General features: G+C 36.3%; 2 protein-coding genes across 3 annotated transcripts in view; both read right to left on the reverse strand.

The window, feature by feature from the left end:
* Positions 1-30238: 30238 nt before the first annotated feature.
* LOC141664878 (uncharacterized) lies at positions 30239-31040 on the reverse strand. The gene is made up of 2 exons (XM_074470835.1): positions 30433-31040; positions 30239-30314 (listed from the first exon to the last, which is right to left on the reverse strand). Exons 1-2 carry the CDS (start codon positions 31038-31040, stop codon positions 30239-30241), a joined length of 684 nt encoding a protein of 227 aa, XP_074326936.1.
* A 29902-nt stretch (positions 31041-60942) lies between these two features.
* Positions 60943-72089, reverse strand: part of LOC141667587 (protein ENHANCED DISEASE RESISTANCE 2-like) — a 13618-nt gene continuing 2471 nt past the window's right edge. Inside the window, exons 4-24 of one of the 2 annotated variants that reach the window (XR_012552667.1) lie at positions 72047-72089; positions 71730-71795; positions 71483-71586; positions 71317-71384; positions 70665-70778; positions 70497-70537; positions 70317-70417; positions 70076-70171; positions 66883-66947; positions 66680-66751; positions 66414-66569; positions 65075-65304; positions 64940-64979; positions 64686-64840; positions 64497-64598; positions 62992-63036; positions 62773-62913; positions 62521-62616; positions 62289-62390; positions 61746-61907; positions 60943-61419 (exon numbers count right to left, since the gene is read on the reverse strand). The exon at positions 72047-72089 is cut by the window's right edge and continues 11 nt beyond it. Coding sequence is in view for 1 of the 2 variants with exons in the window: in XM_074474135.1 (XP_074330236.1) it covers positions 61797-61907; positions 62289-62390; positions 62521-62616; positions 62773-62913; positions 62992-63036; positions 64497-64598; positions 64686-64840; positions 64940-64979; positions 65075-65304; positions 66414-66569; positions 66680-66751; positions 66883-66947; positions 70076-70171; positions 70317-70417; positions 70497-70537; positions 70665-70778; positions 71317-71384; positions 71483-71586; positions 71730-71795; positions 72047-72089 (1948 nt within the window). In the remaining variant the exon portion in view is untranslated. The other variant, XM_074474135.1, reaches the window with a different exon arrangement.

Below are 72089 nucleotides of genomic sequence, written 5' to 3' on the forward strand. Positions count from 1 at the left end.
ACTCAACTCTCCATCCTTATCCTTAGGGTTTCTTTTATGTTCACCCTGTCCCTCACCTACCTTTCCCACCTTCACACTCCCCTCTTTGGTTTTGGTGGATTTTGCAACTGGCATCTTTTGAGAGATACTAGAGGGGGCTTTCTTTGATTTGGATTTTGAAATTTTTGTTGGTTTGGTAGCTTGGGTAGGCAAATGTTGGGTCATTGACACTGTTGCCATTGCTACACTAGTATTCAAAGGAATTTGTAAGGTTGGAATAGTAGGGATATATGAACTTACCTCACTTACCTGAGGTGCTTCCATTACAGGGAAATAGAAGAGTGGCACCTCCTTGTGATGATTTCCCTGTTCAAATCTGCAATAATCCTTCTCTCTTGAACCCAACAATCTAATTTGTTGTTTGGGTTCTCAAGCACAATTTCCTCAGAGAGGTGGTTAGCTAACATCATGAAAAATCTAGCACAATAAACACTTTTACCCCTCTTATTTAACTCTCCTAATTTAAAACCCAACTCAAACAAAACAAGGTCACTAACATTAAAGTACTTATCTGTAACTAGCATGTAGAGCATGTTAAGCATGGAAATATTGACAGAATCAAAATTACTGATTTTACCAGAAAAGATCTTGGTCACTACATCACACATGAAACTCCATTCCTTCCTAAGACCCAATGTCCTAATGTCACTCAACTTAGAAGTAGAAAGAGCATAGTTCATGGAATTAAGCATATTAACTATATCAGAGTCTGTGTGGTGAGGTTACAGTATTATCAGGAATCTTGAAACATGCTTTAATAACATCACTATTAATACAGAATTCATTACCTTTGATAGTGAGTGTGATGGTCTTATCAATTGAGTTCTATATAGCAGTGGTCCATATCTCTTCAACAACTTCACAAAAGATGGTGGGTGATTCCAGCATGGCATAGCTAAGCTGGCAGTTCTTCATAAAATCCATCATTTTGTGGTAGTCACTAGAATGTTGAATCCCCTTGTTCACTAAGGTTGTGAAGTTATTCTTCTCATAAATGAACCCAGTTGAAACATAATCTTGACAACAAGCGCCATTGTTAGAGAATAAGAGCTTGCAGAGAGAGAGTAAGTGCTTTGAAAGAGAAAGAAATTGGAGCAGATAATTTGGGAATGATAAAAGAAAAGCAATGGAAATGAAATAAGCTTTTATACTATCTCAAAAAATAACTGCCAAAAATAATAAAGTAAAATAAAGTAGCCAATTAAAATTGCCTAAAATAGCCATTTTTAAAATAAACTGTAAAAATTCCATCAATTATCCGTCATGTTATGCTTACAAACTGTAAGTATACTCGATGGATAATGTTCAGGAAATTAACGACTAAGATTAAGACAATTCGACGGATGAGGATAAACTGTTATCCGTCGAGTTATAAAATATTCCAGAAAAATAATTGATTTTTATTAGCAAATAGCATTCCAACGGATGTTCAAACTCGATGGATAAAGATCATCCGTCGAGATGTAAATTTTGACTTAGCCAAAATTTTATCCATGACTGAAAAATCAATTTAAATTTCTGGCTGCATTATAACTTGCAAATTATCTCATAAGGATTTAAGAATAATTAAGCATACCTAACTCACTTACCAACCTTAAGAAGGTGGATTCATCCAGTGGCTTGGTAAAAATATCTGCAAGCTGCTTTTCACTTGGAACAAAATGTAGTTCCACAGTACCATTCATTATATTTTCCCTTATGAAGTGGTACTTGATGTCTATGTGCTTTGTCCTTGAATGTTGTACTGGATTTTCAGTGATGGAAATTGCACTTGTGTTATCACAGAAAATAGGAATCCTCTCAACTTGCAGACCATAATCTAGCAATTGATTTTTCATCCACAAAATCTGTGCACAGCAACTGCCAGCAGCAATATATTCAGCTTCAGCTGTAGAGGTAGAAACTGAATTTTGCTTTTTACTGAACCAGGACACAAGCTTATTTCCTAGAAATTGACAAGTTCATGTTGTACTTTTTCTATCAATTCTACAACCTGCATAATCTGCATCTGAATAACCAGTTAGATCAAAACCAGAATCTCTAGGGTACCAAATGCCAAGTTTTGGTGTTCCCTTGAGATATCTGAAAATTCTCTTAATAGCTACTAAGTGAGATTCTCTAGAATCATCCTGAAATCTAGCACATAAACATGTAGCAAACATTATATCTGGCCTACTAACTGTTAAGTACAGAAGTGAGCCAACCATGCCCCTATAACTTGAAATATCCACAGACTTTTCAGTAGTATTTAATTCAAGCTTAGTTGCAGTGGCCATGGGAGTTTTTGCAGATTTGCAATCCATTAGATCAAACTTCTTTAAGAGATCATAAATGTATTTAGTTTGAGTAATGAATATTCCATCACTAACTTGCTTAACTTGCAAACCAAGAAAGTAAGTTAGTTCTCCCATCATACTCATTTCATACGTACTCTGCATCAATTTGGCAAACTTTTTACAAAGTTTTTCATTTGTAGATCCAAAAATAATGTCATCTACATAAATTTGAACAAGTATACTAGAGCCATTAACCTTTCTAAAGAATAAAGTTTTATCTACAGTACCTCTTGTGAAGTAATTTTCCAAAAGGAACTTTGATAAAGTGTCATACCAGGCTCTAGGTGCTTGCTTCAGTCCATAAAGTGCTTTCAAAAGATAGTAGACATGTTCTGGAAAATTTGGATCTTCAAAACCAGGAGGCTGACTAACATAAACTTCCTCCTCCAAGTCTCCATTCAGAAAGGCACTTTTGACATCCATTTGATAGACCTTGAAATTGGCATGGGCTGCATAGGCTAAGAAGATTCTGATGGCTTCAAGTCTTGCAACAGGAGCAAATGTTTCATCAAAATCTATTCCTTCTTATTGACAATAGCCCTTAGCAACCAATCTAGCTTTGTTCCTGACTACTATGCCATTTTCATCCATCTTGTTTCTGAATACCCATTTGGTGTCAATTGGATTCTTTCCTCTAGGCTTGGGCACCAGATTCCATACCTTATTCCTCTCAAATTGGTTTAGCTCCTCCTGCATAGCTAAAATCCAATCAGGATCCAACAAAGCTTCTTCTACCTTCTTTGGTTCTTCCTTAGAAAGAAAGATGTTGTACATACATTCTTCTTGAGTTGCTCTCCTTGTTTGAACTCTAGAAGATACATCACCAATGATGAGCTCAAAGGGGTGATCTTTTGTCCAGTTTCTTTGTTGAGGTAGATTAGCTCTAGATGAAGAGGCCTCATTGTTGTCTTGATGTGTGATTGAGTTTTGATTGTTAGAAACTCCCCCTGAGTTAATAAATCTTTGATAAGGCCTCATCACCAATGAAGGGGAGCATTCTGTAAGTGATATATCCTGACTCCAAGCTCCTTTTGATAACCCGACGTATGGTGAATTTCGAGTACCGATGGATGAAGCAGGTTGCCTTCCGACGGATAAGGCAGATTGTCTCCTGACGGATGAAGCATTATGCAACTCGACAGATGTTGAGTTTTGTGCTTCATTGGTGGTAGATTTTTCTGCACTATCCTTTGATATTGTTTCTTGATCACTTTCATCATCATTGTCATCACTAACCATCTCCACATTGTCAAATTTGAGGCTCTCATGGTAATCTCCATCTTGCAGTCCTTCAATCTTTTTATCATCAAACACAACATGTATTGATTCCATAACAATGTTGATTCTTAGATTATAGACTCTATATGCTTTACCCACAACATATCCCACAAAAATTCCTTCATCTGCTTTAGCATCAAACTTCCCATTCTGATCAGTTTGATTCCTCAAAATATAACATTTGCAGCCAAAGACATGAAAAAAATTTAGAGTTGGCTTCTTATTCTTGAATAATTGATAGGGAGTCATGCATTTTGCTTGATTGATCAGAGAAATATTCTGAGTGTAGCATGCAGTATTTACAGCTTCAGCCCAGAAATAAGTTGGCAATTTAGATTCTTCAAGCATTGTCCTGGCAGCTTCAATAAGTGATCTGTTCTTTCTTTCCACTACTCCATTCTGTTGTGGAGTTCTTGCTGCTGAAAATTCATGCAAAATTCTATTTTATTCACAAAATGCTCTCATGACAGAATTCTTGAACTCAGTTCCATTGTCACTTCTGATTCTTCTTACTTTGAAATTAGGATGATTATTGACTTGCCTTATGTGATTGATGATGATTTCACTAGCCTCATCTTTAGACTTTAGGAAATATGTCCAAGAGAACTTTGAGAAATCATCTACAATTACTAGGCAAAATCTTTTCCTTGAAATGGAAAACACATTGACTGGTCCAAACAAATCCATGTGTAGCAGTTGCAAAGGTTCTTCAATTGTTAAGTCAAGCTTCTTCTTGAATGATGCTTTGATCTGCTTTCCTTTTTGACAGGCATCACACAATCCATCCTTAGAAAACTCCACTTAAGGAATGCCTCTAACCAGTTCTTTCTTTACTAGTTCATTCATGGTCTTGAAGTTTAAATGGGATAGCTTCTTGTGCCATATCCAACTTTCATCCTGACTTGCTTTACTGAAAAGACAAGTAAGCGATTCTGCATTTGATAAGTTGAAGTCAGCTAGGTACACATTTCCTTTTCTCACACCAGTGAGAACCACTTTGTTGCTTTGTTGCTCCTCTTGTTAGTCACAACACAGGCTCCTGAGTTGAAGGTTATCGAATTGCCTTTATCATAAAGTTGGCTGATACTCAGCAAATTATGCTTGAGACCATTCACTAAGGCAACTTCCTCAATGATGATATTGTCTTTTGAAATCTAGCCATATCCCACAGTATAACCCTTGTTATCATCTCCAAAAGCAATACTAGGGCCAGCTCTCTCCTTGAACTCTGTGAGCAAGGTAGAATCACCAGTCATGTGTCTTGAACAACCACTATCCAAGTACCGTAAATTCTTTCTGTTTCCCTGCACACATCAAAATCAAATCAAGTTGATTTTGGTACCCAAGTTTCCTTGGGTCCTGCCTTTTTAGCTTTCTTCTTCTGTTTCTTAGGTTTGATCTCATTTGGCTTGGGGATATCAGATTTATACTTAGTCATTTGAGTTTGTAATAACCCCAATTTTTGGAATTTTTGAAACACTGATGAATAGTAACTTTTACTAATGATGCTGATTAAGGAAAATTATCATACCACGCTATATAGGAGTACTGTTATGGAAATTCTAAGATCGTATTAGTATTCCATAAAGTAAATGAGTGTATGTAAATATCGTTAGAATTTGAATCCGGACACTTTGATTTTTTCCGAAAATCCACCAGATACCAAAAGAATTGAGTATAAGGTAATATAATTAAAATGATTTTTAATTAAGGATTATAAAAGAGGATCATTAAAGGATTATAAAATATTAGGAAAGGTTTATGGGAACTCAAGTAATAAGATCCCGGATATGATCCCTCAAACAACGAACGAAAACGAGAGTTAAGCGAACCGTAAAATAAATAAGCGACCAAGGGACAAGCTCATGCAAGTAGGATGGGAAGAATGCTTCCAAGAGAAGCTAAAACATGTGGTTAAAGGTTAAGACACCCTTACACCACAAGAAGTGGACATGTGGCATATTGATGATGCAAGCAATGATGCAATCAAAAAGCAAAAGCAAGACATTTTGCAAGGTTGATTTACAACCAAGTAAATTCATTTCACTTTCCAAAAAATCAACCAAGCACCATTCATCTTCTCTCCCCCATTCCAAGCTTCAAAGCTCTCGGCCAAAACAAACCCAGCAAATTTAAACTGCCATATCTCCTTCAATACTCACTCAAATGTTGTGTTCAATAGCTCGTTAGAAAGGTATTGAGATGGTCTACAACTCTTGTTCACAAGTCTCGTCCAAATAAACATGGTAAGACCCTCATTTTTACAGTTCTTGCAATCGGACTTTTAGAAACTTCAAAGCCTAACTTTGTGTTCTTGATTTCTTTGGAAAGATCAAGCTTGTAGGAAGATCCCTAAGGTTTCCTAGCAACTTAACACCTCCCAAGGAAGGTATAAACTTCAAACCCTAGCCTTTACTTTGATTATTAGTGATTTTAATGGTTGGTTTTCTAAATGAGAAGCATGACCTTTGATTATTATTAGTTTGATTTGAATTTGGAGTGATTTGGTGAATGAATCTTGTTATAGTTAATAGAACTTGATTGTGGTTGGTTGAGATGAAGAATCTGGAGAATAAGGACTGGTATAGTATTATTTAGTTGAGGTTTTGATGTGTTAATAATTGTGGGTTGTTTGGTGAGGTTTTGGTGTAGTGAGAAAATTGGAAAACTCGTAAACATAGCCGTCGTAATGCACGTTTTCCTTAGACTGTTGTACATGAATCTCGGACCAGATAACTCACTGACCAATCTGTAACTTTGCCATTTTTAGCTAGATTATTTCGTAAGCTTCGTTTTAATACATGGTTCGCTTGAATCCGATGTACGGTTTAAGAGAAACGACCATTTTAGGTAACAGCGTTTCGTGAACGAACCATTTCCCCCCACTTTACTTTGAGACCTTGTTTAAGGCCCTTAAAAGACTAACTGGATTACGAAACAATTATGTAAGATGGGTTAGGCAGTTGGTAGAGTATTCGCGAAAGAGTCGCCTTAAAATTCGTAACGGTTAATTTATTAAAATTGGTGGAGACGAGGGTACGCAAGCGATTAACGCAAATCGTTAAGTGTATAAGCGACCGTAAGCGACCGTTAGGGTATGAGTGTGTTTTGACTAGTTTCTTAAGCGACCGTGGTCTAATTCCGGATTATGTTGTTGTTCATAGGTTACCGGACCCAGTCAAAGCTTAAGTCTATCCCGAAACACTCAGGCAAGTTTTCTACCCGTTATACTGTTGTTGTGATGTAAATATATTGATGCATTATCTTGAGATAAGTGCATGACTGTTATTAGAAAATCTTGCAATATATTGGAGCATGTTGATATGGTATATATATGCATGTTGTGAACTCTTGATATTCTATTGTCAATTCAAATGCTTATAAACTGCATAATACCTATGCTAGAGATAAGCAGTTGTTGCGTATATCCTTAGTATAGGGGACCCGAAGGTGAATATTTTTCTTAACCGGGAGTCGATGTTACCGAGTATAGTATATGTATATATATGTAAATAGTTTTAAAATGTACTAATCGAATAAGGTTTATTCGATAACTTTATTTTATTTAATGAATATTATTTTGAATATTCATTCGAGAACTTATGACTCCGCTCATTTTATTTAATGAATATTATTTTGAATATTCATTCGAGGACTTATGACTCCGCTTATTTTATTAAATAATATTCTTTATTTTATTAAATAATAATGTTTCGATATTTCAAGCTTATTTTCGATTATTCAAATAAAGATCGTACTTTCGTATAAGTATATCTTTGGTTATTTATTATTCATTTCAAGTATGAGTTTTTAAAACTTTTACTTCAATTATTTTTATAAAGATTATCCTTTATGGGAATATTATTTAAATAATAATATTCAGATTTCTCCAACATATCGGGACTGATTTATTTTATTAAATCAGCATTACTCCAAACATTCTCAAAAATATTTTCGAGTCTTCAAAATGATTATGAAAGTTAGAGCGGATCCCAAAACTCATTTTCAAATTTAAGATCTTCCTTTTTGAAGGGGACTTGAATACTCGCTCAAAAAATCGAAGGGATCCGGCTCTGTGGTGTATTTTATATTCGCAACGAGGTTGCTGTTTTGATAAATTAATTAATTACTTACCCAACGTTCGGGAAGTAAGTCCATCAAATTGAGTCGGCATAAGCGACAGGCCGGGGTACGGTATATCAAAGTGTAAGTGGTTGGGTGGCAGTCCATCAACGCGTAAGAGGTCGGGTGGCGGTCCAGCACAAGGTCCTAATGCGGCCAGGGTGATGACCGGTGGGGGATTCATCCATTTACTAGTAGAAAAGGTTACTTATTGGTATCTTTGCCTGATCAGTAAGATATCAGGTTTATGCCAAAAAAATTTTCTTTCCAAATTCATTGGATATTACAACTCTGTCCATACTTTACATGACAGAGGTTTTCAGGAAATATATGAGAGATATATATGGATATATATCGGGACTTAATAAAGTATCTCGTAACTTCATTTCTTTCAAATAATGTTTCAAAGATTGGATCTATTCAAGTCTTATCTTGTAGTCTCATCTATGTGATGAACTTTTGAAACTAATTATAACTTGAACGGTGGTAGTTCAAGTAGTATTCGGAAAAGATATAAATATATTGGAGTATCTTGTAACTTCATTCTTTCAACTTATATCTAGTAAATGATTATCTTATGCATGACAAAGATTTTCAGAAAAATGTTGAGACAAGGTTAGATATATGAGATCACCTTGCAATGATATTTTATACAGTTATAAACTGGAACTCTGTGTATATTATACATGTCAGAGGATTTCAAAGATTTGAGAAGTATATATGTATATATATACTGAATATTTTGCGACTTCGTCGTATTAAGATATCAAACTTGGTTCATTTCTTCTTGACCAAGACTTTCATGAGTACTATGAGAATGCTCATTTATTGTTAATTATTATACATATTATTTCGGCGGGCTTGTTGCTCACCCTTGCTTTCTTCTTTCATCACACAACAACAAATAGACAAGATGAACATGATTAAGCTCCCAATTCGTGAGCGGTTAGGAAACGTTCCGCAGTTTCCTGTAGGCGTTGATGCCGTTGTAGCTGAGGTAGGAACTACCAATAGGCTAGGCTTTCAACTTTTATTATACCAGACTTATGTATATTTATGAATTTTAATAATGGAAAAGAATATGTAAATTTATTCAGAAACCCTTTTGAGGTGTAATGACTTATAATTGTTGAATAAAATGACTTGTGTTACTTTTGGTATTCATCTCTGAGACTATAACTTGTGGTGTGTGTGTGTGTATTGTGGGGTCACAGTACGCAGTAGTTGATTGTTTATTAAGAATTAGATGTTATTAAGGGAAATGGAACTCGTGACAACCCGGATCCCCGACCCTGGATTTGGGGGTGTTACAGAAATGGTATCAGAGCTAAGCGTTATAAACCTCAGAGATGATGTGACGTTAAAATAATAAGTTCACTAAGATAATAAGAACTCTTGCCAAGTTCATAGTCGGACTACCTAATGTAGTACTGACAGTTAAAACCCTTATGGGAACCCTTATAAATATCGTGATAGAAGCGTAGTTCGTTATCGTATATGGTAGCGGGACTCCGAACCCTGAGGTTGAGGAGCAACAGCGCGATGATGTTTTATTACTTATTGGAGATCAGATTGTGGATCCGATAGAGCGTCCTAACGAGGGACCGGATGATGTTCATATTGAGGATATAGCGGTTGAGGATGTTGTCCTAGAAGGGATTGTTGCTGAGGAGGATCCCGTGGAGGATCCTGACATGACTGAATAAAGGACCACTGAGGAATTGATAACCATGGTTAGGGAAACTACCAGAGTTAGGATTGGCCGGTCACTACCGGAGGTTCGTTCAAGTTTGTAAAGATAGTAGCCCCTTTAACGCGGCTTACTCGTAAGACTGAGAAGTTCAAATGGACAGAGAAATGCGAGAACAACTTTTAAGAACTGAAGTAAAGGTTGGTGACGACCCCTATGTTGGCGTTGTCGGATGGAAAAAGGAGATTTTATGATTTGTAGTGACGCTTCGCATAAGGAATTAGGGTGCTTCTTGTAAAGCACAACAAGGTAATCGCGTACGCGTCAAGACAATTAAGAGAATATAAAATTCGATATCCCCACCCATGAGCTTGGGCTCGTGGTAATAGTTATGCCCTAAAGATTGGAGGCACTACTTGTATGGAGAGAAGTGTGAGATTTACACAAGCCATAAGTGCTCTAGTGCATTTTCACGCAGAAAGAGCTCAACATGCGCCAGAGGAGGTGGTTAGAGCTAATCAAGGATTACGATTATGAGATTCTTTATCATCCAGGGAAAGCCAAAATGGTGGCTAACGCCCTTAGTAGAAAGGAGAGACTCAATATGATAATATCTTCGGAAGAGTTGATAAGAGATTTTGAGAAAATGGAAATAGAAGTGAAGGTAACCGGAGCTGGTACTGAAAAGTTGTTTGAGATTGTAATGCAGCCCGAATTATTGAAAAAGATCATATTGTGCCAAGAAAAAGTGATGAATGAAGGCAGAGAGCCAACAAATAGAGAAGAGATAAATACCGAGAAAGATGATAAGGGAATAATGAGGTATTCCTACAGAATTTGGGTTCCAAACGTTCAAGAGCTTAAGGACGAGATCTTAGATGAAAGCCATAGTTCGGGGAATAAGATTTAGGGCAAACCCTGAATGTGATAGTCAGGGAGGTCGCCATCAAGAAAGAAAGAACACATAACATAATGAAATGGAAAACAAGGATTTTAACGTATAAGATAACCCCGATTATGGGAGAAGGATGAAACATTTCATACTGAGAAAATAGAAGTCGAGCAAGGAAAGGAGCACCAAGACGGTACTCCTATGGGGCAACTCATGGACCTTCCTAAACAAAACTTATACTTTTACCCCCAACCACCACCCTGAGGAATCAATGCGGTGGGAAATTCTTTCAGGACCTTTAAGTCGCTAAGCTCTCAGAGTTCCAAGGAACAAGCTGACCCAGTCGAGGCGAGAGCCTGGCTAAAGGAAATATAGGAATCATTTGAGATTCTAAATAATTGACGAAGCACAAAAGACTGTTTTTGTCACTTACCTTCCTAAGAGAGAGGCCACCTGTTGGTGAAAGGCCAAGAGGAAAAAAACACGACGCCAGAGGTTATAATAAACTGATTAAAGTTTAGTCAACTGTTTTCGGGAAAGTACTTCCCAAGGTTATAGAGACAGTGTAAAAGCCTTAGAGCTAGAACAAAAGCGGACGAGTATGATGAATTATGAATCTAAGTTATAAAAGTTGGCAAGATTCGTCCTGAGGACACGAACCCCAGAACGACTTGATGTTTAAAGTAAATGATTAGTGGGTTCATGAAATGATTGTAAGAGAAAGGAAAATAAAAAGAAACTGAAGTGGAAAGGAATATAAAGGCAATAGAGTTTGAGGAATGATAAGGGAGTTGGGTATGAGGAAACCCTAAAGACTCGTAGCAATAGAAATAGAAAAGTATGTAATCATCAGGATGAGGGTGATTCACCATGAGTTAAAATTGATGGTTGAAGGCATAAGAGATATATATATATATTTTTTTTATCCCCTTTAAGTTGGGAGGATTCGAGGAAACCTTGAGATAGTTCGAAGGATAAATAATGAGACGTGGATAGACTGAGGATACAAGAAAGTAAGAAATTAGGGAATTGGATGAATGAAGTGACCTTCAAAAATGTGAAGTGTGAGTAATGCATGTGAATTGATACCCAAAAAGGGGGACGCCAGGCATAAAAGATATCCCAGCATTGAGATGTCTGTTGAGATAAATAAAAGAGGTAAATGAGTAGTTAGAACTAAAAGGTTCACGTTGAACACGACCAATATCTTCTAGAACATCCCTGTTATCATTACTGAATCAGGAAAGAAAAACGGATAACCGTTGTTATCTTTTGGAGGCCATATTGATTGACCTCATTTTGAATACAGATGTTATTGTGAAATTAGGCATATACTATCGAGGTGGGAATGATTGAATAAGATACCCTTATCAGGGATATATAACTTGATTTATCCATGTAAAGATGCAAATACCTTTTTAAAGGTGGAATTAAGGATATAACCTCAATAACTTGAGATGAATCCTAGGGGAATGCATAAAGGTTGGTATTTCACCCTTAATAGGGACAATATGAGTTTTGATAGTATGAACTGGAAAGGATTAAGGTAACAACGACCTTTAAAGATCAGTGGAGAAAGTTTTTAGAACTATATAGACAATGATTCTGGTATTAGTAAATGGTATCTTGATATGCCATGTACCTAGGGTGTACCTGATGAAGGATTTAAGGATAACCTTAGAGGTTTTACAAGGAGAAAGGTAATATTCAAAGTTCTCAAGAATGGAAATTTTGATAAAGTAAATATGACGTAATAATAATAATGCCAAGTGGGGCACATGTTAAACCATGAGAAAGTATAGATTGAACCAATGAAGGTAAAGATTGGTAAAAACAAGAAGGACCTAAGATAAAATATGTCCTAAGTATGACCGAGAGTCAGTCGTGACAATGTTAACCTCTAAAGACCGACACTCTAAGTGTAAGAGAATGAGCTATGAACATATTTCCTTTCCGGATTCCCATCAAGGAGGGTTTTTCACTTTTCTTGTGCAGAATCTGACACTTCAGCTTGTCGAATAAAACATTGTAGTCGTTGTCACAGAACTGACTAATGCTAAGCAGATTGTGTTCAAGTCCTTGCACAACATACACATTTTCAATGATAACATTACCAGCTTGCAAACAGCCATATCCCTCAGTTAAACCTTTGCTGTTATCTCCAAAGGTAATCACCGGGCCAGCTTTCTCAACCACATTTGATAGCAGGGCTCTATCTCCGGTCATATGTCTTGATGATCCGCTGTCAAGAATCCACACTACCGGTTCCACCTATTTAATGCCCTGCAATACAAATGGATTAGACCTTCTTCGGAACCCAAACTTGGTTGGGTCCGGCATACTTGTAGAATTGGCCTTTATCAGGGAAAACAACATTCTTAACTTTTATGTTCTCAACTTTCTCAACGACTGGACATTTGACCTTGTAAACAGCCTTGCCAAATTTCTGTTTAGGCTTAGGCACAAATATCTCCTTTCTAGCTTTAGGAGGACTAGCAGTCTTAGACCTATTATGCTTCTTATTATTCACATGCTGACGAGGAGTAGTCTTATCACTAGAAACGTGCTTACCATTGAAATAAGCAACCATCAAATTAAAAGCACAAGACATGCAATTAGGAACACCACATACTTTATGAAAAGAATTAGCAACAGGAAAATTATGCATGGTAGGCATGACATTTTTGTTATCCAACTCAGGTGTGTCTGAGTTAGTCTTAGTTGCTTTCACAACTTTGACTGGAACTTTCGACACACTTGACTTGGAAACAACCTTCTCATTAGCAAGATCTTCAGCACATATTTAATCTTGAATAATAAAGGAGGTCTCATCAAATGGTTCAGGAATTGATTCTTTATAGAGGGGTTTATCAACACCCTTAAGCACATGTGGTACTTTCCTACCTTTAGCACAAACATGAGGAGGGGAGTTTATGCCTAATTCTCCAATAGCAACATTATAATCATAACCTACTCCAGTTGTTTGATTAATAGCTTGCTTATTGTAGAACTCTTTAGCCTTAGAGCAAGAATTAAAGTAAGCTTTGACCTTAGTCTCAAGACCGGTGATCATGTCTTTGAGAATAGTTTCGAGTTGTCTATAACAATCAACTCTATTCTCTAGAAAAGATACTTGTTCTTTTAATTTGTCTTGATTAATGTGCACAAGTCTTAATTCATTGACCTCTTTCTCAAGGTCTTTGATTTGTTGAGTTAACATTTCATTATCACGACGAGCACAATCTAAGGAGCCTCCTAGATGATAAACTAATTCAGCATCAGTAAATTTTACCTCTTTTCTTGATGATGAGGTGTTTGCATCACTAGCCATAAGAGCAAGATTCCCAACTTCTTCATCTTCACTGTCAGTATCATCCCAGCTTCTTCCCTTTTCCAGGTAAGCCCTTTCAGATTTACTCTTCTGATTAGAGTCATAAGAGTTCTTCCTAACTTGCTTTGGCTTTCTGCATTCTGTGGCAAAGTGTCCCAACTCATTGCAGTTAAAGCATCGAATGGTGCTTCGATCAACCATCCCTGTTTTGTATTCACCACTGCTGGTGTTAGAGGATGAAGATCCACCTTTCTGGAATCTGTTGTAGTTGGACTTGTACTTGAACTTGGGATTTCTCTTGAATCTGACATTGGAGAATCTCTTGACAATCAGGGCCATTGACTCATCTTCCAATTGCTCCAGTTCTTCCAAGGAGTAAAAATCATCTCCTGGTTGATTTGTAGTAGGAGGATCAAATTCTGCTACTATCAAATTTTCTTCAGCCTTGGAAGACTGTACCATTCTCTCTGACTGTTGAGATTGTTGTTGTTGTTGTGGTTGTTGTTGTTGTTCTTCAGCTACTAGAGTAGTAGATGTGTTGACCACTCTTCCTTTCCCATAGACTTCCTCCTGCTGAATCTGCTCCAACTCATAGGTTTTTAGCACACCATAGAGCCTTTTCAAAGAAATCTCATTCAGATCTCTTGCTTCTCTTATGGCAGTGATTCTATGTTCAAGATGAGTTGGCAGTGTTAAAAGGAACTTTTTGTTGACCTCCCTGATTAAATAATATTTTCCATTTTTGTTCAGGTTATTGATCAATGCATTGTACCTCTCAAACACTTCAGTAATTCCTTCTCCTGGATTGGATTTAAAATATTCATACTCAGAGGTTAGGATCTCTAACTTGTTCTCCCGAACTTCCTCTGTGCCTTCATTAATCACCTCAATAGTTTCCCAGATGTGTTTGGAATTTTTACAGTTCATCACATGTCTGTTCATCAAGGGATCAAGGGAATCAACTAAAATTAATTGAAGGCTAGCATCCAAGGAGGCTTCTTCTTTTTCAGCAGGAGAAAAATCCTCAGAATCCTTTACATAGGTTCTAGCTTTGATAATTACAACATCATCTTCTATAACCTCTGGTTCAATAACCATCGGAATTTTTGGACCCTTCTTTAACATGTCCAGATATTTGGGATTTGCAACTTGTAAAAACAAGAGCATCTTCTTCTTCCACATAATATAATTTTCTTTATCGAATAGTGGAATTTTAACGGTTCCAACTTTTTGTGTAGTCATTATGAATTTTTGAGTAAATAAAAATTCAAGGAGTGGAAGAATCACAAAAGTCTAGGATCTTGATTTGTTTGTTAATCAGAAAGCTCTGATACCAATTGTTAGGTCCCAATATATTTGTAGAAGGGGGGTTGAATACAAACTATACCATTTAATCGAATAAAATGCGGAATAAAAAAGTGAAACAAAATTCAAGTTAAATAAAACTATTATTAAACTTGAAAGGTGTTACAATAACGGTATCGTTTACAAGGGATTAATCTCAAATAAATTATTCTAAATCTAGAATAAATTCGACATGAACTTTTCTATTTTTGAAATAAAAAGATCAAATGCTTAAAGCAATTTGAGATTAAGTTCTAGGGATTTTGATCCGCTAGATAATTACACAACAACAAGATAGTGATTTCTAGTGGTTTGAATTTAACATTAATGACTAGAAATTAATAGGCTCTGAATGCAGTTGAGAGAGATGAAATGCTTCTGATATTTTCTTTCTTCGGGTTGTTGTTCTGTGTTAAATGAGCTTTTACTTCTGTCTTGTTATATTCAATCAACAGAATGAATTGAACTAGCATGACTATCTGTGAGACAATCAATTGAGCTAGCAAGACAATTCCACCAGCTGGTAAGACTTTCGGTATGACAGTTAAATGAACTGGCATGACAATCCCAACAGCTAGTAAGACTTTCGGTAAGACAATCAAATGAACTGGCATGACTTTCGGTATGACTATAGATTGTCATACCGATTGTCATACTAGTTCAAAAGATTGTCTTGCTGAATTAATATTGAATTTAAATTCAAAATTAATTCTGAAAATTTATAATATTAATTCAGAATTAATTAATCAATTAATTCAATTAATCAATAAATTAATCTTTACAGATATAATTTATTTTCTTAATTAAATTATACGACTTAATTAATTAATAGAGAATTAATACTACTCTTGAACAACAACCATTCTTCTGAAAATCTTCTGATAATTATGAATCAATTCCACCACTTCAATGTTGACACTCAATGTACTGTCTGGTTCATGAGTGACTAACTTCCGTGACGTTTCTTCATGTCTTGACTTTAATAACTTGATTTTCTTCAGATTAAATCCCTGTAAATATTTGATACCCTGACGAGATCTCTGTCACTTGATTAAATCCACAATATTGATTTATATCACTGAGGCTTGATCAATTTCTTGAACTTCTTCCAGTGAAGTAATTTCTAAAGATGTAGATGAACATTGATACGGAATCCTTTGACAGATGTTACTTGGAGAGATCTCTTTGACTGTGGATCTACTATTTACTTATTATATTCTTATTTGAGTTGAGTTAAATCCTCGAATAAACAAATAGGCTATGACATATGCCTTTCAAAACCCACCCCTATTAGATACTACTTGTATACTATAAATACATACAAATACACATTCAAAAACAAACAAAGATATGACTGATAAGTGATTACCTTTTTTTCCAACAGTTGGACCATACCCGACCAATCTCTTACCAGAAGCTTTCAAACAAAATCCATGGGTGGTGGTCCTAAATATCAATTTAGGGTTAAAAATGGTTCAAAATATCAGTTTTGAAAAAAATGATCCTAAATGTCACTTCAAAACAATACATCATGTTACGTTTATGCAATAGATTCAAAACGGTACATCCGTTTTGACACTTTAATTTTTTTTATATATGCAAAACGGTAGATAAAGTAGCGTTTTGGTACTTTGATTTTTTTTATATATGCAAAAGGGAAGATAAAGTGACGTTTTGGTAGAAAAGCAACAAAAAAATATATTATTAACCTCAAAACGTTACTTTGTGTGACGTTTTTGTACTATTTACAAAACGGTACACGAACACCCGTTATCAAGTGACATTTTGGGCCTTTATTTTGAAAAGTGATATTTTGGATATCTATACCCTTTACTCATTAAAAAAATGAAGAGCTTGTTTATCGAAAAATCTATGACGTATATATTTGAATTCACTTTTATTTCATATAAAAATACTTTTGATATCTTAAAATCAATTTACACGCATAACTTCTTCTTTATAAATCAATAAATCAAATGACTTCTTATTTAAAAAAAGTCAAAAACCATACATCTGACTTACCAAAAAAAGATTACTACCAACAATATATGAAATCCATAATAAAATAATAGCAGAATACAATACATTAAAAAAATAAAAAAATGTATAAAATTATACAATATGCTATTAACAAATCAAAATACAATATTACTGAATAGATTTCTAATCTTTTAAATTGTTCAATCTAATGTTTATTGTGTAAAATCTTATTCTACTTCAATAGAACGATAATGATCTTTAAAATTATCATATTATGTGTTTATTCCTTTTAATACTTGTTGAACTAAGTATTATTCAATAGCATTCACCGAGTCATTGTTTAAAAAATTATTATACTCTTACTATATAATATATATATATATAAGAACATTATCCGAATTTTCGATAGTTGTGTTTCATTTACGATCAATTTAATACAAACCTTAGATATTTAAATAAACTAATCATAATTGTTAAATCTAAAATAAAGTAATATTTAATAAACGATAAGTATATATCATAAATTGAATAGAATAAATATCATTTTAATGTTTTAAACGAAAAAGAAGTAGGTATCCTAAACCGAATAGAATAATAAAGCAAATTCGTAGTCAATTTTCTTCTTGAAATTTAGAATAATATTTTTTGGACAAAATTTTTAAACCATCACTGAATTAAACATTACATCATGAACTTCGCGTGAACTGTAAAATCATCAAAATCATGTTTATAGAATCAGGATAAAATCGAAATAAAATCAAACGAAACTCGGTAATTTTGTTTGTTTATTTGAACTTTAATTTGATTTTTTAAATATTTAAAATTAATAAACATTTAATAAACAAAAAATAAAATATTCGTGCATTGCACGTCGAACCATTAAAAACTTGGTAGCCGGTTAGGCTTACATAATATTTGGGTTCATGTAATACAGTGATTGTTTTTGTATCTGTGTTGTTTGTGATGTTTTTTTTAAACTTTAAATAGAGATCATTTGTTCGTCTTTGTAATAACATTAAAATAAGATAAAACTTTATACATTATTCATTTTGACAAAAGCAAAATTATACTATTAGTCGAGATTAAAATAAATTCTAAGCAAACTATATATAATAAATTCAATTTAGTCAGTATAATAAATTTCGGGTTAAAACAAAATGATAACTAATATTGATTAGGCTACAAAATTATTTAATTGAACTGGTAATTTGTCAACTGAAATAATAGCATCTGGTTAAAACTAACAACAAAATTTATAACCTATTCATCAAGACTAAAAAATTATAGAACTAGTCCACAGTAAAACATAATTAAAATCAAAATGAAATTCAATCAGTTAAAATAAAATAATATATGATATTCATCTGAGCTAAACAAAATTATATATTTATTTGGCTTTAAATAAGCTTAAAGTCAAACTATATTATTAGTTAGATTTGATCTGTATAATAGTTCTCGGGATAAAGAAATATAAAATTAAAGTACATGTGATTCATATACCGGTGAACCGAGATAAAACTTATCGTTTAAATTAAAAAATATTTATATTTCGTAAACACATTAGAAATAACAATAAAACTATATATTTCAATTAGTATTTTTTTTCCAATTTTAGACACATCTAAATAAAAATATCAAATTTATACCCTTATTATATAATTTGCATTAGGAGAATTTTATCCAAATTTTTGTTAGTTATGGTCCATATACTTCAAATTAATATGAAATGTAAGATCTTTTTGCAAATATATGTGTATATATATAATTATAATCAAATCATATCCTATAAAAAATGTGAATAAACAAATTTCGCATTTTAAAAGTTACAATAAAATTTTATTTTAAAAATAAATTATATTGAAAAAAAATATATGCATCACACAGATTATAAGCTATTATAATACAATTCCAATAACTATGTCACCAAATAAATATGAAATAAAATTTTAAAGAATTATAATTCTGTTAGAAATAATACTAACTATTATAGCAACATAGAAGCAATTATATATTATATTTAGCAAGGTAAAGCCAAGATAACAGTTAACGCAACAAAGCATGCAGGTAAATAATAAACAAATCAGTAATTGAAATACCGAAGAGAGAACATAAATTGTACCCATAACCATAGCTTTAACAGAGTGATATAGTGACTGGAAAAGATGGTAGCCAACAGATACAAAGCACCAAGAAAATTACAGCTGAGTCGCCAGGTCTTGCTCGAAGCCCTGACTGCTCTTGAAGAGATAATTGCCCCCACCTGCTGCGTTGGGATGCTTGCAATGTCTCCACCAGGATAAAACATCTCAGAGTTATATGTTTACAGCAACAACAAGAAACTCCACCTCGACTAGCACCTCAGTCACCGGAAAAAACAAAGTAGCTCGGACTTGTGTTTGGGAGAAGAGAGAATGCAGAGAAGAGAAGATAATGTTAGTGTGTTGTGTGTTAAACCTCAGCTACTTAGTGCTCTATTTATAGTAGAGGTTAAGTGTAACTGACCACACTATTAATATAGGAATTAAACTGCACAATTAATAAAATAAATCAGAACTGATGAATTTTGAATTTAAATTACAATTGTAACAACTTTACATTTATCACTCACATTATTATTCCAGATTTAATATTTACTTTGAAATATTATTATCAGTTACAATGAATATATTATATTATAGTTCAGGTTCAATGTATCAAATAAATTTGACTAAGCCCACACAAACTGATTTAGCCCAATTCCGAACTCAGCCCAACAATAATAATCAGGCCCAAACTGATAAATAAATTCTAACTAAAATATTAAATCACAAATAATTAAAATCCTCGCCCAGGTCATCTCGTGTACGCGAGACGCCGAGACATTTGCTCTTCGACCTGATCCGGTCCGTTGCGGGGCAGGGCGGCGGGGCGCGTGTGTGGGCGCGCGCGTGAAGCACACAATAACACAATGGACCATCACACACCTTAGTAGTTGTATACTACCCATGTGTGTGATACCATATAAAGCCTATACCCCCTTTAATTATTTTCAATGTGGGACAAAAAATACACTCTTTTTTCCAAGTTTTTTCAAGCTAACTTTATGTCACATTCTCTATGAAACAACTTCTAATCATTAGATTTTAGGATTATCATCAAGAACATAATAAAATTATGATCTAAAATCCAATTTTCTAACAAATTCAATTTTAAATTTATTTTTTATGAGAAATATAAAGTGAGATCATTTTTTTTTGACGAAATAAAGTGAGATCATTTAATTCAGAAGACCAATGTTGATGAAATTCATTATCCCCAGTTATAATCCTCTAAACAAACACGACATCTTCCGTAGGTTTTAAACCTTTTATCATAATATCAAAACGAGGGTTTAACTATACATAGTTTAGATTTAGAGGGAATTTTATTTCTCAGTATCAATATTTTTTTAAAATGTATAGTCGCATTTTAGTAATTATGTGGTAAGGAAGGGTATGATAAGAATATATAGATTTTATTGAAGCTTCTTGACCTTGCTTTCTCATTTAAAATGGACAACTACGAAGTTAATGTACGGGGCTAGGGCTGAGCAGAAAACCGAAAAAAATCTGAATTCGAAACCGCTAAAAACCGTTAAAATCCGAACCGCAAAAATCCGATCCGAAACCGCAAAATTAAAAAATGAAACTGATTTTCCGGGTTCGGTTATAGGTGAAAATTGAACCGAAAAAACCCGATCCGAAGCGATAATTAAAAATAAATAAATAAATAAAATATATTTAATATATATGTTTTAAAAATTAATAAATACATATAATTTTTTAACAGAAGTTAAAATAAGTGTATTCATATTAAAATAATGACATAATAGTTTGGTGGAGTTATCTTTGAAGTCCACTACTAATTTAATGAAATTATTGCCCTCAGGACTTGAAATGTCGGGGGAAGCTGGAAGTAGAGGTGGCCAGACGATCGGACCGGGCGTGCCGTGCCGAATTTTCGGCGGTCAGGTTCAATGCTCAGATAACTCGTGAACGGCCCGTGATAGTGAACGAGTCGTGCCGGTTTGATGAAACAATGACCCGTGTTCGGCTCGTGAATTAGACGATTTTCCCGAGTTAGGCGAGTTCTACGAATAGGCGAATACGAATTGAAACGCGGTTCACGAATCCAGACGAATTGAACCACGGTTTGTTCAAGTTGGCATGTGGCAAGTACTGAGTTATTTTTTTGTTTTTTTACGGTGAATTGTGACTTTGTGATTGTGACTTGTGAATAGAGGTGGGTGACAAGTTGTGATGTGAGTGAGTGAGTGACTAAAAAATAATTATATATTTATATTTTTAGCAGTGCATTCTAAAGTTTGTATAGCTAGAATCAAAATAATTGTAAATAATATTTCAATTATTAACATTTTCAATTTTTAACACATTTTAACATTTTAACATTTTTATTTAATCAAATAATAAAAACAAATTTGTTATTTTTAAAAACAAAGTTTGTTTTGCAAATAAGTGACTATATAGTACTGAAGGTGCAGAAAGAAACTATTTTTTTTGTAATTTCAATTTTTCTTTTCAAAATTGTGTTTTTTTTTGAATTTATAAAACTAACATGTTTATAAGGAAAAGAGGACGGTACCTCTATAAATTTTATTAATTAAAAAAAATGTTACAATTGATTTGAGAGGACTCCTCTCTAAAAAAACGAAACAAACCGTGTTTATATTTTAAATAAGATACAAAATATAACAAATTTTAAAAATACAAGGCAAACAAATATTATCAACTATTCAAATTCTTCTTCTTCTCGTGGATCGTTCGCTGACATACCCGATTCCGATGAAGTGTCCATCGTCATCCAAGTATTATCTTCGCCGTCTGAATCATCTTTTTTCATCCCTTGTTGTCTCTTTGCCGCTTGATCTCAATCCTTTTTGCAAACACATAACTTGACCACATCCGGTGCAAGACTTGATCTTTTCTCGTCCAATACTCTTCTACCAGCACTAAAAGCAGACTCGGAAGCAATGGTAGAGGCGGGAACTACTAAAATGTCCCTTGCAATTTTAGCTAATACCGGAAATTGGTTCTCGTGATTCTTCCACCATGTTAGTATTGAAAAATCCTCATCGAACTCATAGTTATATGAAAAAAACTCTCTAAGCATGCTAAATGAAGTTTGAGGTGTAGATGCATTTTCGGAAATTCTACACTTTTGTTTTTTAGTTAGGATGTCAAGCAATGTGGGATTAAACCTACTAGACTGACTAGTCTTAGGTGGTATAATATTTTGAGTTCTAGGAGTATATAGATCTATAAGACGGTGTAAAAAGTCTATACAATTTTGCACATAAAGCACGTGATTATATGAAATTCCTAATACCGAGTAATAATGTTCTAACATATTTTCTAAACCTTCTTTTCTAACACCGAGATCAATAAGACATGCAACACCATAAATAAAAGGAAATTCGGTAAAATATTCTATCCACTTTTTTTCATATCAACAATAATTGCACCAAAACAATTATCTTTTTCATATGCTTTTAAAGTAGTAATAATATTAACACACTCAATACTCAATAATAACAAGATGTACATTTGGCTCGTAAACGTAAGAAAATATCTTAGTACCACGTGCATAACAATCAAGCAAATCACGTACCCTATTTGCCAAGTCCCAATCATTTTCGGTAATAAGTCTATACTCCACTTGATTTCTTGGATCAGAATTATATAACTCGGTGATAACTATCTTATATTTAATTGCCTCGCATAGTAATTTATAAGTCGAACTCCATCTCGTGGGACAATCAATTCCCCACTTTTTGGGTATTAATCCATTTTCTCTACACAATTTTTTATATTGTCTCTTTAATGTGTGTGCGATACGTAAATACTTAATTATTTTTCTAATAGGTGCTAAAAATTCGATTATTTGTTGAATACCCTTTTGATCCGATAAATTGACAATGTGTGCACAACATCTAACATGCAAAAAAAATACCGTCTAAAGTAGTAGGAATATCTTGTGCAATATAGTAAATAGCTTTATCATTTGCCGAAGCATTATCCAAAGAAATAGTAAACACCTTGTGTTGCAAATTAAATTCGTTAATAGTTTCGACAATTCTCGTCTTTATATTATAACCCGTGTGTGACTCGTCCATAACATCAAAGGCAATTATTCATTTTTGTAAAAAATAATCAGAATCAATCCAATGCACGGTAACACAAATATATGGCTCACCGCAACTCGAACTCCAAAAATCACTAGTTAAAGAAACCATGCCATCATAATCACGAAAAAATTCAATTAATTGTGCACGCTGACTATAATATTATTTTTGTGTGTGACGTTTAAGCGTGTTCCTAGGAATTCTTTTAAAATCCGGGTTTATTGATTCTTTCATCATGTGCTCTAAATTAGGACTCTCGCCGTGAGAAAAAGGTAACTCGTCTAGTGTAACATAAGTAGCAAAAAATTCGATCATTTTATCACGACTATAGTGGAAATGCATACCTCCACCGGGAGACGATGTCACAAAACCACCAATTTGTGTTTGTTGCGGTGATTCTCCGCGTGCTTCTCCACTTTCGTGACTTTGTTTCGAAATTTTGTGATGCGTTTTCAAGTGTCGATCAAGTGTACCTGTGCCGGCACCTCTAGAGTGAAGAAACGGGGATTGATTTCGGCCGTTTTGAATACAAAGTAAACAAAATCATTTAAATTTGTTGGGATCCTCTGGTGTTACTTGTCTCGAAAAATAATTCCAAACGTGCGAGGAATGTCTCGAAGAAGTACCAGAATTTCCTGCAAATTTTTAATAAAAATAGATTATTAAAGTATTTGAATTTTTAATAAAAATAAAAAAATACAAAATTCTGAAAATTCGAACATATAATTCTAAGTTCAAATAATCGATTTTAAAAAATCATAAAAATATATAAAATACATAAAATCACAATCACAGGATCAAAATAACACATTTAATCGATTTTAATATTTTATAAAAACACAAATTTATAAATTTATGAAAATAAAAACATAATATATAAATTTTACCGGCTTCTATATTAGGTTGAGGGGGTCGCATGGAATGTGCTTGACTCGAGCCTTGGGATGACTGGGTGCCCCTCCCTTCTTCCATTTACTTGAAATTATTGCCTGAAAACTGTAATGTTGCCTGAAAACTCGCCGAAAAATTAAGAAACCTCGCCGGAAATTAAGGAACCTCGCCGGAAAATGTGACTGAGTGTGTGTGAATGACTGTGTATGAATGTGGAACTGAAGTGAGAAAATTAAGAGTGAACTGAGTGTTTAAATGTGGCCTGTTAAAATTGAAGTGAGAGATCAAGAGAGAGTTTAAGAGTGAAGAGAGATTGAGAGTGAGGAGAGAATTTATAGAGCTTCAAAGTTAAGCGGACCGTTAATAATTTAGCCGTTAGAAGCAGGTTCTGTGAGCTGTGACTGTGAATCTGTGAGCAGCAGAGCAGGTGACCGTTGTAGGCAGCCTGTGACGTTGGAACGATGAAGCGCGTGGCCAGGACTCGCGGGCCGAGCCGGTTAACCGCGATCCGAGCCGTACCGGTTCGCGCCTTCGAGTTCGTTGGCGATTACAACGTGCCGGGCCGGTCCGGTTCCGGGCCGGTTACGGTTTTCAGATTGTTAACTCGTGCTCGGTTCGTTTTAATTACCGGTTCGATCCGAATAGTGAATCGGCACGTCACGAGGCGAACTATACGAATTTCTGGCGAGCCGAATAGCGAGCGGGCCGATCCAAACCGTTCGTTTGGCCGGCTCTAGCTGGAAGTGTAAGAAATGCAACAACATTAATTATCCTTTTGGAACCAAATGTAGAACCAAATGTAACAGACAGAAGTCACAGAACTGTGGTGCTGATAAGCCATTTGAGAGCAAAAAGTCCCCTTCCGAACAAATATATTGTTATAATTTATTATGACTTTGTATTCTTATTTCGAAATAAATATATTTTGTATTTGTATTTTTATTTTGAATGTTAAAAAAATTTATTACTCGTATTTATTTTGCTAATTTTATTGGACGCGGTTTTATAACCGAACCCGATCCGATGGAAACCGAACCGAGGTTTTTAAAACCAAAACCGAACCGGTGGTTTCGGTTGCGGTTTTAAATTTTAAAAACCGAGGGTATGCTATTTCGGTTTCGGTTTTATCCAAAACCCGCCCCGATCCGCCCCGCGCTCTCCCCTAACAGGGACGTTAGAAGTCCTGCTTATACGTTGGATGAGAAGATTTTATCGACAATATAAATTATTGAGATTACATATACATTGTCGTTTTTATAAAGGAATTCAAAATTTATATTGAAAATATTAAATTTTCGCGAGTTATTAATTAATTGAGGTTTTAATATAATTGTTGGCTAGTCTTCATTCTCTTCCTGTTATTAAAGGGCATCAAGTATGAAAAATTTGTCAGAAGATGTTGGAAAAAAAAACTAATTTAAAATAGAGAATTTATTAAAAATACCATTTTTTATGAAAATATTTGTAAAAATACGGATACGGGTTATATATGAGGTTGAAACAGTTATATATATGATTGCATACAAGGTTGATCATATTTTTACAAATATTTTCTGTAATTTGGGATTTATACAAAAATCCGTTTAAAATATTGATTAACCCCAACCCCAACCCCGGATCTGAGAGCTAAAATTACTGATACATATCAAGCAGCAACTCATTATTACATTACATTTCGACTGATTCCATACCCCAAAGGAGAGCAAGCAAAACTCATGCACAATGAGTCTTCTCTGAATACTACATAAATGGGGAGGGATATGGAGTACTCCCTCTGTCCCATTCAATTCTCTACACTTTCCTTTTTAGGGTGTCCCATTCAATTCTATACATTTCAAAATTTACCAAAAATAGTAAAAATTTTATAATATAAAAATTAACTACACCCACTCATATTCACTATTTTCTTCCACTACACTAACTTTTTACATTAAATATTGATTGACCCCACCACTTTACCCACTTTTCTTACTTTTTCTCTCAACATTCCATTTTTTCTTAACCTCCGTACCCAAATCAAATGTATATTTCTCAATGGGACGGAGGGAGTAGCTTTTTTCTAGTCCTTGGCAAGTTGTTGATCCAAAAATTTACCGGTAAAAAAAACTAAAGCACAGTGGCTTATTGGCTTTGATTGTTTGTTTCGGTCTTGGGAAACGTGACGAGGAAAAGCTTAAGCTGCGTCACTCAACTTCTAATTGGTCTACAGATAACGTAACACTTCGTGGACACTGAAGTAGAGTGGCTTGAGAATTACTCTGATTTCTATATACATTGAGATGTGTTATTCAATTTTATATATTTTAAAGCTTTTTAAATATAATAAATATTTAATTATATAAAAATTAACTACACCCACTTAGAACATTTCCAGCAACTTTTTAATTCATTTCCTAAATTTAACATAAAATATTGAATTAACTTAAAATATCAATATTTATTCTCATCTACAACAACATTCCTTATATTCATTTCCTATATAATATTTATCATTAAAAAGTACCACTATTACAAAAAGTGAAGAAAGAGAAAGTACTTCATTCAAATATATATTATAAAATAAAAGTTAGAAAAAAGAGAGATGTTAGCTAAAAATAAGGAATTGGAACAAGATCTAAGTGGATTTCAGTGATTTAAGAAATCACTAGGATATTGTTGTAATAGTTTTTTTTTCTTTATTACTTATATTGTAGTTTAAGATTCCAAATAATTAAGTTATTGGAGTTGCTCTTATATCAACAACTTTCTTTTACTATATTTATTTTATACATTAAATATTAACTGATCTCATCACTTTATCCATTTTTTTTACATTTTTTAATAATATTTTTTTTAATTTTCGTGTCGAAATCAAATATATATCCTAATTGGACCACGGAGGGAGTATAAGATAAGATCTCATACTTTGTAACCCATTTAGGAACAACAAATGAAAGCTAACATGGGACCAACTTTAAACCCTTAATAATAATAATAATAACAATAATAATAATAATAACCATTAAAAATAATATTGCTTTTTTAAAAAATACTATAATATATTAATATGTCAACTACCAAGTTCAATTCTATCAAGTACACTGAAATTGTACAAGCACGACCACAACCTTTGTCATCGCCGCCTCTTAAAAGTATTGAGGATACACGCATATTATCGAGAAAAATGACAACCATAACAGATTTTAAGAAAAAAATGACACAAATAATCATTCTAAAAATATAACTAATTATAGCCCGTGTTCCAGAAATTGCTAAGCGTGTCATGGCGGTGAGGGTACCTTCGAGAGATTAATCGGCAAGTCGGAGATTAATCGGACCGATTAATCGAAGCATTAATCGGAAGAATATAAATATTATTTTTAATTTTTATAATTATATAATGATCAACATGTCAAATATTTGTTTTAAGAAATAAATTAGAATGGTATTAAAAAAAATCTATACATTTGACATGCGTTATGTACTAATTATTGAGTTTACAATATAAATTATATTTTAATTAACACTTTTAAATTAATTATAATATGTTATTTTTATATTTTAAGTGAGAATATAAATATATTAGATTACCTGTTATTTCTTACCAATACTTTATATTATAAATTGACATGATATTGTGTGAAATTATGAAATTAATGATTTAAAATTATAAAAACGTAAAAAAATATTTTATTAATTATTTTCCGCCTATACCGCCTAGTACCGATTTTTGACCGTCTAGCCCGCCTAATCCCGATTTTGACCCGATTTTTTGAAAAACGCCTAAATTACCGCCTAGATCCGAGTCAGAACGTTTTACCACCGCCTAGCGTCTAGGCGCCGCCTAGACCGATTTTTAGAACATTGATTATAGCCAATTGAATACTCTGCTATTAGTTAGAAATATATTGTATAGTAATTGGGTATTATTTCATACTAGTTAAATCCCGTGCATCGCACGGGTTCCTATTAATATTTAAAAAAATTATTTATCCTGTCATATTCTAATTTTTAAAATAATTTTGTAAATATATGTTAATTATAAATTTATAATGAAAATAATCGTATAACTTTAGTAGAATAAGTATACTGGTTTAACAATTTAGTAGTTTAGCGAATATATAACATTATTTATTATTTTTTAATAATAGAATATATTGTGGTCGTAGTTTAGTAAGATAAGTAAAATATATCTAGTGGTTTAACAATTTAGTAGTTTAGCGGATATATAACACTATTTATTTATTTTCTTTAATAACAAAAATTAGGGAATAACCGTTGAACCAAATTATACCGCATTCCAATTATTATAGTATAAATAGATAGTATAGATATGAGATACTCCATTAAACGTTGGTATCTATTATATAAAATAAATATAGTTAAATATTTTATCAGCTAAAATTAACCAACTTTTCAGAAATCGGTATTTTTTATTAATTTTATATAAAAGTAGGCTAAACTTATCTTTCACCCCACATCGTCCTACATTGAACCTAACTGAGCCTTTTTCATTATTTTTTTTGCACTTTTAAAGCAATGAAAATCAATATTTTAGAATGATTGTATGTCATGCTACAAAAGGTGAATGAATAGAATAACCTCAATGGAATGCACTGGTCATGATTTATTCTCTTCGAGGGATCTAAGTACATTTGAGTAAACATTACTCCGTCTGTCCCATAAAATTCTATACGTTACTTTTCGACATATTTTTCAATACTTTTTTAAAACATAATTGTATTATTATTTTTAATTTTTTTTAATAAAAAATTTATTTTTAAACTTTTATTCAAAAAAAATATTTTAAAAAAATATTATAAAATTATATTTTATAGAAGTCTCGAAATACGTACAAATAGTAAACCTTTTTTTTGATATGACGCACAAATAGTAAACCTACAGCATTCGATGGGACGGAGGTAACAGTAAACAAAAGCAATACACATACAAGGCACGTCTCGAGATTCAGGCAATTGCGGATGATACATAATTCCTTGTTTGAACCCGTACCACGTTCAGCATAGTAACAAAAGCTGAATATGAGCAAATATTACGTTTCTAAGTTCATTGACTACATAGTTAAAATAATAATTTTTAAATATTTCTATTTCTGAATTAAAATTTTAGTTATATATTTTTATTCACAAAAAGAAAATTTTAAAAATTATTATTTTAACTACGTGATCAAAACAATTAGAAGTGTGTGTATAAAAGTCAAACGTTATATAAAAGAAAATAGATGGAATATTAAAGTTCGTATAATCCCCATTACACATAATTATACGCAGATACAGAAGAGGTGTGCATTGAGACATTCATGGGGAGATGGAAACCGGCAGATGATGGATGATGACAGACCCTGTACAAATTTTGAAGAATGTGCCCTCATAATTTTAAAATATTTTTATAAAAAAATAAAAATATATATAAAAGTTCTTGCAATAATAAAAATCGACTAAAAAGTGTAAAAATAATATTGGTGCATAAAATAATTATTTTACGTATTAAAAAAAATAACTGAAAATTGTTAAAAAAGAAACAAGTACATAAATGACATTAGTTACTTTGAAAATTGTTCTTCTATCATTCTTTGAAGCAAACTCACTACACTAATAATATTTTTATAATCAACATTTTCTAGTAAACTATTTTCAATGGATAAAAGTGCTAATCCATTCAATCTCTCATACGACCTAGATGACCTTATGTATGATTTTAACAATTTTAACTTGGAGAAACTCCTTTCAGCATATGCAACTGTGACCGGTATAGTCAATAATATCCTATAAACAATAAAATTATTTGGAAAATAATCAAATCTTTTTAAATAATTCAATATCTCTAAGACATGTGTTGTCTCCTTTGGTAAAATGGTTCTTAATATTTTTAACTACCAGAACAATTCTTCACAATCAACATCAGAGGCATCCTTATGCTTTAAAATAATTTCAAGATTGTTGCATGCTAATTTTAAATTATTCTCATTAATGGAATTCAACTTTTGGTAAGAAAAAAGAAATCCAAAATTATTTTCATAGGTACTGAATTGCTCAAACCTTTTTTCCAATGACCCAATTGTTTGGTATACCAAATAAAGAAAATAATTAACTCTTACAGATTGTTCTGGAGATTGAGAATTTTCTGGAGAAATTGTTTCATCAAAATATTTCTTTCTACGAATTACACGTTTAACCTAAATAATTGGATCAATTTTCATTTCTATACCAATATCCTTAGCAATTTTCATGGCATCCATAAATCCAGTCTCCCTGTATTATTTAAAAAAAATTAATCAATCCTTGTATCTCATCAATAGCAACATCAATAAGCATATCACTAGATTGTAAATGTTTACTAATTAAATTTACTACATGCAAAATCTCATACCATATAATTAAACCTACCAAAAATTCAAAATTTCCAGTATGAAAACAAGCTAAAGTATTAGCCCTACACCTAACATCATTATCACCATCTGTTTCAGCTAATTCCAGTAAAGCTTCTCTTATTTTTATAGGTCGAAATCTAATTGCTTTCACAACTTTCACATGACTTTCCCATCTGGTGGAAGAGAGTGGTTTAACACTAATTTTAACATGCTCTTTTAAAATTTTCCATCTCTTCGTTGAGTTTGAGAACAAGTAATAAATACCTTGTATAATACCAAAAAAATCTTTTGCTTTTACACAAGGATTTGCAATATCATAGAGTGTTGGATTTATCTTATGACAACCACATGGAGTATAAAATGCCCTAGGGTTTATATCAAGTAATCTTTTTTGAACACCTTGATGTTTACCCTTCATATTAGATCCATTATCATATCCCTGGCATATAATATTATCAATGTCAAGATCAAGAGTAACCAGTGCATTCTCTAGTACACTAAAAAGTTCAAGACCTGATGTGTCATCTACTTTCAAAAATTCTACAAAATATTCTTCTACTTGAATGGGATTACTAGATACATTCACACATCTTAATATGAGAGACATTTGTTCCTGATGACTTGCATCAGGAGTACAATCAAGTATCAAAGAAACATATTTTGCTTCTTTGATTTTCCTAATCATAATATTTTTTATTTTCATTAGTCAAAGTGACAATCAAATCATTTTGAATTTTATTATTAAGATAATGATAATGAATTTCACTATGTTCAATACGACGCAAATGTTCTTTCATAATAGGATCCCATTTAGCAATCATCTCTATTAATCCTAGAAAGTTTTCATTATTCTCATCAAAAAGCCGGTCATTTGTTCCACGAAAAGCTAATGTATTTGTAGCTAGGTATTCCACAACATGGATTATTCTATTTAGTAACTCCTTCCAATGTTGTTTTTCCTTTTTAATCTATTCTTGAACATCTTTATCAATTGTTTTGCTTATCTCTAGTCTGTCACGTAAATCAATCCAAGCACACATATTATTAACATGTTCACCACTATTTTCATGTTCTTTAAGCCTGACAGGAGCATGTATCCAATCATTGAATCCCTCATTTATTAATCTATTATCTTTTTGTGAAGTTTTTTCAAAATAACTTGTTAGATATATTTGTGATGTCATGTCTAATCTGATTTGTTTAGTTTCAGAACTTAATATTAGGACTTACTGGAAATCAGGATTTACTGAAGACAGGAAGATATCAGAACTTAAGATATCAGAACTTGTGATATCAGAACTTAAGGAAGGATATGCTTCAGAAGTAAAGTGCGACTGATTTCTAGGAGAGAATCTGGATTAAACAAAGGAAGATATGCTTTAGGAGTTGGACAGCTAAAGGACTACAAAAGATAATATTCGATTGATATATTTTAGGAAGAGATATATTTCATATCAATTAGAAGATATCTTGTAACTGTGTACTATATAAACACAACTTAGGGTTTACACTATATGTGTTATCATTCACGAGAATATTTTCTTTGTAACCCTAGAAGCTCTTAGTGATATTGTTCATCACTGAGATAGTAGTTTAACCTACTGTAACAGAGTTTATTCCGATTGAATAAACTAATATTTTGTGTTCTAAATCGATTTGATTGTATAAACACTATATTCAACCCCCTTCAATAGTGTTGTGTGACCTAACAAGTGGTATCAGAGCATCTCTGTTGATATACAAAATCCATTTTACAATCATGTCTGACGAAACACAAACTCCACCTAAGCCCACCAAAACTCAAGATACTCAAAACAATCAAACCCACAGTCGATATGAAAGTATTAGGGTTCCCATACTGAGAGCATCTGAGTATCCTATATGGAAGGTAAAGATGGCTATGTTTCTGGAAGCCACAGATCCAGAATACCTTGATAGAATTAATGATGGACCATATAAGCCTATCAAGCTTTCTGTTGCAGTTGCTGATTAACCAGTAAAGACCATACCAAATGAGAAAGGTGATTACACACCTGAAGACATCTCATATATTTCCAAGGATGCAAGGGTAAGTCATTTACTTCATAGTGCAATTGATAATATCATGTCAAACAGGGTAATTGGATGCAAGACTGCAAAGGAAATATCGGATGCTTTGGAGACAAGATGTCAGGGAACTGAAGCCATAAAAAAGAACAGGAAGATAATACTCACACAGGAGTATGAGCACTTTGACTCAAAATTTGATGAGTCATTAACTGATTTATATGACAGATTTTCCAAACTCTTGAATGATCTGTCACTGGTGGACAAGGAATATGATCTTGAAGATTCAAATCTAAAATTCCTTTTAGCTCTTCCTGAAATTTGGGATTTGAAGTCTACTATCATAAGAGACAACTATGACCTTGCTGAAACTACTCTTGATGAAATTTATGGTATGCTCAAGACTCATGAACTTAAGATGGATCAAAGGAGCAAAAGGCATGGAAGAAAGTCAAAGACAGTTGCACTTAAATCTGAGGAGGAATCTCCTAAAGTGGTTATCTCAAAGAGGGGCAAAGGAAAGGCTCTCATTATACAGTCTGATTCAGAGTCATCATATTCTGTTAATGATGATTCAGAATCTGAAAATTTATCTGAAGTGGATGTTGATGCAGAGATGATGCAACTGTGTGCTCTTATGGTGAAGGGTATCACAAAGATAGCCTACAAGAAATTCAGAAAGGGTAAGAAGTTTTCCAGGAAATGTGGAAGTTCTGAAAAGAAAGGGTTCAGAAAGACTGAAGGCAAAGGAGGAAAGTCTGACAGAGGAGACAACTCAAATGTCAAATGCTACAATTATGGTGAAAGAGGCCACATCTCTCCTGACTGCAAGAAAGGAAAAGGTGATAAATGTCAGGCACTTATCACAAAGAAGAAAAATTGGGCAGACACTTCAGATTCTGAAGAAGAGGTAAACTATGTTTTGATGGCAAATGCTGATAGTAGTTCTGGAACTGCTGAATTGAAGGTACAACTCTTGCTTTTCATACTGATGATATTTCTGAGCTAAGATTATATCTTAAAATCATGTTCATTAGTTTTAGAGATCATATTTTAGAAAATAAAAGATTAAAATCTGAAAGTCTTGCTCTTAGAAACAGAAATGACTACTTAGAAAAAGAGTTATTTATATTTCATCAAACTCAGAAAGAAAGAGATGAGGATTTGTATGTTAAAGATGAACTGTTAAAACTGAATAAATCTCTTAAATCTGAACTAGAAAAGGAAAAGGAGATAATCAAAATTTGGACTAACTCTGGAAAAACAACTCAGAAAATCTTAGAAAGTGGAAATTAGAAAGAAGGACTAGGTTACCTAGATGATAAAGAAGAAAATGAAACTGTGTCATCTAAACCAAACTTTACCAAGGAAGCTGAAAAGCCTAAAGTTAATCCTGTCAAGTTTGTGTCAAATTCAGACAAGTCAAAATTTGAAAAGATGAAAGACTCTAAAACAGAAGTCAAAGAAAAGTCAACTTGTGACAAATTAAAACAGGATAAACCAGCTGTAGTAAACATTGACTTAATGATAAAGAAGCTGCTTAAGTATAAGCTGAAAGAGATTAGAAAAGTGAACAAGGTAAAGGAAGCTAGGAAAAATAGGAATGGAAAGGAAGGTGTGAATAAAAGCAATAATTATATGCCTGTTCCTAATGCTCCTAGAAACAAATGCTATAATTGTGGAAACTCTAACCATCTTGCTTCTTTTTGCAGGAAAAATAAAGATATAAACTCTTTACCTCCTAGATTAGGAGTTAAGAGTCAGTCTGTTAGGTTTAAACCACAAAATCCTTGTTTTCATTGTGGTAGTTTATGGCATTCTATTTATACTTGTAAGGAATATCATAGTTTGTACTATGATTATTATCAAATAAAACCTTTTTTAAGGAAAGTTAGTGTAATTCCTTCTAGTGTAAATTCTGATGCAAAGTCTGATATAAAGTCTGATAAAAAGCATGTTAGCATAAACTCTGAAACTAAATCCGCTGCATATGCTAACAAACTTAAAAGGCCAAAGTATCCAAGCAAGTATGGGTTCTTAAAACTAATCAATAGTGGTCTTTGTGATTGCAGGGCAACAGGAAAAACATCCTGGTTCTGGACAGTGGATGTTCAGGACATATGACTGGAAATAAAGCCCTGCTATCAGGATTTGTGGAGAAAGCTGGCCCAGGAATTTCTTATGGAGATGGAAACATGGGAAAGACTCTGGGATATGGCAATATCAATCTGGAGAATGTCATAATTGAATCAGTAGCTCTTGTCTCAGGACTTAAACACAATCTGCTAAGTGTGAGTCAAATATGTGACAGAGGTTATCATGTGGATTTCTTTGAAGAATACTGTGAAGTTATAAGTAATTCTACATGCAAAATGGTTCTGAAAGGTTACAGACATGGTAACATATATGAAGCCGGACTTTCAACAAATTCTGATGGTTCTGTAATCTGTCTGTTAAGCAGAGCATCAATTGAAGAAAGCTGGAATTGGCACAAGAGACTCTCTCATTTAAATTTCAACAACATAAATGAGCTAGTAAAGAAAGATCTTGTGAGAGGACTGCCAAAATCAGTATTTGCTCCTGATGGTCTTTGTGACTCATGTCAAAAGGCAAAACAAAGAAAATCTTCATTCAAGAGCAAAACTGAATCCTCAATTCTTGAGCCTTATCACTTACTGCATGTTGATCTATTTGGTCCAGTCAATGTCATATCTATTGTAAAGAAGAAATATGGTATGGTTATAGTGGATGAGTTCACAAGATACACTTGGGTGTATTTCTTGCACAAGAAGAATGAAACTGCATCTACTCTAACTGATCATGTCAGACAGCTGGATAAGTTAGTTAAAGATTCTGTTAAAATAATAAGAAGTGATAATGTCACTGAGTTCAAGAATTCAATCATGGAAGATTTCTGCAAAGAGCATGAAATAAAGCAGGAATTTTCTGCACCTGGAACTCCACAACATAATGGAGTTGTCGAAAGAAAGAACATGACTCTTATTGAAGCTGAACGAACTATGCTTGATGAAGCAAAGCTACCAACCTATTTTTGGGCTGAAGCTGTGCAGACTGCTTGTTTTACACATAATGCTACACTCATAAACAAGCGTGGAAAAACACCATATGAGATGGTGAAGAAAAAGAAGCCAAATATGAAATACTTTCATGTATTTGGATGCAAGTGTTTGTTCTTAAGACTCATCCTGAACAACTGTCAAAATTTGATCTAAAAGCTGATGAAGGAATTTTTGTTGGATATCCACTTTCCACAAAAGCCTTCAGAGACTACAATTTAAGAACAAGGGTTGTCATGGAATCTATAAATGTATCTTTTGATGATAAAAAGATTACTGGACTTGAAGATTTCAATGATCATGATCAGCTGAGATTTGAAAATGAAGATATAAATTCTGATTCCGTAAATTCTGATGACCTAAATCCTGATTCTGTAAATTCTGATGACCTAAATCCTGATCCTGTAAGTTCTGACGGGTTAAATTCTGATGTCATTGAAACTGTGGTAACTACTCCAAAGGAAAATGCACCTATTCAGGGGGAGCAAGCTGATGAACATACCACATCTCAAGACTCTCAAGAAACATCAGAACCAGTCACTGGCTCTTCAAGTTCTGATTCATCAAGTGCTGATTAGCCAAATTCTGAGAATTCTGGAAACTCTGATTCTTCAATTCCTGAAGGATCCAACTCAAATTCTGGAATCTCAGAGAGCATAACTTCAGGGGGAGCATCAGAAAATGCTGACGGAGACAGCTTGGATCATGGGGGAGGATCCAGTTCTAGAGATCAACTTCCATCTGCAAGGAAGTGGACTAAATCACATACACCTGACTTAATAATTGGAGATCCTGAAGCAGGTGTCAGAACTAGAACATCAACATCAAATGAATGTCTCTATCATTCCTTTATATCTCAGACTGAACCAAAGAAAGTGGAAGAAGCTCTTCAAGATGCTGATTGGGTGCAAGCAATGCAGGAAGAGTTAAATGAATTTGAAAGAAATAATGTCTGGACCCTAGTGCCAAGACCAAAGGACAGATCCATTATTGGTACAAAATGGGTATTCATAAATAAAACTGACAGTGATGGCATAATTACAAGAAATAAAGTAAGGCTGGTTGCTAAAGGTTACTCTCAACAGGAGGGTATTGACTATGATGAAACATTTGCTCCAGTTGCTAGATTGGAAGCCATAAGAATCTTTGCAGCTTATGCTGCTCACAAGAAGTTCAAAGTCTTTCAAATGGATGTGAAAAGTGCTTTTCTCAATGGAGAATTAGAGGAAGAGGTATATGTTGAACAACCTCCAGGCTTTGTAGATGCAAAATTTCCAAATCATGTCTACAGGCTTGACAAAGCACTTTATGGGCTTAAACAAGCTCCTAGAGCATGGTATGAGACTCTGACTCAATTCCTTCTAGAAAGTGGATTTCACAGTGGCACAATTGACAAGACTTTATTCGACCTCAACCATGGAAAGGACTTACTTTTGGTACAAATATATGTTGATGATATCATCTTTGGCTCTACAGATACAAAACTTTGTAAAAGATTTTCCAAATTAATGCAGTCAAGATATCAAATGAGTATGATGGGATAACTTAGCTATTTTCTGGGACTTCAAGTCAAGCAAACTGAAGAAGGTACTTTCATAAATCAATTCAAGTACATCAGAAATTTACTCAAGAAGTTTGGAATGCAAGACAGTTCTACTGTATCAACTCCCATGGCCACTGCCACCAAGTTAGATAAAGATACTGGAGCATCAGTAGATATTACTAACTATAGAGGCTGATCCAAGAGAACCTCATCTAATAGCTGTGAAAAGAATTTTCAAGTACCTCAAGGGTACAACTGATCTAGGATTATGGTATCCTAGGGAATCAGATTTTAAGCTAATAGGTTACTCAGATGCAGATTTTGCATGATGCCAAATAGACAGGAAAAGCACTAGTGGAAGCTGCCAATTTCTTGGAGGCAGATTGGTTTCTTGGTTTAGCAAGAAACAGAAATCAATTTCCACATCAACTGCAGAAGCAGAATATATTGTTGCAGGAAGCTGTTGTGCACAGATTCTTTGGATGAAGAATCAGCTACTGGATAATAGGTTAGAATTTTCTAAAATACCTATTTACTGTGATAATCAAAGTGCTATTTCTATGACAAGAAATCCAGTTTACACTCAATGACAAAGTACATCAGCATTAGGTACCATTTCATAAGGGAAAATGTGATGGAAGGTACATTGGAATTGCATTTTGTTCCAACAGATCAACAACTAGCAGATATCTTCACAAAACCACTATGTGAAGCTACTTTTACAAGACTGGTAAATGAACTTGGAATGGTTTCAGGTTTTTCCTCAAAATCTGTTTAGTTTTTGTTCTCATACATCAGACTTTATGATCAGTGTTTACAGATTTTCTTATCTCAATGTAACATGTGCTTAAATTGTTACATATTAAACACTGCTTGTTATCTGATGTGATTCTATAAACTCTGAAAGTGTTTTGAATATTCTGTGACTATTCAATCCAATGAGGATTATCTTGTTAGATGCTGACTTAGTAGTCTTTAACAAACTATGTATCCCATGTTTGAATTAGTTATTTATGTGGAAATCAATAACACAAGCAAATTCTGATTTTAGTCGTAGTCAAATTTACTTTGTGTATCTTATTACTAAGTCACAAACTATATTATTGCTTCTTATCTGTCAAATTCTGATGTCAGTAAATCTTAAGGATGAACTACATGCTTGATAAGCCTCACTTATCTGAAGAAAATAAAAGATAAGAAAAATTGAAATCAGGTACTCCTTTGAGATCTAGAGTAAATATGTGAGAGTGAAGATCCAAGTACATTGCTGGTATTAAGTTATATGCATTAGAAAAGCAAATTGATTTTTTAGTGACTTTTCACATTCTTTGATTACTGGAGAAATATTCTGATAACAACATAAATTCTGATGGCAGTTGTAACTCATTTACACTGAGAACCCACTGTCTAAAGAATTTCAAAAGATGCATAAAATAAGCACAAACAATTGAGGTGGATTCTTGCATAACTTTATTCTACAGTAGAATTCACAATTCAAGACAGATTTTAAGCATTTTTCTTAGTTATGCCTTATTTCTAAGATATACTGAAGTTTATCAGACTTTAATCCTTATATGATCATTTGCACATACACACACTATCACTCCAAATGAATGATGAAAATTACTGTGGTGATTAAGTTGTTTCAGATAAACAGTTAAGTATTATTTGCATAAATTCTGAGGACAAGTTCTGATTATGTTCTGATGATTAAACTCTGAAGATACCAGTCAGTATTTGTGTGAAGAATCACAGAAACAGTCATTCACTTTTTTAGTACAGAAGCCATGTTCTGATGACCGTTAAATTCTAATAAGAGTCAAGTTATGATGCAAACTCTGATGCTTACGTGTCACATTTTAATTACTTGACTTATTTTTAGTATTTACTGTAAAGGTTATATTTCACAGGAAAGTAATTAAGTGAAGATAAAAATAATGATAATTATTTGGTTAATGGGTTGCGTGTTTGTTTTGGTAACCGCATGTGAGCAATAATTACTGCACGTTTACCGTGCCAACTAATAATGTTTTGACTATTTACATGCTGTTAGGTGTAAAATATTGGTTTTACTTCCAAAAAGAGCCGTTGAGTGGAAAGATTATAAATATTAGAGATAAAAGATTATTAAATCTTTTAACTTCTCTCTTATCTTATCTCTTATTTCTTTTACTCTCTCTCTATCTTTTTCTCTCTATTTTCTGACGGACTTTCTTACATGCATTTTATCAAACACCTTACAAACACACAACTTTTCACTTAGTTTCTCACAGAAATGGCACCAAAGGACCTTATCTATGATTGAGCCAAGTTTGTTCCCAACAACTACATGGCTATTCTCAACAAGGACGAGGCTCCTTCAGAACTTCACTTCATTCAAGATTTTCTTGCTCGAAGTGAAATTGAGTATGCTCTGACCCAACCACAGACTCTCTCAGGCAAGCAAATTCTGGAGTTTTGGAGGTCTGGAGTCTATGATGATGGTGGTGAAAATGGGTCCCCAAGCATTATTTTTACAACAGGGGAAGATGAGCACTTGGTCACCTTGTCAACTGTTCGACAAGCATTGCATTTTCCAGAAAACTGTACTTACAGTTCACAAGTTGGAGAGTCAGTACTTCAAAACATGATGGCAAATCTTGGCTATGAGAAATCTTTATCCAAGCTGGGACAACTGAAGAGACCCTACATCAGGATGGAATGGAGCTTCTTTTTCGACTGTATTACCAAAGCCTTTGCCAACAAATGCTCCAACTTTGATGTTATTCCAATACTCAACCACAACCTACTATCAGAACCTACTATCAACCAGCACAATCCTCTCAACCACAACCATCAGCACCTACTATCAGAACCTCACCTCTCAAATCCAAAACCAAACCAACCTCTGGTACTTCTCAAAAGGTGCCAGTTGTAAAATCTGACACATCCTCTAGGCCCAAAACCAAAAGGACTATCTCTGTGCCTAAATCTCTACCACGGAGAAGAAGAAGGATGATTCTGAGAGATGAATCTGATGAGGATGAACAAGTCCAGGTTCCTGCATCAGAACCTGTGACAGTAGCAGCTGAAGAATCAACTCTTCAGAAGGAGAATGAAGTTGAGGGTTCTGGGATTTTGAAAAGGAAAAGGTCTTCAAATTCTGATACAGATCATATCACTCCACCATCTAAAAGATCAAGGAAGACTAGAGCAGGTGTGAAAATTACACAGTCTCAATATGAAGATGCTGAGGAAGGGGATCAGGAATCTCTGATCTCATCAGAACCTATTGTAATTGAAGCCCTTCCATCACCTAAAGATATTGTTCATGACACGGTGATCACACCTCCTATCTCTCCCTTTAAAGAAACAGTTACGGTTGAAGATTCAGGGTTAAGTCCTGAAATTGACTTTCACAGGTTGCATATTCCATCTATCTTGTATCGGGAAGCACCACTAGCAAATGTTTCAACTCCACCTGTTTCTCCAATAATAAATGCTGAAATTCCTACTACTCCAATTCTGGATTTGGAACCTGAAACAGATGAAGTTGTTCCAGAATCTCCTTCAGTTACACACACTCTGGTGTTATCAGAAGATGATGAGATTTTATCAAGTTCTGGAGACAATGCTCCAGCAAGTGCTCCAGTCAGTGCTCTAATTCTTGGAAATGAGGCACTACTTAAGTTTGTTAAAGAAGATTCCATGGGAGGAAAATTTTAGAGGAGTTGAATGGAAAAAGAAGTGGAATGAACCTGACTTCATTCCTAGCTCACATGTTCTGTCTGAACATATTTCAAAAGCTGATGAGTTGCTAAAAAGTTCTGATTTCAAGCAACAACTTAAAGTTACTGCTCTCATTACTAAAAATCTTCAAGGTCTACACTCCAAGATTCATGAAAAGGTTGATAAACTTCAAGAAAATGCTGATAAGCTAGACCTGATGCTCAAGCTAAACAAGAATAGGTTTATCAGACCAATTCATGAAATAGTGGAAGCTATTGAGCAAGTTCAAACCAAGCAGCAGGCTCAACTGGATGAGGTCTTACAAAATCAAGCCTCTCAACAAATACAACTCAATGAAATCCAATCTTCAGTGGAACTCCTTCTTTCTCTACTCCTGTCAGATGATGCCAAAAAGGGGGAGAAGGTAGTTAAGTCCAAATGCTCATCAAGCCAAACACTGAAGAAAAAGGATGATTATGAAGTTGATCAGGAAAACCCTAGCAAGGGCAAAGGTCAAGGTCAAGGCAAGCAAAGCAGCAAAATTTCTTCACAAAAACTAATTTCTGATTCTAGCAAATCTTCTACACAGAAGAATTCAATTTCTGAAGCTGTTAATGCTCAAACTCTGATAGCAAGTTCTGATAATCAAATTCTGATGACAAATTCTGATGTTCTGATTTAGTCTGGAAGTCAAGATTCTCAGAAGTTTTTACAAACTCTGAAGCTTAAGGGAAGGGAGACTACTGTCTACAATAAGGATCCCAAGATTCAGATTCTTGATGAAGAAATTGCTTAAAGATTGTTTCTCAAGCATAATCCTGGAATGGATTTAGAGACTCTAAAGGAGGAAGAAGCTAGATTTGCTGCTGAGAAGACAAATCCTAAATCTAAAGCTTCTAATACAAAGAAGCCTCCCAGACCTAAGGAGAAAGGTATAGTGATAAAAGAAAGATATGCCACAAAGATTCCTACATCAAGGACTAGATCTCAAACTACTACTGATCCCAAAGACAAGGGAAAAGGAAAAGTTGGGGAGACAGTCAAGAAACAGAAAATGAAGATTCCTCAAATTCTGATGGATCCTGTGTGCAAGATGGTTCAAGTCTTTGATGATACATCTGCTGAAGATGAAACTGTTGAAACTCTGAAAAGAAGAAAGATGACAGAAGAATCTAAGACAACCTCTGACATAGCTCAAGTTGTTCAGGGTGAAGAAATTTCAGAACAGCAAGCTACAGAAGAATCTGTAAATCCTGAACAAGTCATCAAGAGATCAACCTCTGACAGAGTTCAAGTTGATTTGAACAAGATGGCAGTTGCTGATAAGAAGAAACTCCTATGGAAAAATGTTAAACCATCAGATCCTAAGAAAAGTCCACTGCTATCTAATTTCATGACTGTTGGATTGACTGCCAGAGAAGCAATAGACGGATCTGGGTTAGGATCAAGTAAAGCCAAGATAAAAACGGGAGTTGAAGTAACTATCAAAGATCCATTTTTATTAATTGACAGACCACTTGAGGAAGTTACACAGAAACACCTTGACAAGGTTATATTTGTTTAAGTGGTACCTGATACTTATGATAAGAGTAAAGTCAAGGAAAAGCTGTATCTATTTCTTAAAGATGGAAGAACATACAGAATGTCAGAATCAGATGTGCTGAACAAATCTCTTAAAGAACTTCAATTCTTTCATTATCTTTTGGAGATAAAGTCTGAGGTTACCAGAAGATGGTCAAATTTCATCATGAAGACCATAAGGGATAAAGCCAGAATCTCTGGATCAAGGGTTGCAGAATTTATTCCAAAGATAGTTGAAGATGATGGAAGAGAAATTTCAATGAAGAAGAATTCTGCTAAGATGGAAGTTATTCTGAAAGAGAAATGTCTATGCTAGAATGAAGACTCCTCTCATCCAAGGGTAATTAGACTTGGTGATGGATTGTAAAGAAATCACATTTCAGCACTTAGGACTGCCATCTGCCAGATTGGAAGTCAAGATGAAGAATTGAAGCAAGTCAAGGCTACATTATCTCAAGTTCTGAGAAATGCAAAAGAATCATTTTGGATTCAGATTGATTCAGTAAGATTAATAAAAGTTGCAAGGACTATAAGTTGTATTTAGTTGTCTAAATAAACTCTCATTACATTTGTACTTAAATGTTTTTGACATCATCAAATCTATTAATTTGTATATTTTTCATAATTTACAAGTTGGGGGAGATTGTTAGATATATTTGTGATGTCATGTCTAATCTGATTTGTTTAGTTTCAGAACTTGATATCAGGACTTACTGGAAATCGGGATTTACTAAAGACAAGAAGATATCAGAACTTAAGATATCACAACTTGTGATATCAGAACTTACTGAAGGATATGATTCAGAAGTAAAGTGCGGCTGATTTTTAGGAGAGAATCTGGATTAAACAAAGGAAGATATGATTTAGGAGTTGGACAACTAAAGGACTACAAAAGATAATATCTGATTGATATATTTTAGGAAGAGATATATTTCATATCAATTAGAAGATATCTTGTAACCGTGTACTATATAAACACAGCTTAGGGTTTACACTATATGTGTTATCATTCACGAGAATATTATTCTTTGTAACCCTAGAAGCTCTTAGTGATATTGTTCATCACTGAGAGAGTAGTTTAACCTACTGTAACAGAGTTTATTACGATTGAATAAACTACTACTTTGTGTTCTAAATCGATTTGATTGTATAAACACTATATTCAACCCCCTTCTATAGTGTTGTGTGACCTAACATAACTTGCAAAAAAAAATATATTCTATCAAGGTCTTTTAAGTACATTAGCCATGGTCTATCATATTTTTCCCCATTTGACAAATACCGTGTATAATAATTAGAAGAGGAACACCTTGATAATTTATCTCAAGCGCCTTTAACTATAGAAAGATATCTTTTATGACAATTTAATATTAATAAATCTCTTGACTTAACGTCAAGACCATCCCAAATTCTTGGATCATAAATATCAACACATCTATCAACATTTTCCTCTTGATTTACTTTAACAACAATATCACCAGGCTAATATCATTGCCATCTTTTTTTTTTCATTATCATCATGATTCTCTTGATTTGAATTAATCACAACCTAAATCATTTGCTAAAATTTCAGGAACATCAACATCATTATTAACATTTTCAGACTCCCTAATAACAAACTTATTAAGAGCTCCTTTTTGAGATTGGATAAATTCATCCGCCTTTCTTTTTTTTCTTTCTTTTTTCATATCATGATAATTGTTTAGGAGGCATAATTTTACTTCTAGTATATTAAAAATGCACAAATATTGAATATAAATCTAGAAAATAAATAAGAACAAAAGAAAATAAATAAGAATAAAAGAACCTGGCAGGTGTGATACTTTAATCAAAGTGATCTCTAAATTTGTGATAAAATGCAGCCCTAGTTGCCGCCTAACCCTAGATGTCCGATGAGTGATGACTGATGAGTGTTAAGTGTTAAAAAGATTAACCAAGGCATGAATATAAGAAGTCTTTCTTTTCTTTTTTTTAACAGAGACAAAGATGATGAAATATGAATAGATAATACGTGTTTATATGAGTTAGTAGAGAGTCACCCGTACATATTTAAAATATTAAGAATGTAAAGAGTTTAAAAGTTAATTAATACATATTTAGAGGTTCAATTGACTTTTTTAATTGTAATTAAATTAGTTAACTTTAATGAAGTTTTTAAACTACAATTTTCAATACAAGTATTTATTATTTCTTTTAAAATGATTTTAATATTTGTGTTTCTAAAATTTATGTGCCTTATTGATAACAATTAAAAATTATTTAAGTGTAGGACATTTTTTTTGCATTTACAAATTTTATTCTTAAAAATAAAAATTAAAATTTTGTTTGCTACTTTTTTTATTCATTTTGACAGTACATAATATATATATATATACACCTATATAAAAAAAATGTGCCTAGCAAATTTAGGATCATGTTCTTTCTAAAACCTTGCACACCCTCATACCCGACTATGGATGGTGAGGAACTCTGTTAGCAGGCTTAGAGACAGTTTTTATTACCTAAACTACTGAATAACCTCCATATATTTTAAGGACAAGGCCTTTTACCTTTGTTTTCGTTTGCCAAATCGACTTCAGTTGACATGTTAATTATTCATCAACATCAACTATAGTAGTACTAGTAGCATTCATGTAATTACACTAGGCATGAAAAATGTTCTTCATTTTGCTTATACAAATAACTTAGTTGGGTAAGCACTTGATAGTCGTAATTATCAACATAAGACGTATGAAACCAGTCATTATAACAAGGCAGAGGAAAATACAGCAAAAGTAAAGAGTGTAGTTAAATAATCACCCCAACTAGCATAATTATTGTTATAGGGAGAATTTCGTATAACAATGTTGTGGAGGTTAATGGGCGGAACAAAGATCAAGGACAGTGTTTGAGGGCGGAGGAAGGTTGTTTGGTGGTGGCTGAGCTTGTATGTGGACTCCTTAAGAAAGAATAGGGTTTGTTATTCTCTATCAAGTGTCGACTCATGTCTCATACAAGTGCCTACGTACCCTATTTATAGGGATCAAGCCTTACGTAGTTCTTGGGGAACAAGTCACGTAGGCTAGGGTTAGGACTCTTCAGCCCGTGCAGCCCAAGCCCACGATAAAGTCAGGCCTTCAGCCAATTAGTCACGTAAATCTCGATCGGCTCCACACGCTTCCTACGATCTCGCGGCATCTCCGCAATCCTTCCCGTGATCGTAGGAACAACCCGTATCGACCCCGAAATCTACGAGCAACTCAGTCATCTATGAGTCACTTTCCATGTTACACACAAAGTCTTTCGATGCGGCCCGGCCTGGTCACCTCGGCCCGCACCGCCTTCAAATAATAAATATAATGTTACCTCTGTTTCTATAAGATGTGGGCTCATGAGCTCAGCCCGCGTATGGGCAGCTAAGCCCACCTCGCATGAAGGCACCTGAGCCCACCTCGCGTGGGCACAACCGAGCTCAGCTCGCACATGAGAGCCCAAATGACAAATATGAGCTCACCTTACATATGCGAGCCCAGCTCGCATGTCCTCACTTGAGCCCAGCTCGCATGTTTGAGCCCAGCTCTCATGTCATGAGCTCAGCTCGCATGTAAACTCAGCTCGCATGTTACGAGCCCAGCCCGCATGTGAACCCAGCTCGCATGTTGCGAGCCCAGCCCGCATGTGCTGGCCCAAGTCATATAAATCCATGGTTCTAGCCCACACACAAGAGTCCAGCTATTTAGTGCACCCACAGGGACCTGTTTAGGGCCCATGGCCGAAAGCGGGCATAACAACTACCCCCCAAAATTCCTGGTCGCATCTTGAGGCTAGGTATTTTCTAATCTTTTTATGGCCTCGCAAGTGTGAGCCCACCAGGCCGCACCAAGTCGCCTCGCGTGTCTCGCCTCGCATGCCTTTTATCTTTGCATTCATTTTGACAGCCGTTGGACAGCTGGCGTGGGGATTCGTGTCATCTTATGAGATAACGACACGTGTCGCCTCCTCCTTTCTCTCTCCTATCCCCTATAAATATGTGAGATTTCAATTCATTTCTCACATTTCCAAGAACACTTTCTGAATTGCTGCTCAATTTGCTCAAGGATCTACCACGGCGAAGATTATCATTTCAACAAGAACCGTCTACCGGCGGCGATATTCTCCGGGACCAGATTCATCAGGATCTTCATACACCTCTCCCACAGGTACTCTTCGATTCGAGCCCGTTTTTTTATTCATGCTTCATTCACGCACACCATGCGAGCACACACCACCTGTTCGATGCGAGTTCACACACAACCACAACGCGCGATGCGAGTCCTTTTGCTCGTTTAGATACTTAGGTGCGATCCCGTGTGAGATGTGAGGACACTTAGGTGCGATCCCATACTTGTTTTTTTTTTTTTTTTTTTTTTTTTTAGGGCCACACACTAATCTTCACCATCCTTTACAGATGTCGAGTGCGTCTTCAGCCCGCTCCTATGGATCATCTCGCTCTTCCTCGAGCCCGGCTCGCACCTCTGCTAGCCCGGCTTGCTCTTCAGCTACTCCATCTCCATTAAACCAATACCCTCCTGAGCAGCGAGGCTCCAAGGACTTCCAACGCGAGCTGACCTCTCTTTCTGGTCGTCTTAGCCAACCTATCTCTCCCGGCTCAGCTATCACCCCTCAAGGGGCTTTGAACATTGCCAGAGTTGAGAACTCGATGCGAGCAGCTGGATCCGGCTCGCTTGATATTCACCTCGACCCGAACCCTGAGGATTTTACCAGGGAGAAGAATATATATAATTGGAGAAATAGGCCCGTGGACCTCTCTCATATTCCAGCCTCCCTTGGGGTAGAAGAGCTGCTAAACCGCGAGCCTGCTCCCTTGGATAAAGACCGAGCCGAGGAGATTTTAAGAGAAATGGCTGAAGAGAGGGCAGCCCGTCTGAGGCAAGCAGCAGCTAACCACCTCGACCCCATTCACCTTGACTCAGAATCAACTGACAGCGACCTGGGGAGTGCATACTATGACACCAGGAAGAAAGGAAAAAAGCCTGTAGCTGCTGAGTATCCCATCCTGGGACTCGGGGGTGAAGAGGACGGCTCGCATTGGTCCTATGACTCTCCTCAGAGCGAGGAGGTGGCAGATGTTACAAGTCAGTACAAGATTTGTAACTATAATTATGCCCCCGCAGCCTCTCCCGAGCCTTATGTGCCTCCTGCCCAGCCTGAGCTCGAGGGTGAGATTGTTTTCAGAAGGCAGATCATTCCTGATGGGGAGGAGAGCTCAACTGCAAATGAGGAGGTTAAGGTGCTCGCTTGCCGCGACCTGCCTACCTCGCTGACTCAGAAACATCTGGCCGAGCACATTGAGCAGTTTCAGCTCGAGGGCCATATTGTCTTGCCCCTACCTCATATGAGATGCTATAGATTCAATCACTCGGAGAATGGAGGCAGGGTGCCTCGCATGGTCTTGTCCACCTTCCTATTAAGGCTGGGAATCTCCTCTCCTCTTCATCCCTTCATCAAAGATGTTTGCGAGTACTTCCAGCTCGCACCCCTTCAGATCAATCCAAACGGATACCGGGCCGCCCTCGCATTGTACATCATGTACCACAAATGCGGGTACCCTTCTCTAACCGCGAGGCAGCTGGGTTACTTCCTCCATTTGAAGCATTCTCCTAACGACTTTGGGTATTTCTACTTCTCTGTCTGGCCGTGCTTCAACAAGAAGAACCTCATCCACAACGGGCCGAGCAACTCAGGGAAGTGGAAGAGCCCTTACTTCTATATCCACGAGGTGCCTCGAGTCCAGACTCATTTTTATTATAATCCATGTAAGTTTTCTCCAGCCCGCTCTCGTCTCTTCTACCATAGCTCTTTCCTTTTAACAAGAATTTCTTCTATCTCCAGCCACCCCGCCTCGCACTGTCCTTGTGGGACAGGAAAAGATAAACGCGGACAGTCTTCTAAACCTTCCTAAGGCGGACCGGGACATCCGAAAACTCATAACGACCTCCAATCTGGTCGCATGTGGGTTTTTGAAGGAAGGAGTGAGGCTGACTCCTCAGAAGAAATCTAGTAAGAGATCCACAAAGGGTAAGAATATCGGGCCCGCACGTCCGGGCCTGGCTGCTCGCATGCGCGAGCTTGTGTGCTCGCGTGCTCACTTTTCCTGCATGCATCTTGTTTCACATCGCACTTTAATTCTCCGTATTTTTCACCTGCTCGCATTACTTCTTTCCTTTGCATCTTGCTGTGACTAATCTATTGCTTTGTTGTTTTCTTTTTCAGAAATGGCCATCTCCCCTATCCCCTTCATGGAGGAGGCTGAGCAGGCTGCGGCCTCGGGCCCAGTTCAGCCCACAGCTGCGAGCACAAGGGCTCGCTCTCAGGCCAATCCTCCGGCCCGCATGACTACTCTTTCCGAGCATCTCAAGGATTCAGGGCCCTCTCCTCGACTAAAGAGACATAGAGGTAAAGAAGGAAAAAATGGTGAGCCTGAGCCAAAGAAAGCTGCTCCCTCTGATGCTCCTCTTCCCTCTTCTTCTTCTGCCAATGCGGTTGCGACCACATTCGGCCGGCTCGCCCAAGGTCACATCAGCGAGCAGGATTTAAAGGATTGGTCTTCTTCTGCTCTCGAGGTTAACCAGGATGCCCTCTCCCGAGCCGCGGCCGAAGTATACTATCGTCAGTTATCTAAGGCTCGAGAGATGCGAGCCCTCAGCCAGACCAACACAAAGCTCGAGGCTAAAGTCAAGTCCCTTCAGAGTAAGGTCGCTGAGCACGGGCAAGAGAAAGTTACGCTGGTGAACAACTATAATCAGAAGATAGTTAACCTGAACGCTGCTCACGACAAGGCCCTAAGGGAGCAGAAGGAGGCTCATGACCTGGCTGCTGAGGCATGTAAGAAGGAGAAGGATGCCCTCGAGGAGAGGGTGCTCGAGCTGGAGGGATCAGTCTCTGCCCTGACTGAGGGCCGTGAGGCCGCCCTCGCTGATGCTAGGAACCTGGGGGCCAGGAATTTCATGAAAGTTTTTATGAAGAAGGTTCCTGACTTCGATTGGGAGGCTCTGGGTGCGAGCACAGCGAGGCATGCTGACAAGTTGAAGCTGGAGATGGAGAGGGATGCCCAAATTGCTGAGGAGGCTAGGCTCGCGGCCGAGAAGGCCCAGGTCGCTGGTGAAAATCGTGAGGGAGCAGAGGCTGATAACCCTTGATGTAATTTTGATTAGAACTAGACTTTTGACTGGGTAAGCGGGCACCCCTCTCGCCTCGCGCTTGTATTTGAAATATTCTGCCACGGGGCATAACTTATTTAACTTTTGTTTGTATAAAATGTCTAAGTTTTTTGTGCCCGCGTATGTCTTTACGGTGCTAGCTTTTTTTTTTTTTTACCATGCTTCTACTGACCAAAAAGTAATCATAACTCTGGCCGCTTATGGCGAGCGTTACCCCTTCACTGCGAGCCCAATTTATTCAGCTCGTGTCATTTGTTCAATCAAACAACCATTGAAAGAGAATGCCAAGTGGAACAAGCCCGCATCGACTCGCAGGTGTTGTAGGTGTGCTCGCACTAGGAGCTCGCATGTGTCTTCTCCTCGCATCATGTGACTTTGAGTATGTTTGATGGAGGGCTGGGCCCCCTGGGTCGCATTTATGGTTTTGAGGGCCAGGGTATGGGCTCGCATCGCGGGCCTATATCTCTATCAACATCTTTTATCTACTATGTGTTCGTATTTGCCTAAGCGGGCCGTGGCCCGGCTCGTTTCATGTTCTTGGCATCAAGCGGGTCGGGGCCCAGCTTGATTTAACATGTTAATAAAATAACTGTTCTGTCCTCGCATGGGTTCCCAAGGATGGGGTCCCCTGCTGGGTATTTAATCTATTAACAGAAGTTAAAATATCAAGTGCACAAATAGAGATCAATCGTTTATTCATAGATAATGGGAAGTGAAAGAAATACATGCTTGTGGTCTCAGGGAGGCACCTATATGGCACTACCCCCCGAGACTTAGGAATATTTGAAGATAATACTAAGTCTGAAAAGAATAATATTACTGATAATACTTGCGAAGGTGTTCCGCGTTCCAGGCTCTTGGGATCGACTTGTCTTGCATATCATTGAGGTGGTAGGTTCCCTCCCAGAGCACCGATTTTATCTTGTAAGGGCCTTCCCAATTTGCTCCCAAGACTCCGTGACTCACCACCTTGGTATTTGGCATGACCCGGCGCAGAACTAAATCTCCCACCTTGAACGTTCGGGCTCGAACCTTACTGTTGTAATGCCTAGCTATCCTCTGCTGATATGCCGCAATCCTGATCTGAGCCTCTTCTCGAGTTTCTTCGATCATATCCAAATAGAGCCGATGATTGACCTCGTTTGCCTCTGAGTCATAGTTGTCCCTTCGAAAAGATCCTGCTCCCACTTCAACGGGCACCATAGCTTCACACCCATACACCAGAGAGAAAGGGGTCTCTCCAGTTGTAGTTCGGGGTGTAGTGTTGTAAGACCATAAGACCTGGGCGAGTTCTTCTGGCCATGCTCCTTTCTTCTCTTCAAGCTTTGCCTTTAAGGTATGCTTAATGATTTTATTAACAGCCTCTGTCTGCCCGTTACTCTGGGGGTGGCAGACTGCGCTAAAGCTCTTCTGAATCCCCAGCTGCTCACAAAACTCTCGCATCTCCTTGCTATCAAATTGTTTCCCATTGTCAGATATCAGCTTGTAAGGGATGCCATAGCGACATACAATAGCCCTGTGTACAAACTCCCTGAGCTTTCTCGCTGTGATAGTGGCTAGGGGCTCGGCCTCTGCCCACTTAGTGAAATAGTCTACCGCAACTACCGCATACTTGACGCCTCCCCTGGCCTTCGGGAGTTCCCCAATCAGATCAATTCCCCACATGGAGAAGGGCCAGGGGCTCATGAGGGATGTGAGAGAGGCCACGGGGTTGTTGTAATAATTGGCATATCGCTGACACTTATCACAAGCTCGGGAGAATTCAAAAGCGTCTTTTTTCAGCGTTGGCCAGTAGTAGCCTTGACGGAGGATTTTCTGAGCTAGAGAGCTACCCCCCGAGTGATTGCCACAAATACCTTCGTGTACCTCCCTTAGGATGTAGTTGCATTCCTCCCCATGTATGCATTTGAGAAGAGGAACACTGAACCCTCTTCTGTATAGAATCTCGTCGTATATCACATAGCGGGCTGCTTTGTATTTTATTCTCCTTGCCTCGTTCTTTTCGTCCGGAAGTGAACCTTCTCTTATGTATGCTAGAATAGATGTCATCCACGTGGGGCCAAGCTCATTACTGAGGCTGCCCACCTCGTGCTCGGGCACACTGGGTTGCCTCTGTATATCAAGGGGCACGGTCCCTAGCAAAGTGCTCTCGCGACGTGAGCCGAGCTTAGCTAGCTCGTCCGCGCCTTCATTCTGCCCACGCGGGATTAGTTCCAGCCTCACCTCGTTGAATCTTGCGATTATCCTCTGTGCGCACTTCAGGTAAAGCTCTGTTCTCGGACCCTTAGCTTGATACCCCCCATTTATCTGATAGACCACAATCATGGAGTCACTAAACACATTCAAATTCTCGACCTTCATTTCCAAAGCTAGCTTGAGACCGTTGATCAGGGCCTCATACTCAGCATCATTGTTGGTTGCATGAAAGGCCAGATGGGTCGCACGTCTGATCTTGTGAGCCTCTGGGCTGATTAGCTCGATTCCAGCTCCTGCTCCATCACCGTTAGAGGCACCATCCACATACAGGCTCCACCATGGGGCACTATTTTGTCTCTCCAGTCCAACTTCTTCTGTGCTAGGTAGAACAACAAGGGCTCCCGGCTCCAATTCTTGATATGGGGGAAATTCTAGCACAAAATCGGCCAGGGCTTGGCCTTTGATCGCAGTCCTTGGCTTATAATCCACCTCGAATTGGCCGAGCTCAACCGTCCACTTCAACATTCGACCAGAAGATTCTGGTCTATGCATCACTTGCCTGAGGGGGTAGGAGGTTCGCACTTCTATCTTATGTGCCTGAAAATAGGGCCTGAGTTTTCGGGAGGCCAGAATCAGAGCATACGCTAGTTTTTCGAGGCTTGTGTATCGAGTCTCGGCATCGGCTAGCCTTTTACTCACATAATATACCGGGAGCTGGACACCATCCTCCTCTCGGACTAATACCGCACTTATTGCAAAGTCGGAGACGGCCAAGTATAGGATCAAAGTTTCTCCTGCTCTTGGGTTGGACAACATGGGAGGGCTACTGAGATGCTTCTTTATGTTCTGAAAGGCTTCTTCACATTCTTCGGTCCACTTAAAGTTCCTCCCCACTCCTTTGATTGCTTTGAAGAACTCTTGGCATTTATCGGAGGATTTTGAGACGAAGCGGTTTAAGGCAGCCACTCGTCCCGTTAAGCTTTGAACATCCTTCACCCGTCGAGGGGTCTCATCTCGAGTAGGGCTTGTATCTTGGCTGGGTTGGCCTCAATGCCTCTATGGTTGACAATAAATCCCAAAAACTTCCCCGATTCAACCCCAAACACGCATTTCTGGGGGTTGAGTTTCATTCTGTACTCCCTTAGGATCTGGAACATTTCTGCCAGGTGGCGGACATGATCCCTCGCTTCTTTCGATTTCACCAGCATGTCGTCTACATAGGCCTCCATAGTCTTCCCCAATTGATGTTTGAACATCTTATTCACCAGCCTCTGATAGGTTGCCCCCGCATTAAGGAGCCCGAAGGGCATCCCGATGTAACAGTAAAGGCCCCGATCAGTAATAAAGGAGGTGTGCTCCTGATCTGGCCCATACATGGGGATTTGGTTATATCCCGAATAAGCATCCATAAAACTAAGCAGCGCGTGCCCAGCCGTGGAATCCACCAGCTGGTCGATTCGGGGTAGAGGAAAGCTGTCCTTCGGGCAAGCTTTGTTCAGGTCGGTGAAGTCTACACATGTCCTCCACTTGCCATTGGGCTTCTTGACAAGCACAGGGTTGGCCAGCCACACGGGGTAGAAGGCTTCTCTCACAAGTCCTGCCTCCATTAATCTATCCACTTCTTCTCTGAGGGCCTCTGCCCTCTCTCCACTAATCGGCCGTCTCTTTTGCCTAACCCCCTTCTTTTTCGGGTCCAGGTTGAGCCGGTGGCACATGACATTTGGGTCAATCCCTATCATATCGGAGTGTGACCATGCAAAGACATCCAAATTCTCCCTTAGGAAGCGGGCTAGATCCTCTCTCAAGTTAGGACTTAGGTTAGAGCCTATTCTGAGTACCTTGGAGGGATCATTTGGGTCTACCAAGATCGGGATTGTGTCCTCTGCGGCCCCGGCCCTCTCGACCATTGAGGGCATTCTCGGGTCTAGATCTGCTTGAGCCTCGCTAGTTTTTTCCATTTCCGTGATTGCCAAACCTTCCGCATCCTTGAGCTCGGTTTGGTGAGCTTGGGTCGGGTTTATCAAGCGTTCAGAGGTCGCAGTTACAGTTCGAGTGATTCTGTCGGGTGGGTCCATAGTGGTTGTTGTTTCTTTGTGTGCCCACTTCTCTCTCCTAAGTGTTGCAGTGATTTGTTCTGGGCTCTCTTCTTCATCACTTGCTTCCTCTACAATCCCCTCTTGTATCAACATGATGGGCTGAGATGCTTCCATTAGTAAGGCCCCTGGGCGTGGTTCCACATGAATTCCCATGTGCTCGAAGTAGTTCTCGGGCAACTCCTCAATTGAAATCAAATTACAAGTCTCGTGGCCCTCAGGACGTATTCTTTTCCTGCCCTCTGCCTCTTCCATGGGGATGTCGCACTCACCTACTTCAGCTATCTCCCTTGAGGCATTTCTTGACTCGGCCGCTTTGAGTGCCTGGTTGTAGCAGACCCTGGATTCGTATTGACAGCTCTTCAAGATGCCTACCCCCGTGGGGGTTGGGAATTTTATCGTCATATGATGGATCGAGGTCACCATCCTCATTGCCCTCATAAGGGGTCTGCCCACTATAACATTGTAGGCACAAGGCTGGTCTACGACTGTAAACATAGCGATCTGGGTGGCCACATGAGGCTCCTCTCCTATGGTCACCGGGAGTCGAATTGTCCCTTTCACTCCGATCGAGTCTCCCGTGAACCCGTACAGGTGCCCACCTGTTGAGGTTAATTCTCTATCCAATAATCCCAGTTTTTTGTAGGCATCATAAGTCAAAACATCAGCCGAGCTCCCGGTGTCCACCATTGCTCGGTGAACATTCACCGTCCCAATCTTCATTTTTATGACTAGGGCATCGGTATGAGGGTAATGCACCCATTTTGCATCATTCTCTTTAAACACGATATCATCGACCTCCCTTTCAAAGAGCTCCGGGGGCCTTTGGCTTAGATGATTGACGTTGGTGAGCGGCTTGTCCTTTGCTTCCCGGGCATATCTGTCCATCGCCTTCCGGCTGTCTCCACCAATGTGAGACCCGCCTAGAATAATATGAATACTACCAGCCCGAGGGACCCTTTCTTTATCTTCTGGGGGTGGAGGAGGGACGGTATGATAATCCGTCCTGTGTCTTCGAACCTCCTTGACAACCCACTCCGTAAGCTTCCCTTGTCTAATCAAAGTCTCGATCTCATCCTTTAGTTGTCTACAATCAGCGGTATCGTGTCCGGTGGCCTCATGGTATGCACAATACTTCGAAGTGTCTCTTTTATTGTAGTCTGTGAGAGGAGTTGCCTTCCTGAATACTCCCTTCCCCACATATGTAGCATATATGTGGTCGATAGAGGCTACCAGAGGGGTGTGTGTCTGCCATTTGCTTGTATAAGGCCTTCCCGAATCTTTAGTGGTCTCTTTGCCACGGGCAGACTTTTTCGGGCTCGAACTACGCCGATACGTCTTCCTCCTTTCATCAGGGCTTGAGGATCGGTCCCTCTTGTCTCGATAGCTTTCGCTGATTTTCAGCTCTCTCATCGATTTCTCTACCCTCTTGAAGGGTTCGGCTTGCTCATAGAACTCGGCCAAGGTCCTCGGCTCACTCGCTTGGAGGCTCTTCCAAAATTTTGATCCTTCTTTCAGCCCTGCTATCAAGAAATTTTTGATGGTCTCCTCACTGGCTCCTCTCACCTTCGGGACCTCGGCGTTGAACCGACGAAAGTATTCTGCCAAGGGCTCCCCCTCCCTTTGCTTGATGTTGGCTAACGTGGCCACAGGAGGCGAATAGTGGAGGGTCGACTGAAATTGTCTGACGAACAAGTCCTCCAATTGCCTCCACGTTCTTATGCTAGCCGGTCCTAACTTGGAGAACCATTGTTGGGCACTACCTCTGAGTGATGCCGCGAAGAGTCTGCAACGGGTCATCTCCGGCACCTGATAGACTTCCATCTCAGTGTTAAATTGAATAAGGTACTCCGCTGGGTCGGCTTCGCCGTTGAATAGAAGGTCGGGGTTGTGCCTAAACACCCGAGGTAGGGGGGATGATCGGATAGCAGTCGTAAACGGAGAGGGGGCAGCCGAGGCAGGGGGCCCTCTCTTCTCTTGCTCCATCTCATCTAAGATCCTTCTCAGGTCCCTTACTCTAACAACTTCTCCTTCTCTGTCACCACCCGCATTACTCGAATGGTGTGAGCCCTGAGGTCGTTCGCGGCGTCCCCCTCCTCCAGCTCGGTCCTGCGACTCCTCTTCACGATTGTATCTGCGTCTATGTCGCTCCTCCCTCCTGGGTGAGGTGTGTTAACGTCTTTCCGGAGGGGTCGTTGCCCGTTCCCTTTTCGAGCCTCTTTTATCCACGGGCTCTTTCTCTTCTCTCTCCTTCTTACAATTCTCCAATTTGAGCCTGAGGTCATGCTCGCTTAGTTTTCTACCCACTCGGTCTAGCACGCTAGTTGACCTTGCCTCAGATGAAGCTGGCTTCGGCCCCGATCTCGTAGAGATCTGGCTGCCCCGCTCATCATGGCCTTGGGGTATATCTTCCTTTTCGCGTGATGTTTCTTTCTTCTGTTTGGTCTCGGTTGCCACGTCATCAAAATCGTGGATCAGCTTCTTCTGAGGGCCTTTGCCCTTCCAGCTACGCTGTGAGACCTTGAGGCGGCGCGCCTTACGCTTGGCGTTCCGGACCGAGCTTCTTTCTACCTTTGACATTCGGGCGTTGATCTGATTCATCTGATCGGCCAGCCCTTCTAGATACGTCATCACAGCCTGCCCGTCCACGGTCGCAATTGGTGGAGGTGGCGCCTGATTCTCTGGGGGCGTGTGTTCGAAAGTAGGGTCCTTCTTGCCTCCGCTCCCTGGTGTCGTCGCTTGCTTGCTTTCTTTGATCATCTTTCTCCCTAAGATGAACGAGGCCCTCCTTCTAGCGCCAAATGTTATAGGGAGAATTTCGTATAACAATGTTGTGGAGGTTAATGGGCGGAACAAAGATCAAAGACAGTGTTTGAGGGCGGAGGAAGGTTGTTTGGTGGTGGCTGAGCTTGTATGTGGACTCCTTAAGAAAGAATAGGGTTTGTTATTCTCTATCAAGTGTCGACTCATGTCTCATACAAGTGCCTACGTACCCTATTTATAGGGATCAAGCCTTACGTAGTTCTTGGGGAACAAGTCACGTAGGCTAGGGTTAGGACTCTTCAGCCCGTGCAGCCCAAGCCCACGATAAAGTCAGGCCTTCAGCCAATTAGTCACGTAAATCTCGATCGGCTCCACACGCTTCCTACGATCTCGCGGCATCTCCGCAATCCTTCCCGTGATCGTAGGAACAACCCGTATCGACCCCGAAATCTACGAGCAACTCAGTCATCTATGAGTCACTTTCCATGTTGCACACAAAGTCTTTCGATGCGGCCCGGCCTGGTCACCTCGGCCCGCACCGCCTTCAAATAATAAATATAATGTTACCTCTGTTTCTATAAGATGTGGGCTCATGAGCTCAGCCCGCGTATGGGCAGCTAAGCCCACCTCGCATGAAGGCACCTGAGCCCACCTCGCGTGGGCACAACCGAGCTCAGCTCGCACATGAGAGCCCAAATGACAAATATGAGCTCACCTTACATATGCGAGCCCAGCTCGCATGTCCTCACTTGAGCCCAGCTCGCATGTTTGAGCCCAGCTCTCATGTCATGAGCTCAGCTCGCATGTAAACTCAGCTCGCATGTTACGAGCCCAGCCCGCATGTGAACCCAGCTCGCATGTTGCGAGCCCAGCCCGCATGTGCTGGCCCAAGTCATATAAATCCATGGTTCTAGCCCACACACAAGAGTCCAGCTATTTAGTGCACCCACAGGGACCTGTTTAGGGCCCATGGCCGAAAGCGGGCATAACAATTATAGATGGACAATAGAAAATCATCGTACACATGACATTATCGTACCAAACATAAGATTACTTGACAAAAGCTGCCGTTAATTAGATACATATAATTAGCATCCTTAACAGTTAATTAACAAGCATGATCCAGCAGACCATTAATTGTTGTTATTACTACGAGCAGCAGCATCAGCTGCATCGGCAGCAGCGGCAGCATCGTTTCTCCTCTTAATCCTCATCCCAGACCAGAAAATTGTTCCAATAATACCAGTAATCAAAATATCATCCATCTTCGGATTGGATTCGGCAAACTGTACTGAACCATATTTCGATCAAACACATATAAAAAGATCGTTAAGTATAAAACATACATACGTGAAGAGAGGGGGAGAGAGATTAAATTACCTTCCTAACATCGCTTCCGAATCCGCGAATAGCTTGCCACATTCCTGCCATTTCTATATTACTTCGGTGCTTAGGTTCTATAGGCATATTTGAGATTTTATTTCGAGACTTATATAAACTACAGTTTCATAATGTTTTTTTATTTTTTTTAATAAAGTTTAAACATAAAATTTTTATTAAAAAAAAATTTGAAAAAAATATTATGAATATATATTTTAAACAAGGATTGAAAAGTGTGTGAAAAAGTAATGTATAAAATTTAGTGGTATATAGGAGTATGTTTTTTCTGCCTTTTTTCGATACAATACAACTGTTGTCGCTGATTTATAATGGCACTAGGGATTTAGGGTTGTGGTGAACGAGGGCCCGCCCGGCCGGGTCTCCAACCCATTAAATTGAACTAATTTAATTAGTTCAGTTTTTAGGAAATAAATTTATTAGTTGAAAAATTATTTTCAATCTAACCCTATCCTTTATATATTGGATTGGGTTGAGTTGGGTTCTGCTTGATTTGGTTTAAAACTCAAATAAAATTATTTAAATATTTTTTATGAGTCAAAATTACAACTAAATTTAATCAAAAATTGAAGTAAATTTGGAGGACCCCATAATTTAACAAAAAGATAAATATTATTGGATACTATACTTACCGTATACTCTTCTAGATTAAAGTTAGCAACTTAGAGTGCGTTATCCGTAAAATAATAATAATATTTTAAATTTATTAATTAACTCAATAAATACATAAATTATAATTTCAAATAATAATATTATAATTATAGGATCAGATTGGGTTGGGTTAGTAAATGTTTAAATTTTTTTAAATCTTGACCCGATCCATTATATTCAACACAAAAAATTAAATCAATTAAAATTCGAATTTTGAATAATTCACCTCGGGCAGCCAAAATAAGGAAGAGTTGGATCAGTTTTATGCATTGTTCTAAAAATCCCCGATAAATCCCCGATTCAACCGATTAATCCCCGATTAATTCCCTACAAAATATCTGACCGATTCGATTTTTGAAATTCGATTAATTCTTACGAATTTTTTCTTTATTGGAGTATACATAATTATTTATTAAAATTAAAATAATATATTAATTTAAATATGAATAAGTATAGAAATTATGATATAATAAAAATATATTTGTTAATAAATAAATAATATAATGATAATAATATACTAAATATAATTTAATATTATAATACATCCGATTTTTACTCCAATTAATCCTTCCGATTGATCCCCGAATTTTAATTAATCCTAAATCGGTAGACCGATTCCCATTTTTACAACACCGGTTTTATGATTTAATCAGTTTTTTGTTTATCACTGGCACGAGCGATTTAAAGTTGGGATTTGAAATGCCCCATTCTCATACCTTCCGGCCCAAACATATTTATGTTATTAAAACCCAGTGTGGTCAATTTTACCTCGCCATTCAATTTCAAAGTTGATTGGTTTTCCTAAATATGCGTATTAAGTGAAAACAGAAAAGAAACACGCATGTCTCATATGCGTCATATGTGTGTTCTTCACAAAAATTTAAAAAAACTGTATACGCATTCCCCAGATGCGTAATTAGCGGGTATTTTAGTTAACACATCCCGCCAAAGTGTATTTTGTATTTTGGGCATTTGCCCCCCAAATGGGGGTATTTTGGTTTTTCACCTATTCATTTTGGAGTTTAAAGAATCGTTAAATATTTATGGATTTTAAAAAAGATTTGTCAATTTTAATATTTCGCGGAATTTGATGGTGTTAATACAAAAATCTTGTAGAGTCTTGAAGAATTTGTGATTTTTTTTAGAAATACATCAAAATCTCATTAATTTGGAAGAGATTTCAAAATATTAAAATGTAATAGGAAATCCATCAAAATATACCATTTTTTCAAATAAAAGAAAATTCATGAACTTTTGAATACTATTAGACTTTGATGGATTTTTTAAAATCTAAATCGAATACCACCAAATTTTGATTAACTTTTTAAAATCTAAATTAAATACACTCAAATTTTAAAAGTTTTTTCAATACTTGTTGAATACTATAAAATTTTAAGGGATTATTTATAATTCAAACTAAATACCTCGTGAGCAGATACTGATACCGCGGATTAAAAATTCATAAAAATAGTTTAAAATTTCAATTGAATGTATATCACATTTATCGCAATATGAGAAGTATAAGATGTACACAACATCCCCTCATTCAAAACAATCAAAAAGCTCAATTCAGAAATATCCCAAACTTGTGTGTGTATTGTACAATCCTTAATAAATTAATGATACATAAAATATTAAATAAGAACAAAGCAGCAATTTTGACCAAACTAAATATTATTTACATAATTTAAAAATTGATCGAGATGGTAATCGAGCCCATGATTATTTTACATGGGATTTGGCTAAAACCGAATGCATTTTTCTTGCTAACACAAGACTAATATACCAAAATTTTCGATTAAATATCCATGGACCATTTAAAGAAATTTTTCACTGAATATCTAAGGACTATTCAATGATCATAGTAAGTATCGTAAATCATTTATATTTTATCATAAATTCACCCAGGCAAATTGATTTTAAAAGAAATTTCAAATACCAACACAAGCACCTACTATCTGTTAATATTATATCAAAAATGATCATTGTATCAAATAAACTATTTTTAAAATCAGTCTACTCATGTGAATACTCAAAAATCGGAATTGAGCAGAATCAGATTTAAGCGAAGGATGAAATATTTTCACGATGAAGGTCAGAATTTTCGGCTATAAAGACGTACTCAATACCGCAGGTCTGGTTAGCAAAATGTAAAATGTAAAATGTTGCCAATTTTATTATGGGCTTGTTACATTTCAATTCTTGTTACAAATATCATAATTCAGATGACCTTTGACCAGTGAATCGTTTTGACTTTCATACAGAATTAACTGCTTAAAATATTAATGCACAAGCTGTTAGATTAATCATTTTAATAATTGAATTGGACAAAAAAAAATTGACTGCTTCCTCGGTAAAATTATGTGAAGTACTACGACTATATGTACTGTACCTTTCTATTCTAAACTACCAAAATACAAGAAGTTTACAAAAGGAAGAAAAAGATCCTCTTAAATTTTCTGAACAGGAACCGATTCTGAAACAACCATTGCTGCCATTCATTATTTGGATCCACTTTCTGGAGCACGGTTTCTTTTCATCAAGCTTCGTTTAAGCTCAGTAAACCATCAGGTACAGTAGTTAACACTTGACAACCCATAACATACGCACCTTAGTTTACAGCAAGGAAGGTAACTTGAACATTTTTCATCAAATTTCGCGTTACCCTCACTAAACAAATAAAAAATTCTTGGCATCCCTTTGGTCCCGCAACTTTGGATCTTCTTTCAAACTACAAATGTGGGGGAATCATTGATATCATCTTAAAAGTAATAATACCAATCTGTAAAAGTAGGGATCTGGTATTTACATAATTAACTGCAAAACACTTTCTAATTTGTAATTTGTGCATCATAGATTGTAATAACCATTATAATATTTAGCTAGAAAAAACATCCAAAAGTTCACATTTTGTAGTACCCTTAAGCTGTAATGAAATTCCTTCTTACTATTTCTTTGCGAGTAGATATATATAGGTAAGCCAAATGATGATCATGATATATTATTTTAGCATAAAGGAGGGGGTAATCATTGGAACCGAGGATTAAGAATACGCACAGTGGAGAAAAAACAACCGTGTACGCTTGGAAAAGGAGAAGCAGCTTAGATTTATTCAGATGGATCCGACTCCAGCTTAGGAACTATAGCAGATGACAACTCAATATGAGAAACACGGACAGCACTTATCAATCGCTCTGGTAATTCATCTGTTGTGTTTGCCTGTGAAAAAGTAAATCAAGCAAGCTTCTTACTTAGCTGAACTATCAAGCAAGCTTTCTTACTTAGCTGAACTGCAAGAAATATTCTCTTTTTTTCTAATTAGGAATATCATGGATACCTGGATGACGACATACTGCCCCATCAGAGGAAAAATAAAAAAAATAAAATCATTTACAAAGAAGAAATCTTTTAATTTTATCAACTTCGAGAACTATATCACCATAAATGCAATCACTCCATGCTTACAAAGGCACGTAGTCTAATCATTTTTTCAACTAAGGTAGAGTTACCTACAATTCTCAGAGTAGACACCTCCATGACAGAATACTATACAAGTAAAATCTGGAAACCATATAATGATCACAAGTTGAACACACATACCTGTACAAGAAAAGCCATTTCTACAACAAGACTGGTCATTACCCCAATTACCAGTCCCAGGACTCCATTAGCTACGGTAGAAGAACCAATATCAACATCAATCTACAGAAAGAATGGGAAAGTTTTGAGTTGGTCTATGCGGAGAATATATTAATGAGCGGACACAGCCCACGCGCGTACATATAACTGAAGACTTGTAGTATAAGATTGCAAAATGAATGAGGAGCTTTACCTCTAAGTACTTGGGACCACGTATATAGTTGCAATCAACTGCCTTCCCCAAAAGACAAGGGGTACTTCCTACACTCTGGCGGACAATCCAAGAGCCCTGTGTGATTAAAAAAAACAGAAGCGTATTATACAGGCGTATCAGACTCTTCGGCCCATTAATTTAGAGATATTATCAGCGACAGGGTAACAAATTTACAAGTGAAGCAAAGAGCGAATTGATTTAAATCGAAATTACTATCGATTAAATATGTACCTTTGGAACTGATGGGATGAGTTTTAGTCTACTATTACGAAACTCATCATCACCGTCAACAAACCGCTGAAAGAGAGATCCAGGTACTAATCCCCTCGTAACAAAATAGAAAACCATGCTGTAATTTGTCGTGCCCGGTACCTTGAGTAATACACTGTTATTTCCTTTCTAGCATTCCGATGCATGTGTCTAATGTCATTAACTATGGTAACAACTTACTTGTAGATTGATCACCAAGGAAAAATGTCCCTTGTCAGAGGCAACCTACAAAAAATTTGTAAGAATTTAAAGATTATTACATAATCCTTCCACGTTTATGTGGGTATACTAGCAGTGATATTTTTTACAAAATTTTCGAAAATTTGAAGCATGAACGGATCAGCATCCCTAAACTAAAAGGTACCAGCAGAGAACAACACCATTTGGTAACTTTTGTTTTAAAGAAGATGTTAATATATGATTTGTGTTAAAAAAGGGTTCCGGCATGTTTTATTAAATAATTACATAACAGGAATGTTTAGTATAATGAACATGGTACTCAACTTAGTTTAAAACTACTTGCAGCAATTCCTTATCCATTATTAGAAAAGTATCCGAATGTCTGTAATAGCTAAATTAGATTGACAGTACCTAAACGTATTAGTATATGGTAGCTTTAAGATAATGAAACTTCAAAATCCATTAAAACAAACATATGTATAAATTGGTTTAATTTTTAAAAGTTACTTGCAAAATTAAAAATTATTGATAAATATTGTCAACCCCTTCCGAGATTTTCTAGATCCCTACCTTTTATACTAAAATTTGATTAGAATATTATTACAAATATTTGATATGGTCTTGATTATAATAAAGACAAATTTAAACATATATATTAAAAATGTAAAGGATAAATCATACGCCATATCTGTATGCACATAAGGAGATAAATATTATTTATAAGAGTTGCTTCCTACAAGTCTATCATTAAAGCATGAAATAATCACTCCTTAATATAGAGTTTCACTCATCTTTTACTGTCATATATTACCTGATTACTCTATTATTATTCTTCCCTCCTCATTCTCATTCCAACGACTCCCTATGCATCATGAAACTAAATATCTTCTTTATCTGACTATTGGTCAATCAAATGTCAGAAGTAAATGGCAGGTACGGAAAATTGGCAAGTATATGGAATTTCTTAGGTGATAAATCTGATTTCACTGAATTGAATTAACTATTACTTAACAAGCTTGCATTTATCCTCAAAATAATTTAATGAGAGTTCATATAATCGATTTAAGTTAAAATAGGACTGTTCATAACAAAATTATGGTACCAAATAGATATACTAAGACATCCTAAATGTACCAAAATTGAACCCATTCATCCCATGTTGAACGTAATCTTTCGTGAAGACATACCTATATTATATGATATTTGATGCTACATTTATAGAAAAAATTGCCAAACAAACCCTTTAAAAAGAAAGTAGGCGTCGAACCTCAGCAACTCCAATATATTATTTGGACACTGAGGTTGAACATTGCACCCCAACATGGGCTCCTAAGTCTTATTGATCTACTCTAGAATCCTAAAAATATAATTTTTTAATGGGGAGGATAATGAATTTAAGTATTAGAATGCTTGTAATTAGTAAGCAGCTTAGTACGTAAGACTTACTACTCTGATAAAAAAAAAATAACCATCAAAAGAGGGGATATTATGCTTAGAAAATTTGCCTGTGCTGCACAACCATGGCGTCTAGCAACATGGTCCATTCTTTTTGTGTTTTTGAGCCAATCAACAGCAACTAGATTCATAAGATGTTTACCTGCAGAAATCTTTAATAGTATAACAATAATGATATTAGAGGAAGCCTAAAAAATAATGAGCCACACAGAACAAGGAGACAAGTGAGGTATCAAAACCTTGGACTTGTCATAACAGAATCGCTTGCTACGAACTCGAAAATTCTTTCCATCAGCAATCCTCCAACAGTCACGACCATTTTCATGGTCATCCCAACGAAGGTTTCCTGAGAAACAGGACAGATCAAGCTCGTCCTTAGGTTCCTCCTCGATTGCTTCATTTGACAAACAAGACCATTAGTTGATGCACCACTTGGTTAACCATATAAGGAAAACATTAAAATGTATGAATAAAATATAATCCCATATTGTACCGATTCTCTTAACATCATTCTCAAGGACAGTCGTGGATGCCTGAAAGAGGATCAAATAAAATTGAAACAATGCATCTAAAAAGGACTTTCAGATGAAAAATGTAATAAGTAACGATTGCAGCGTTTAACACAAACCTCGCCATTAGCCATTTGATACTCTTCATCATCATCGGAGTATTCATCCATCAAAGATTTTTTATTAAAAGCACTAATTTGATCAAGAGACTGACTACGATTATGAATTCTTGGCTTCTGCAGCTTCAGACCCTTCCTCGCGGGAACAGAAGCTGATGCCAAATTAACCACAACAGGTATTCTTGGAGGGGCATTAATCTTATCTATTTGAGAAAAGTATTCTCGCAAGCCTGAACAAAATATAAAATAAAACATGTGATATGCAGTGTAGTAAAAAACAAACAATGATAAAAACAATATATGTGCGTGCCATATATCCAAATTATCACAGAACATTGTAAATAGATTGCAAGATTATTATCATAATTGTATGACACGGCATAAAAAAATTGTTAAACGTCTACTAACCTTTTACATCATCTGATGATACAATATTACAAACAAATGAATCGAACTTACGGACTTCTCAGTTCAAGTTACTAAAAACAAGATAACTTCTAATATGAACAACAATTTTCCACTGCTAGATAGTAAGACTAAGAAGAAAGAAAAATTCAAACGTCTCCATTTTACTTTCCTGAAGTTATTTCCCTAATAATTGATCACTAGAAATCCCTAACCCCACTCAATCCTTCAGCAACATCAACTTCTTGGCACAATACTCCAACAATGGCATCAATCCCCCACTATCCGTACAGAGTACGACCCCAATTCCAAACTTTCTCTACATAGCAATGACAAGAGAAGACAAAAATTTACACCGAAAAGATAGCCTGCACAAGTTTTCCATTATGTACATACTGACTAATGACACAAGGAAAAATGGAACAATAGAGTGAAGAAAGAGGTGGACTACAAAAATTACGACCAGCAAGGTTGAGTTAAATATTCCTACTTGTGTTCACTGTTCAGAACCCTGGAATATTTCCAGGTCAAATATTTATTCTCGAAATACCAATGTAGAGCTCTTATAATGATGAAAATTGAAAGAATTGGCAAGTTTCAGTGATCTGTCAGCTGGTGTGCTGCAGTTTGGAAAAAGGCTGTTACAGTTAGTGCATAAGCTGAAGAACTAGGAAAACTCTAGGAAAGAACACAAGGCAGATTAACGTTTCTATCAGTCACATTCCAATATTAATATCACATCACATGATATAAGTAAAGTTAGGATGGATTTGCTGACAAGTTTATTCCGATTTTGTAAGCTCAAGGGTACTATGGACTAAAGTTGAAAAGACACACAAGACAACAAAGCAAAATATCTGTTGGTTTAACAGTAAATTTAGTTCATCGTTGTTTTGTCTTGAAAATAAAGTTAAGCACAATCATAAAGACTCACCAGCAACGCTGTTTAACATCTGAAGCAGACAATGTTGCTGAAATGATGACATGTAACGTACTCCCCAGCCTTTTAGATCAATTTGCATAAGATGTTGCACTTGTGTTCTCGGCCTGCCATTCCAAGGTTTCATTGGGGATATTGTGAAACCTCCACCTGCAAACAAGATAAAGAGGATTGTCAAAATAGCTTATGTTGTATGACTAGAAAACCAATTACCTTCGAACAACTTAATTTGGATCGCAAATAAACAGAAGAAACGTTACTCTCAATATGTGCACGCACAAATCCTGGTTGTGGACCACAGTTCTCATGCTCCCTTGAACAGAATAACACAACTACACATTAACAAAGATAAGCAAGCTTCAAAAACAAGATTTTGTGCTAGTTGCTATCAAATTTCAATGTTTTCCTCGTCAAAGAAAAGGAAAATATGAATGCAAAGGATATCATAATTAACGACACTCACCATAACTTCCATCATCATTTCGGCGCCAATAACGCACATAACAAAGGTCACGAGGCCAGACAAACCTGAAATAAATAGCATTCAATACAAAAGAGGGATGACAAAGTGCATTTTTTCTACTTTTCATAAGAGAGTTAATATAATACTATACTTTCAATAATTAACTAATTTTTTTGTATATTCTAATGATATAATAAGGTCTTCTGCAGAACAAAATCTTCAGGTCGGTTGCACTTAGGAAGCCCTACCAGACGATAAATAATAGCTTTAAGAATGAAAATTATCCAAACGAAAAGGCAACTATGCAGGTACACAATTTGTGTCAGGCTCACTTTTCTAAAACAAAGTTTATCAAATAGTATGTGCTTCAGTAATGAACAGGCATCTCATATTTTGATATATCTAAGACTAATTACCACTTTGCATCCCAAAACTTTGGCTGAATCTCACTTTGGTCCCATTAAATTTTAACCTTAACAGTTTGCATCCTAAACTTAAAAAACGGTGACTTTTTGTATCCCTTTGATAGTTTTGACGTTACCTCAAACGTTAACGTTAGTTGTCAGAAGGGCACTTTTGGTAATGTTTTTATATTTCAGTTTGCATCCTAGAATTTTCTTCAAATCTCACTTTGCATCGTAGAATTTTGTAATTCATATTATCAAAAAATATTTCAAATTATCAAAAAATAATCGAGTTATATTATTTTTTATGTTCACGTTAGGATTTTAAAACCGGACCATTAGTTAATTTGGTCTAGTGTATATAATTTTTTGACGCGGAATTTTTACTATTTTGGTTGTATCTTAAGTTGTAAAAGTCAATTTATAAAATTTTACGGCTCACACGAAACTCACAAAATAATAATTTATTCAGTGTTGTTTTCATAATTATATTATAACTGGAATCGGAAAGAAAATATAGCGAAAGATGATTAAGAATTTTACAATACAATATTACTTTATTTATAAAATTTACAAATCATAAAATCATAAAAAGCATAAGTCATTTATGGATTTAAGTATATATTTTAAGTATTGTACAAGTATATATCATATAATATTATATAATCTGGACTGTTTACATTAATTTTCAAGTATTAGGATCTGATTAATTTTATTTCTTCTCATTACGCTTATTTTATTTAGCTAATGATTATTTACTATTTTTTCTTAATATAATACTCCCTTCATCCCATAATTGTAATTGAGGCTACTATAACTTATAATTCCATAATTGAATTTTAATATCTTTTGTTGTATATAAATTTGAACATTATATTTTTATTAGAAGAAAAAAATTTAAAAGAAAATTGAGGCAACTATATTCTATAAGAGTCTTAAAATGCATGTCGAGATCTCGTCCCCTAATGTAAATAATTGGGTGGGATGGAGGGTATATTATACTTCATTTTAAATTATACCAAAACTTGGTAAAAGGAAATTGAATTATTTTAGATAAATTTATTTATTTTGCTTAAAATAATTTTGGGATGCAAACTGTTACAGTATAAAGTTATAGACGTAAAATAAGATTCAAGATACAATATGGGATGCAGAATGTAATTTACCTTTGCATAAATATTTAAAATATGCATTACCAGAAAAACCCCTTTGACAATAACGTTAACGTCTGAATTAACGTCAAAAACGTTAAAGGGATGATTATTAAACGCGTTTCTAAACTCTAGGATGCAACTGTTTTATTTTAAAATATTAAACTTGAATTGAAATTCAGCCAAAGTTTTGGAATGCAAAGTGCAAATTAGTCTATATCTAATCATAATCAGCGAATAGATAAACATATACATGTACATGTACGGTGGACGAATAAGAGGAGACACGTTAGACAAATTTTCTCTTTAAATTTTGTTCTCTCGTGTCTAGTCATTATATTGCAATTTATTAGCATTGAGCACTAAAAACTACTATCTTGTTTCCTCTTTGTTACATCTTTCATTATTGTCAATCACTCTTTTTTTCTTATTACTTTTTTATTTTTGGCTAAATCCTCAATCTATTCTTAGTCTTGTTCAGTTCTCAGGCTCTTAACCCAGAAGCAATGAATCACCGACAAGTCAACAAGCTAGATTGGTACAAAAGTAACCTAGTAAACTCATTGGCATATAGTCATGCGTATAAAAGATATGACCTTCTACTACAACTAAAAGAAAGATCGATTCTTTGGGATATAACGTATGGAAGGTGGCCTATTTTAACCACTCTGGTCTTCCAGATGATTTTTAAAACCAACGCATAAATGGTTAAGGAGTTCATATTCTCGTAGTCTTGGGTAAAATTATGTTTCTTTTCGCTCTGCATAGCCTTATCCTCCTCTAGGTGTACTTTATCAATAGGTCTTATAGAAATTGAATGTAAGATGCAGTCGGCAACTATCCCCAGAGTCCACAATTTCCGCCAGCAAATATTAATAGAAGTTTTTTGTTAGGCTACTGATACTTGTACTTCTCAACTATTCTAACCCAACTAGGTTAGTATTTTCTATCATGGCTTCTTTTTTTAGCAAAGTTTATAACATCACAAAGAACTTCCAGACTTTATAGCTATCCTTAGGTTGGACGAATTATCCAAAGAGGATCGCTTAACTATTTCAAGAGCACAAGAACTACAGCATAATATTCATAGAAATCAAAGTGCTATAGATTGAAGCAGAGAAAGAGTAGGAGGAGAGCAGCATACTCTCAACAGATTGGGGAAGCTACAAAATAGTCTTATCACTTATGGCATTTGTTTCCCAAAGTCTAAAAACTTCAGTGGCATGGATTTTCTATTTAAGACTTTATTAACGTATGCACAGAATAATTATCAATTAGCATGCAATATGCACAGAATAATTATCAATTAGCATGCATTATTGCAGGAAACAAGTACCCGATATTAATTTCAACTCCCTGAAGAAGAAAAAGAAGTGTTATGCTGAGAATGTGACATGGTGCACCGCAGACTAAGTAACACCTTGCTAAATTTTCAGGGAATTACACCTAATTACCTTCTTTTTCTTATTTTACGGTGTTGGGAGGAAAAAAGAAGTGAAATTTGTTTCAATGTACGCTATTCTTAAACATATTGATAACCAAATTTGAAATGGACTTGGACACTGAAATGCAAGGTAAATGTATCCTTCTATAATATTTAAGCAATAACAAAGTCTTTAGATTGAGAGCATATATTACGTGGGAAACCAGTCCAATAAAAGCCTGTGATAAACTATTGAGGTATGTCCATCAACCTCTTCAACTAGGCTTCCGTACTGGAAACTACAGTCCCACCTGCACAAGCAATTAAACAATAAAGATAGAATTTGAGATTACATACAATAATATTGCCTGGAGATTACAGTCCCACTTGCACAGTAATTAAACAACACAGTAACATTTGACATTACCCATAAGTATCATTACTAGCATCACTTACTCAAACCGTGATGTATCTATGCCCATAACCAACTCAAAAACTTCTTCACAGGTAGCATCCACGACTCCGACAGCCTTCATTGCTCTACTACAGCTTTTCGGCTGCAATATGGATTATAATGATGTCTGTGTTTTGATATAACCCAAATTACGAACAAAAAAATAGCAAATAGTTCCATACAAGGAAATCAACTTCAAGCAGCTCTTCAAATATGCGTAGTCCTGAATATGCATAGCTTATATTAGTAAGATTCTGTAACAATTACTGCTAAGCTGATACATTATGTTCCGTAAATTCTGAAGATGACAGGACTCCCAGTAATAAATAAGGACATAATTGACAACTAACCATTCTGGCACTGTAGAAGTCGCCAGTGTTTTCTTGACAAAGCCTGACTATTAGTATTCTGCTTAGATAAGTCTGAATTTTCCTGTGTCCAATCAAATATAGATTCTGGAGGACCTGCCAAATGTTATTGATGAGAATATCCGGCTAAACTAGGGGTGTAAATGAGCCAAACTGTTCGTGAGCTACTCGAGCTCGGCTCGTAAAAAATTCGAATTTGGCTCGAAAATAATTGAGCCGAGCTCGAGCTTCAAATTATTCGGCTCGTAAGGTTCGCGAGCCTTATCGAGCCTCTATTATTTTTAATTATTTTTTATTGTAAATATATTTTTATGTAAATATTTAATATTTATTATATATTATTTATTTATTATCGAGCCGAACTCGAGTCGAACCAATCATATTTTGAATTTTTATTAATATTTAGTAAATTAATTCGAGCTTTCGAGCCGAACTCGAGCCTACCGAACCTTTTACGAGCCGAACTTCGAACTTGAAATTAAAGGATCGGTCGAGCTCGAGCCCAAACTATTTTAATCGAGCTCGAGCCGAGCTTGGCAGTATTCGACTCGGCTCGACTCGATTAAACCCCTAGGCTAAACACAATCAAACTAGATTATTGGAGGCCCAATATAATAATAGACGAATATAATACCATTTCCGATTGTTGTTCTCCGCAGTAAATCTGGTTGAGAATCATCTTCGTCTTCAGCGGCACTAAACCTACAATATATGCCAAATCTTAACTAAGCAAAGAACAATCTAATAAACTACTGTAGCAATACTAGAAGGAACAAAACAACACATAAGTAAACACTTACTGACTTTCCTGATCAGAGGACGAACCATTCCTTCCGTTATCCACCCCAGATTTGTAACCTATAGACCGATATTTATTACCATTGGCACCCCTCGATTCCTGATGCTGCATTCAATCGAAATTTTAAGTGACACCAAAAGCATCCTTCCACAAAATGAAGGACAGATGCTGAATAAAGTACAAAACAATGGAGGGAGTCTTTTTTTTCCAAATCTGAGGGGTGGGTGTCAAAAGTTAAAGATACAGACCTGATCGATAACGAGTTCAATTTTTTCTTTCCAGATTAGTGCCTCCTGGATGTTGAATGCTGCCATCTAAAACAGAAACGACCAACACGGATGAGTGATCCTGAACCATACACTATCAGATTATAATACTCTGACAGCTGAAAGCAATGACTGTATAGCACCCCCTCCTATAAGAAGCTTATAGGGGTGCAAAGTACTGTTAGCATTACTAATTATGTAAGTTAACAGCATCTTCTTGCCATTTTCAATTTCCTATTGGAATTGTCAATATACATAACTTGCAAAAAAAATATGGAAAACTGAAAAAGTCCATGTACCGTAATTCGATGGTATTTCTCATGTGTGTTGTAAATTGATAAT

This window comes from Apium graveolens, chromosome 6 (assembly GCF_009905375.1).
Source record: "Apium graveolens cultivar Ventura chromosome 6, ASM990537v1, whole genome shotgun sequence".
Taxonomy (NCBI): domain Eukaryota; kingdom Viridiplantae; phylum Streptophyta; class Magnoliopsida; order Apiales; family Apiaceae; genus Apium; species Apium graveolens.

What these genes read in the sequence shown, in the direction of transcription:
- LOC141664878 (XM_074470835.1), bottom strand. Translation starts at nt 31,040, where the DNA reads ATGTCTCTCATATTAAGATGTGTGAATGTATCTAGTAATCCCATTCAA. An exon ending in TTGGTAGGTTTAATTATATG is followed by an intron (nt 30,315 to 30,432) that starts GTATGAGATTTT and finishes TAAATAATACAG; the next exon opens with GGAGACTGGATTTATGGATG.